Raw genomic sequence first — 68829 nt, 5'->3', positions numbered from 1 at the left:
CTCTCCTTCCCTCCTTGTTTTTGTTTTTTGCTCTTGTCCCCCACTCCTTCCCCGATGGTTCGCTGCTGGGCCGCGTTCCGTCCCTCCGCCCTCTCGCACCTGCTGCCGCTTCCTGCCGCTCTGACCTCAGGACGGGGCCTTCTTTATGGAGTTTGTCCGCAGCCCGCGCACAGCATCGTCCACCTTCTACCCGCAGGTCAGTCCAACCCCAGGGCCCCGAGGCCCGTGCATGCCTGTCCGTCGCAGAAGCCGCGACCTGGCCTTCAGCTCGGCTCTGAACGCATGGAATTGGGCCGAAGCCGAGTTTGAGGGGCAGTTGAAACTGAATTCAGTCTCAGAGGTGCATTTTCTTTCTTGGTGTTTGTGGTGACACAGGGGGATGAGGAGATTAATGGCAGAAAACATGCTGGCACGTGTGGCTTATGTGTCCCCGTCTTTGTCATGTGTTGCCACTGACTCTTGGCCATGGGACAGCATCTTCCTATTTAGGTGTTTTTGTCCATATGACATAAGCAACATGATACATGCTGACTTAAGGACAGAACTCTTATTTTTTTCTTCCTAGTACAAGCAGATAAATTTATAGCAGTGCGGCAGGAAGTGGTGAAAAACAGAGCAATCAATTACTACCAGGCATGTGCTTTGTCATAGACTGAGGGTGTGCGACCCTGGGCAGCTCGCCTCTGGACTGTCCTGAACTCGCGTGTCACATAAAGGGTTTGGACCCATCTCAAGGGGCTTCCAAGCCTTAAAACTCTTCACTTACTATGTGCCAGGATCATAGTATTATTTCATCTCATCCTCACAGCATAGCCTATGAGGTAAGCAGAAGTTTTATCCCAGTTCTACAGATGGAGAAATTGAGGGCCAAAGAACTTGTGCTTCACACAGTACAGGGTTGAGCTGGGATTTAAATCAGGACCAAGAGGCTTGATTCATTACCCCCACCCCATAATTAGCATCGGTCATTGCTGTGCTGACAGATCTTGGTGAAGAGAACCTGGGCTCCCTGCCCTTTATTGAGGCCCCTGAGTATATGTGATTGACCTGGTCACAGATATCTGAAAGGGAGGAGAGGGTTTATGCAGAGCAGGGCAGGCTCAGGAGGACGGACGTGGGAGGTTCGGGTCAAAGGTTTAGGAACCCTTATTTGGTGGAAGTGAGAAAACCAACATGGATTGAAGACCTGCTCTGCCAGCTACTGTGCAAAGGGCTTTGCAAACAGCCTGTGAGTCCATGAGGTACACGTACTATCACCCCATTTTCCAGATGAAGAAACTGAGGCTTAAATATGTTGCCTGGTCAGAGGGCCTGGAACTAGCGAGTGGCAGAGCCCCTCCACTGTTCTGTAGTTCACACTGGTGTCTTCCCTTTCTTGGGAGGCCAGAGGGCATCTCGGGTCTGTGCTGGGCTCTTCCCAGTGAAAGCGCGACCCTGGGCGGGTCCCCGTCGGGGCCTCTGAGTCCTAATCCAGCAATCACCATCCGTAGGAGGCAACCTGCCCTTGTGGTTTAAAACAGACTCCGGTTGGAGTTTTTAACCTTTTACTTTCTAACAATAGACCCTCTTGTGAAAAGCTTCAGACTTAGATTAGAATTTAACTTAAGAAAAATCAACAGAGCCGGGAGAGAATTGTTTTATACATCCTATAATACTCCACACAGGTTCACGTGGTGGAATTCACCGGAAGAACAGAAGTGGATAAGTTCCTGGAATTGGAAACAGCAAACAGAGATGAGGAGTTTATGTTACCCACCATTAAAAAAAAAATGATCCCGTGTAAGATGTAGTAAGGGAGCGCTCTGTACTGACATGAAATTAAATTGAGCTATGCTGAGTGCCGTGGGAGATACAGGGATGAACACGACACCCTGTGGACGTTGCTTGTTTGATGTCTGTTCCCCCCTCCTCACCCCCAGATGGTGAGCACCATGAGGGCAGGGGAAGTTTGTTTTTTGGGGGGGTTTGTTTATTTAACATTTTATTTTATATTGGAGTATAGCCGATTAACAATGTTGTGTTACTTTCAGGTGAACAGCAAAGTGATTCAGTTATACATATACATGTATCTATTCTTTTTCAAATTCTTTTCCCATTTAGGTTGTTACGTAATAGTGAGCAGAGTTCCCTGTGCTATACCATAGGTCCTTGTTGGTTATCCATTTTAAATATAACAGTGTGTACATGTCAATCGCAAACTCCAGGGGAGGGTTTTGATGAGGGGTGATATTCCTTCCTTCCCTGATGATATTAAACCTTGGAAAACATCCTGGCTGTGGGGCTGGGGTTATTCTCCAGCTCTACAAGGTATATGGGATTCCATCATGAGTGCTTTTATGAGGCCTCTCTGTGCCCGGATGGTGCTGGGTGGCTGGAGGCCAGGAGCCCTGCTTAACCCACCTCGTCTTCAGGTGGGACACTGGCCTCAATGCACAGTTGAGGGCTGGGCTGGCGGGTCCTGCTGTGTCCTGGTGGCTGGTTGTCCTCCAGCAGGAGCAAGCAGGGCTCTGACAGGCACGGGGTTGGGGGCCATGGGGGCACGTGTTGTGGTTGATGCTCATCTCAGAGGCGTCCTTGGGAAAGCCCCCTCTCTCAGCTTCTCCCACAGCTTTGGGTGTGTGGGAAGGCAGGAGGAGAAGGGGTTGGTGTTGCCAGTGAGGGTTGTTGGTTTGTTTGTTTAATTAACTAAATGCCAAACTTTATTTGGATTTCACTGGTTTTTCTGTGAACGTCCTCTCTGTTCCAGGGTCCAATCGGGGGCACCACGTTGCATTTAGCTGCCATGTCTCCCCAGTCTCCTCTGGTCTGTGACAGTTTCTCAGTCTTTCCTTGTTTTTTGGGTTGTTTTTTTCTAATGACCTTGATGGTCTGGAGGAGTCCTGGCCAGATATCCTGTAGAAAGTCTCCAAATCTGGGTTGGTCTGATGTTTTTCTCATGGCGAGACGGGAGTTATAGGTTTTTGAAAAGAATCCTCAGAGGTGAAGTACCCATCTCATCATATCCCATGGAGGTCCACAAGGTCCACGCAACATCACTGGTGATGTGAACCGTCATCACTTGGTGATGTGGTACTTGCCAGCTGTCTCCACTGTGAAGCTGCTGTTTCCCCTTTCTATACTCTGGAAGCAGGTCACTAAATCTAGCCCACTCCAAAGAGGAGATGGGAGATTAAACTCACCTCTGGAAGGTCCCATCTGCACAGGTTTAATGGGGTCCTTCTGTAAGGAAGGTTTTGAATGAGGTTCCTAAGACAAAACCCATCCCAGACCAAGCACCTCCCTCTGCTTGGCTCTTTTCAGCTCTCCGTGTGAGACGATGGCGGTTCTGTCCATCTAGCCCTCCTTGTCTGTCTTTTCCCACTGGTCTTATTCCAAAAAGTTTCTTCAGGTGGATTATGGAAATAAATGCAACCTCCAGAATAAAAATGTGACTAGATGGGGAAATTCAGGAAAAGAAAAAATAAGACAGGACATCCTACGAGGTCTTATAACGTACTTAGAGTTTCCTGCTAAATTCAGCTCTGCACTTCCTGGTAGCCAAAGAAAAGTGGGAAACATCTGTTCCAGGATTCAGAGTGGTCATGAGATAAAGACAAACCAGTTGTTGGGGAGAAGCATAACTTTTCCTGGTATTAAGATCTGAGCAAAATGCCTTTCTCTGCGGCCTCTTTTTTTTTTTTTCTTTTTTTAATATTTGTTTATTTAGGCTGCACTGGGTCTTAGTTGTGGCACCCAGGATCTTCATTGAGGCATATTTAGTTGCGGCACGCAGGCTCTTAGTTGCGGCATGGCATGTGGGATCTAGTTCCCCGACCAGGGATTGAACCTGGGCCCCCTGCATTGGGAGTGCAGAGTCTTACCCACTGGACCACCAGAGGAGTCCCATCTGAGCAGCCTCTTGAAAGATGGACGTTGTGTGATATGGAGCAGGGGTGGGGCAAATCTGGCCCACCATCTGCTTTTGTCAATAAAGTTTTATCAGGACAGAGCCACACCCCCTTCATTTACATCATCGATGGCTGCTTTTGTGCTTTTTCACTTATACAGAAACTGTATAAGTTTCAACAGGCTTTATAGCCCACAAAGCCTAAAATAATTACCATCTGGTCCTTGACAGAAAATATTTGCCAATTTCTGATTTAGAGGATAACTCTTAACCACTTCCTGGTTCAGGCTGGTGGGGCAATTCTCAGGGGCAGTAGACAAGAGATGACCCCACCAGAGAGGCAGCACCTAGAGGCTTCTGTGCCTGAGAACTGAGTCTAGTCCCCTCCGTTAGCTTCTAACTTAATTTTACGGTGTAGCATCTACTCCTAAGTCTTACTGGTTGGGGGCAGGTGGTGGCTGGTAATTGCAAGCTGCTCCTTGCTGCATTTCTCAGTATTTATGGTGCTGGCAAAGACTTGTTGGTCCTTTTTGTTTTGGCAGTTCATTGAGCCTGATGTAGGAGAGCAAATTGGTTCTTTTAGAACCAGGGGTGATTACGTCTCCTAGGGGACGTTTGGTAATACCTGGAAACATTTTTATTTGTCACAGCTGGAGCAGAGGGAGATGATAAGGGGGTCATCACTAGCATCTGGTGAGTAGGAGCCAGGGATGCTGCTCAGCACCCCAGGATGCATAGGACAGTCCCCACAACAAAGGCTTATCTGACCCCTAACGGCGGTAATGCCGTGGTTGAGATGCCCTGTTTTATTTATTTTATTATTATTATTTTTTACTATTTATTTATTTGGTTGAGCTGGGTCTTAGTTGCAGCAGGTGGGCTCCTTACTTGCGGCTCTCCAGCTCCTTAGTTGTGGCATGTGAACTCTTAGTTGCAGCATGCATGTGAGGTTTAGTTCCCTGGCCAGGGATCGAACCCGGGGCCCCTGCATTGGGAGCGTGGAGTCTTAACCACTGCGCCACCAGGGAAGTTCCGAGATACCCTGTTTTAGAAGGAGTGATTTTTCCATCATCCAATTGAGTATCTGATAATATAAGGCTACATTCTGGAAGTACTCGAGAACCCCATGTAAGAGGGACTAGGAGTCTTAGATTTTTCCAGAAGTGCTCTGGAAGGCTTGCTGTTCTCTCCAGATGTTTGCTGTGGGGTGCAGCCTCTCTAGGTGGGCAGGTCATAGTCCTGCCCTCCAAGCTGTTTAAAGGGAATGAGACAGATAGAAAACCATGACATGAAGCAAAACCTGGCAGCTCCCAGGCAGGGGTCAGAGACCCAAAGTAGAGAGACAGTTTCTGTTTGGGGATGGGGGCACAGTGAGTCAGGGAACGTTTCACTAAGGGAGCAGCATTTGAAACACAGCGTTTGTAGCCTGTGGTGGCGGGGAAGGGCGTCCCAGGTTGGTGGGGCACACAGACAGGATTAAACGCACAGGGTTGACTCGGCTGGAAACAGAGCCGTGGGTGAGCGTGGGCGGGGCAGTTTGAGCCAGAGCCCCGGTGCCACGAGTCGGTTCTCAGTTCGGTAGCTCGTGGGGAGACTTGAAAGATTTCAGAGTAACGGAGTGATGGGATTGGAGCTATCCTTTAGGAAGATGAAGCTGGAGTGCTCACAGGTAGGGTGTGTGTGATTTGGGGGGGTCAGTGGGAGCCAGGCGGTGGGGCAGCCATGCCTGAGGGGTCGTGGGAGTTGGCGGAGGGGAGGCCACAGGAGAGGCCTCTCTTTAGAGGTGAAGCTGGAGAAGGGAGCTTCAGATGCACCTGAGCTGTGAACCTGGGCAAATGGGAAGACTGATTGCACCTGCGACAGACGCCAGTGAGGAAGACTGGGGGCCAGGAGAGCTGCTTGTCTCTAACCGTGCTCTCTCCCTTCTCCCAACCCCGAGGAATGATGCTGACTTCTTTACTCCTTTAGTGGGGGTTTTCTTTAGTGTAAATCTTGTGGTTTGAGTCAGGTCCTGGTCCCAGGGGTTCACTGTGCACCTTGGCCTCCCGTGGCCTTGGTTTGGGGCACAGGAATTGCCCCCCGCACTGGCTCCGATCGAAGGGGGCACACGCCACCAGGGTGGTCCCTGGACTCCTTTAGCTCCTCAACCAGGGACTAGTGGGGACTGGGAATGAGAGGAATGGGAAAGACCGTGCGTGTGAATAGCCTGAAAGATTTTTTTTTTCCCTTTGGTGTTAACTTTTAAATCTCCTACAGGTGTCTGTGGACCAGACGGCCACCCCGATGTCGGACAGCACCAGTCTGGGGGTGAGCACAGGCCAGTCCGTGGACAGAGGCAACAGCCAGACCTTTGGGAACTCGCAGAGCTCAGGGGAACAGGGCTTCCCCTCTGCAAACTCCAGTGACAGCAGGTGAGACTCAGAAAGGCCAAACTCATGCTCCTGGGCGGTGGGGCTGATCTGACCTCAAAGGCTGCAGAGGCTGGGGGTCTGGATCCCAGGCCCAAGGTCTGACTCGGCCACAAGTTATATCTGGGAGCCCAGACAGTCAGTCCTCACCAGCACCTTTCGACAGGGCTAGTGGTCAGTGCCCTGCCTTCCTCACAGGACAGCTAAGAGGTTGCCGCAGAGACACAGAGAAGCATCAGGCACTGTGCAGGAGTGGGCTTCGGGAAGGGGGCCCAGAGCGAACCCGTCCTGCCGCATGGGGCGCCCGTGGCCCGATGCCTTGCCTATATCAGGTGCAGTCAGTCCACGCCACCTGAGGAAATGGACGAACAGTGAATGGGTCGATTATCGTGCCCCAGTGTGGCTCTTTTCTTTTCTTTCTTTCTTTCTTTTTTTTTTTTTTATTTTGGCCGCGCTGTGTGGGATGCGGGATTTTAGTTCCGTAACCAGGGATGGAAACCGTGCCCCCTGCGGTGGAATCGCAGAGTCCTAACCACTCGACTGCCAGGGAAGTCCCTCCATGGCTCTTTTCTTGTTCCTGAATAACCAGGGGAAAAAGAAGCTGCTTGGAGCTCATTTGCTGGAGGAAGTGCCCAGCTTTTAATGCTGTTGTCAAATCTGAGAAACTTCTTTTTTATATCCTTCCCAGCTGCGTTCAGTTTATCGTAAGTCTGTCCAGTCTGCTCTTGTTCCCTCACTGCACTGACTGAGTGGTCCTCAGCTAAATGGTCTAAGAGACATGACTTTGGACCTTTCACCTGAGCGCAGAAGGTCATCTGAGGCAGCTCACCTGGCTGGTCCCCGTCAGCGGCCACGCAGTTTCCTTTGCATGTCACACATCCTATGCTGGTTTTACCTGCATCTCGTCTATACTGGCTGGTAGAGGTGGTCAGTTTGGAGGCAGCCGCAGGCCTGGCCTTGTCTGGCCTCTGTCTTCTCCCCAGGCCCACGTCCCTGCCAAGTCTGGCAGACGCTTCGGCTCCGGCAGCCCAGGGCACAGGAAAGGCGTGCACTTCTCTGCTTCCTCGTTGCTCACGTGGCAGGTTCTCTTCTGCTTTTGGAAGAGGAACTGGGAATGTTTAGGCTGGAGATGAGAAGGCCAAAAACAACATGAATCAGGACCAATGACTGAATTACAGAGAACACACTCCATCTCACGATAAAGAGCTCCCCAGCAGCTGGTCCTGCCTCAGGGAAGCAAGCTCTCTGCCACTGAAGATGTTCACACAATGGAGCGGCCTCTGTCCAGACTCTTGTCACGAGGACTCAGGCATTAGTTCACTTCCAGGGTCTTTAGAGTCTTCTTTAACCATGAGATTCTGAAATGCTCCAGTGGGTCCTGGACCCGCCTAGTAGGAAGAGGAGGCTGGGACTGAGGAATGGGAGGGGTTTAAGGAGCTTCCGGATAAGCCCCAGGTTTGGTGTGATGGGTGGCCCTGTGTGTCCCATGCCCAGTAATCTGGGCTCGGTCGCTGAGTATTAAGCATGTTTAAGGGACCATAGTACCATCGAGGAAGAACTCGGGCAGCAGGTGACGGAAAGATCTGGGCGCTGGAGCAGGCAGACGGGATTCAAATGTTGACCCTACGCTTCCCAGCTCTGACCTTCACCAGCTCTTTTCACGTCTCCAAGTTCCAAAGGGTGGATGTTACTGTTACTGTGTTTAGTATGGTCTACCGTTTTGGACTTTGTGGGTGTCAGTCCCATGCACAGTATTTTACACACACTAACCTCAGAGCAACCCTGGAAGACAGGAATAGTATCATCCCCAGCTTTCAGACGGGGAAACTGAGGCCAAGAAAAACCAGAGGCCCTCCAGCTGGTGGTGATGATCCTGGGATTCTGTCCCCTGTGCTCTGACCATGTTACCTAGCATTCTCTGGTGAGATTAAATGATGTGACGTGTGAAAGGCCCAGAGCATTCTTCTAGAGAGATTTCCTGGAAGGGGTCAAGCCTGACAGATTATTCAGAGGGGAGATGCTTATTAAAGGAAGCAAGTTTGGACACAAAACCACTTTGAATCATTTTTTTTTTTTTTAAACGTATACACTTTGGAAGCAGGAACCCCCCTGTGAGATATCTCCAGGATGTAACTGTCCAGAATTTGCTTGAATGCCTTCAGTGTCCATATCATCCTGGTTTCCAGCTCTGTAAGAAGCAAAGAAAGAGGGTCAAGACTCGGGAATTTCACTCTCCTTCTCTGTATTACAGCTCTCAACAGCTGGCGACCAGCTCCTTGACGTCCTCCTCCACCCTGGTGGAGATCCTGGAGGCCATGAAGCACCCCTCGTAAGTGGCTTCTCTCATGAATGAGTGCAGCAGTGGGAGGATCCCGTGGCCCAAGCTGGGGTGGTGCTCAGGCAGCGTGGTTTGGTGGGTTTATACCTGACTACTGCTCAGCAGCTGTGAGACCTTGGGCAAGTTACTTGACCTCTCTGAGCCTCTGTTACCTTGTTTGTAAAGTGGGATTATAATGGTTGATTCACAGGATCGATGTGAGGATTGAATGAAATAATCATGTAAATTACCCAGTGTAATGCCCGACAAGCATAGGTGTTCTCTGAAGGCCAGGTTCTCTCCTCCCCCTTCTCCTTTTCCCCTGTAACACCTTCTTCTGTCCTGTCACAGGGATTTCTCTGAGTCTAGGATTAGTGTGGAGAAATTGAGCTGTGGGGATCCTCACTTCAGATATCAAATGCTTTAGTGAGGGTCCCTTCTTTTTTACCTTCTCTTTCTGCTTGTTGCCGCCTTGGAACTCAGGACAGGAGTCCAGCTGCTCCCTGAGCAGAAGGGCCTCTCACCATGCTGCTTTATCAGTGCGGAGGTGGTACACTGGCTGGTGAACAATGTGGACGGGGTGCAGACGCAGGCCATGGCCATTGACATCATGCAGGTAAGACCACAGAGCGGGGGCCTTCGCCAGTAACGAGGTTGCCAGGTGGAGTAAGAGTCTGTTTTCAGTCAGTGTGAGGCCTGTCTGGGATCAATGAATCATAGAGCAGGTCTTGGTTCGAAAGACGCTACTTTACCTTGACTTAAACATCGGGCATAATCTGCCACCGGAACTGAAATGTTTTGGGCAGAATCTGTGCTTTTGAACCTCGGGGGAATCTCTGTGAAGGATCCCCAGGCAGTGCCCTCCCTCTGCCTCAGCATCTTCCTGGCGCCCTGCGCGTCATCTGTCGAGCACTGGGCACAGCAGAGTGGGGTCTGTCCACATCTCATTCATCCTCCTCCCTGACCAGGCCCCCCGAGCACAGACCCTCCCTTACTGTGCGGTTCCGCATCACCAGTGCCTGCTGTGTTGCTTGGAACATGGTAGGCACTGAGCAAGCACTCGCGAATTTAATGACACTGTTCTGAACTGGAATTAAACTCAAGAGGAGGGGAAAGGGAGAGGTCGGTTCACACCGTCCTGTCCACACAGAGGCCCCCATGGGGAATCAGTGCCGTTTGATCAATACGTGTCTATATAATAAAATTATTAAAAACATGCATGAGAATTACATTTCACTAACCATTTATTTCTGGAGAGAGAGGAAGGGGAGTGAGACATGGGAGAATCCGTAGAGATTTTTTATTTTTTATTTTATTTTATTTTATTTGGCTGCGCTGCGCAGCTTGCGGGATATTAGTTCCCCGACCAGGGATCGAACCCACACCCTCAGCAGTGAAAGTCCTAACCACTGGACTGCCAGGGAATTCCCGAGATTTTTTTTTTTTTTTTAAACAAAAAGCTCTGAAGTCTGTATAGCAAAAAGTTGAATTAGTTGAAGTTGGCTGATGGTATGACCTGGATTTTCTTTATACTTTTCTGTATGTTTGAAATATCTGATGATACTGTATTATGCATTTGCATTTTATAATATAATTTACACCAGGCACAGCATTTAACACAGTGCAGTCGTCACAGCTGATGGGGGTGGAGACTGGGGTCTGAGGGCTGCACCTCTGAGATGTTCCCCTGCAGGAATTTCAGAGCTTCGTTGTCTCTCCTTCTAGAAAATGCTGGAAGAGCAGCTCATCACACACGCCTCTGGCGAAGTCTGGCGGACCTTCATATACGGCTTCTATTTCTACAAGATAGTGATGGACAGAGAGCCTGAGCGAGGTGAGACGAACTGTTGCCCATGGGGCAGGTGTTTCCTGGTGACATGCTCCGTTAAATGACGGTGCTTCTCGGGCTCCTCATGTGATGCTGTCCCCTAAGTTGACGGATCCGTCAGCCTCCTTGAGCATCTGTACTTACTTTGAGCATCACCAGAGTGACAAAGGGTTTCTTAAAGCCACAGTACATTCTTGATGAGCACAGTGTGGATGGAAGGTAAGCCTAAAAGAGGCTGAGGAAATGCCCGTGGCTCACTTGCTGGTCTCTGTCTTTACTCACAGTGCCCCCAACCCCCACCCAGTGCAGGTGGGTCTGAGTATAACATGACAGCTCTCATCTAACTGAGAGCACTTTTTACTTGCTGGGCTTTCAGACTCCATCTCTTCCCCCAGGAAGACTAGCAAGCTTTCCAAGATAAATTTCAAGTATTTTGTTTTTTAATGAATAAAAGGAATTCCCAGAAGGGGAGCAATTTCCAGCCTGATCAGAGCTGCAGGCACCCAGGGTTCCGACCAGTATCTCCAGTCCCTCCCGAGCGCACAGGGACCTTGGCGGGGAGTGACTCCCACCCTGCAGACAGACGGCTTCTCGGCTTCTGGGCTTCGGGAATCCTCCATCAGATGAAGCGGCTGGTGCCACTCACTGGCGCTCTTATCCAAGCATGTATTGGAAGTGGATCCGTCTAGGTTTTTTCCTCGTAGACACCAAGTGTGTCCATCACCCCTCTTCCCTTAAATTCTGAGTTTGACCAGTAGACACCCACCTTACCTTCAAGGTGAAAAACCCCCAGTTACTGTCACATGCTCTGAAATTAGAGGTCTGAAACCAGGGATAAAATATTTTTTTAATTGAAGGAGAGGTTGCATAACATAAAACTAACCATTTTAGTTATTTATTTATTTGGCTTTTTTTTTTTTTTTGCCGTGGGGCACAGCTTGCGGGATCTTGGTTCCCCTACCAGGGGTTGAACCTGGCTGGGCCACTGCAGTGAAAGCACCGAGTCCTAACCACTGGACCACCAAGGAGTTCCCAAAACTAACCATTTTAAAGGGAACAGTTCAGTGGCTTGGAGTATTCTAGGTGTCATGCAACCACCACCTCTATCTAGTTCCAGACCTCTTCCATCGCCCTGAAAGGAAACCCCGTCCTCATTAGGGCTCCCTCCGAAACTCCTCTTCCCCCAGGCCCTGGCCACTACCAGTCAGCTTTCTGTCTCTGAAGACTGGCCTGTTCTGGACATTTCACCCAAGCGGCCTCACGCACTCCGTGGTCGTTTGTGTCTGGCTTGTTCGCGTTGTGTTGGGCGTGAACCGGTGAGAACACGAGAGCCTGCGCTGAGGGCCCCCCTCCCCTCTGCCCTTCCCAGTGGCCGTGCAGCAGCCCACTGCCTGGCACACGACGGTGGTGGACGACTTCGCCAGCTTCCAGCGCAAGTGGTTTGAGGTGGCCTTCGTGGCCGAGGAGCTCTTGCACTCGGAGATCCCTGCCTTCCTATTGCCCTGGCTGCCCAGCCGGCCGGCCTCCTACGCCAGCAGGCACAGCTCCTTCAGCCGCAGCTTCGGGGGCCGGAGTCAGGCGGCTGCGCTTTTAGGTAGGTGCCCAAGCAGGTGGAGCCCGGGGACACACTGGCGGGTGGCTGAGCAGAGGGGCAGCCAAAGGGGTGGTGCCACAGGAACCAGGGTTAGGGCCCCTGCGGCTGTCACACTGTGACTGTTAGCACCGCAGCTCCTGTGTGGCTTCCACCAGCCTAGTGGGTCGAGCTCATCATTGTCCCAACCAACCAACAGGGCTCAGCAGTTGTCAAATCAGGGAAGGACACTAATCTTCCATGGACAGGAGGGGACAGACAGTGTGGCCACTTTTCCCAGGAGGCTCAGGACACAGGGGATGTGAGCTGGTGCTCCCTGCTGGTTTAGCTCTTGCCAGAGGCTGTCCCATGACTACAACATCCTAGGACCTCAGAAGAAGAAGGGACCTCAGAGGTGGTCCATTCCAGGCACTCACCCTGTGCGTGACCCTTCTCTCTGCCCTCCCTCCCCAAATGTGCTTACCCCATCAAGGGATGCACACCGGGATTCTTCTCTCCCCTCCTCGGTTCCTGTAGCCCTAAGATGGGGTGAACACCTGCTTATTGAACAGTGGTGACCTCTGCTCTCAAGGACCGGACTGATGGGTCGAGATGTGAGCGTCTTTAGAAAATGCGTGCTCTAGGCAGGGCGTCGTGAGATTTCCCTCAAAGGCAGGTTGGAGAGACCCTCAAAACCCTCTGGAAGGAGGGAAGCAAACGTAACATAGGCCAAACTCCAGGGAAATTCCCCATTCTACTTGGTTAGCCCAGAAGTGCCCGGCTAATTGGAATTCTTGCCTAGCTGGTGGAATGGAAACGTTACTAGTCGTCACAGTTCCCAGATTCTCAGAGTTGCTCAGAGCCATCGTGGCCAGTGCTTTGTGTGAGAGGCAGGGGACAGACCACCACTTCTCACCAAGGTCCCCACGGGGGTGTGTGCAGGGTCCCAGCCCGTGTGCTGCACTTACCCCTTGGTTAGGGTTACTGCTTCTGGGAAATGCGTCATCATTTTGGTTCTGGAGGCTATCTTGACAGTTTCTATAGGGACATCCTCATTTCCAGAGTCTTCTCCCGCAGTCGCTGGTACAACCCTCTCTTGACTGCCATCATCTGAAGCTCAGGATGAGATTTGTGTCATTTGGTTTAGCTTTGGTTCTTAGTTACTTCAAAAAGTGTGGTCAAAAAGGAAAAGCATATGGGAAAATATGTCCAAAAAAGAGGAAGAGTAGGGGCAAAGAGATTTATGTCTACAGCGGGTAGTTTATCACCCTGGGGTGCTCTTCACCCTGTGCAGGGGTGTCAGGAGGGTCGGTGGTTCTGAAACTAGGCAGAATCTTTCATATGTGCATGTTTTCTGGGAAAACATCCACTTACTAGGTTTTCAATGGCTCCCATGATTGTTATAGTGGAATTTTACTCCATCAGCTTCCTTTCCCACCACCCCTCCCACAGGAAGTGGGTTTCTTTTCCTTTTAAACCCAACACGGCATTATTACAGCTACTTCTCTCCAGTAACACCCCTCCCACCTCTGTGTTAGGGCATGAGATCCTTCTTCCCAGCATTTTTTCAGGTTAGAACATAGACTTTTACTGTATTGTTTACTTAAGTGAAATTGGTCTATCTGTAGTGTTGAGTCTTTTTCTCAGAAAAAAATCAACATGATATAGAAGGGGAAGAAGGCCTTTGTATCATTTATGACCTGCTCCCTTTTTCGTTCATTCATTTTGATGTGTTCCTTTTTAGACATTCCTAATTCTCAGTTGGAAGTTAGCAGCAGAAAACTGTTTTGAAATGCCTGACGGTGGCACATGGTCCTGTCTGGCTTGGTCTGTGGTGGCTCCACTTCCCCACCCCTGTCATCCTGTGTCGCTGAGCCGTGAAGCTCAGGGGCATCCGAGACCCCGGAAGAGGCAGCGCTGCTTCCCTTGAGCCAGTCCCACGCCTTTTACTTCTCAGCCTTCTCTTGACAGCCCACCGGATCTCAGGCTCAGAAGGGGCTGTAGGGCACCTCGGTCCAAACCCTGATGCTTGAATGTCTTCCTTAGCAGACCTGAGGAGTGGGGAGCCAGCCGCTCTTTGAAAACTCCCACCCACGTGGCACTCACTCCCGAGATCGCTCGTTCTGTCGATGGGCAGAGCTGGTTGTTACCTTTACCTTCACTGCTCTCCCTGAGATACTGTTCTTTCTCTGCCCGTGACACCGATCCCCTCCTCGGGTCTTTGACAACCCCTCTCTGTGACCCGGGTGAAGGATGCTCAGCCTGGGTTTGTCCTTATTCACTGGCCTCGCTGTATCTCCCTATCCCAAGGGGAACAAGTCGGTCCTCATGGAAGTCAAGGAGAGATGCAGAGAACTGGCCGGGGGCTGCACCTCAGCTGGGCTCACACCGTTGTCAGCATCCTCAGCCCGCCGGCAGCGTCTGCACTGTCACCTCCCCTACTGAGGAGCGAAGCCAGTGGTATCTTGAGCCCGTAACCACTAGGCTGAACAGTGCGCTTCCTCTGCCTTCCTCAGACCAGCCTGTTCTGAACTTGACGTGCCACATGGGAGAGGAGACATGTGCAAAGTCACTGCTGGTGTTTTCCGAGTGCCCTTTCTTTCGTGACTGGGGCTTTTCACCTACAGAGAACACACTGTCCAAGCCCAGAGAGCAAACTTCCTTCCTTGAGTTTGGGCTGTTCAGTAAAGGGTTACTCTGGTGGTGTCAGGAGTCAGGAACACGAGGCAGAGACAGAAACTCGTTTTGATGAGACTTTTAGCACCAGAGCCGCCTAGTTCTTTAACCTTAAGCAGCGTCTGTGGCAGTCTTGGGCAGACCTCTGATGGAGCAGTGGTGATAAGCCCGTGGCTTAAACTGGGAGGAAGGAATAACAGGAGCAGGAGGAAAGGAGGAGAGTCACAAGGGAGGGTGGCCAGAGGAGAAGGCAGGAGGGGGGTCTGAGAGCCCTTCTCATCCACGTTTCACTTGACCCTCCCCTCTCCTCTGCAAAGCAGCTGGACGGGCGCCCCCTCAGTTTGCAGATGAGGAGCCAAACCAGGAGGGGTGGAGCAACGTTCTCAGGGGCGCAGGGCTTGGACGGCAGGGCTTAGGTCTTCCCAGTCCAAGTCGACAGCGTCTCCCACTTTGCACATTCTGGTTTTGAGAGAATGACGAGCTGTGTACCTCGCAGCTGAGTGTTGGTCTGCCTGGGTCCCTTTCAGCATCCGAGTGGCAGCTCCACTGCCCCCCCAGCACAAGTTCATTCAAATTGCTGACTCAAGAGCCGTTACTTGTGTGTGATAAAAGCCACTCGGGGCTTCTACCTGCAGAACCCATAACTAAGCTGACCGCCGCAGACAAAGAAATGCCACTGGATTCGAGGGGGCAGGGGAGAAAGAGGGTCCGATCGTAGTTTGCGGAAGCCCCATGTGTGGCAGTGCCCAGCCAGGCGGAGCAGAGCCCTGATCTTCTTACTTCTGAGCCAGCTTCGGGCCTTTAGTCTGGTCAGGAACTTGACAGTCTGACCCATCTCTAAAACACCCCTGTCTTGGTTGAGAAGGATTTCTGAGCAGGAGCCCAGATTGGATGAGCTACTTTGGTGCTGACCTGGCATCCTTGGGCAGCACACGGTTGTTGGGACAGAGCGTTAGCCTTCATTAAGAGGTTTCATTTCTTGAGAAAAGATTATAGAACTATTGCCTTCCTGGGTTGAAACCAGAAAAGCAAGACCTCCTCCTCGCTGTGGTCCGGGCTGCGTGTCCCATCGTGTCCCTTCGTGGTCACTGGAATCGGAAGATCTGGGGCTCAGCCTGGCTGAGGTTCTGACTCTGATCTTGGCCAAGACGTTTTTCCTCCATGGGTTGCTGTTTCCTCATCTGTAAATCAGGAGTTGGATTAGATTAGGGGAAGCGAACTATGGTTTAACCAGCCACATCTGGCCTATCACATGTTTGTTCATTTGTTTGTTTTATAATAAACTTTATTTTTAGAGCACTTTCAGGTTCACAGCAAAACTGAGCAGAAAGTACAGTTTCCATATACTCCCTGCCCCCCGCAACCTGCACACATGCACAGCCTCCCCTGCTATCAACGTCACCACCGGAGTGGGACATTTGTTACAGTCGACGACCCTACACTGACACATCATTATCACCCAAAGCCCATGGTTTCCCTTAGAGTTCACTCTTGGTGCTGTGCATTTTATGGGTTTTGACAAATGTATAATGACATATATTCACCATTATAGTATCATGCAGAGTAGCCTGACTGCCCTAAAAATCCATTTGTTTTTGTAAGTAAAGTTTTACTGGAACACAGCTGCGCCCACTCGTTTAGGTAATATCTAAGGCTGCTTTTGCACTATAACGGCAGCATTGAATAGTTGGAACAGAGACCTTGTAGCCTGCAAAACCTAAAATATTTACTACGTGGACCTTTATGGAAAGCACTTGCCAAGCCCTGGACTAGCTGATTTCCAGGAAGCGTCTGGAATCTGCAGTTTCACATCTGGATGCTCGGTTGTTTGCTCTTCCTCCTCACCCCCTGCCTTCCTTTCCCTCCCCTGGCCACCAACCTCCCCCCTGCCATGTAGCTGCCACTGTCCCAGAGCAGAGGACCGTGACCCTGGACGTGGATGTGAACAACCGCACAGACCGACTGGAGTGGTGCAGCTGTTACTACCACGGCAACTTCTCACTGAACGCGGCCTTCGAGATCAAGCTGCACTGGATGGCGGTGACCGCCGCTGTGCTCTTTGAGATGGTGAGACCCCCTTATGTGCGGTCGGGCCTGGGCTCACCTGGCAGACGGGCGCGCGGGTGCTCGGTAGAGATTCACGCCACTTAAAAAATTGTTTTCACTTCAGGCTCCTATTACCTTCACCTGGACTGTTGGAATAGCCTCTTTCAAAAAATTAAACATAGTGAAAAATTCAAACAGTCGAAAAGGGTATGTAGATCAGGGTTTCTGACCCTTGGTGTGCTACTGACACGTAGGGCCAATGGTTCTATCATGGGGGGCCTGGCCTGTGCATTGTAGGATGTTGAACAACATCCCTGGCCTCTACCCACCAAATACCAGTAGCATACCCTCCTGTGACAACCAAAAATGTCTCCAGATATTGCTGATGTCCCCAGGGAGGGGGGGGCATTGCCCCCAGTTGAGAATCACTGGTGTAGAGCAAAACGTAACCCTCTCTCCCACCCTCACCCTGTTCCCTGGGACTTCCATCTACTGCCCTGCCACTTTGCTGGTACTTGCAGAGAGATTCTGTGCATATAGAGGCCCTGTTACTTTTACTTTCTTTTTTTTTTTTTTTTAACAGATATAGTAGCTCAGAATATTTACTATTCTTGTTGTGTTTTTCCTATCACCTGTATATCTTCTGTATCAATATAAATAAGTCGGCCTCACTGTTGTTTTTTTTAAATTTGTTTTGCCTCATTTTGGGGGGAAAGTTTTTAAAATAACATTTGTTTCTTAAAAGTTAACATGTGTGTAATAGGAAACTAAAAAAACACAAGAAGTAAAAATCAAAGTCATCCGTAATCACAAGTATTTTACAGACTGACATGTCCTTCTAGGTCCCGTTTGTGTATCTATGCAACTAAGCATCCATTTTTATGTAATTAAGATTCTACAGTTATGTATCATGTATTTTTTTTTCTGTTTGGCCACACTGTGTGGCATGCGGGATCTTACTTCTCCGACCAGGGATCGAACCAGCGCCCCTGCAGTGGAAGCGCAGACTCTTAACCACTGGACCACCAGGGAAGTCCCTGTATCATGTTTTTTTTATACATCATGAATATTTACCATTTCAAAGTTCCAAAGCTACCTGAGTATTTTGGTAACCAAGAATACACTACATCAGCTCAATTTGGAAGACATTGCCTCATTATTTTTAAGGGCTGCAGAATACTCTATTGCTTGTTTGTATCATAGTTTATCTACTCAATCCTCTGTTCGTGAACATCACTGCTTTTAACTCTGGTTCTCTACAGGGGTGGGGGAGGTGTGTGGTTGTGACCTCTTAGGAGCATTTGGCATATCTGGAGACATTTTTACTTGCCCCAAATGGTGGGGGTGCCCCTGGGGTCTAGCGGGTGGTGGGGAGACCAGGGATGTAGCCCATCATCCTATAGCACAGAGCACAACACAGCCTCTAAGGCAAAGACTCCCCCAGCCCCAGTGTCTCGAGTGCCAAAGCTGAGAAACCCTGTTTCAGCTGGTCTCCTGCCTGTTTCTGCTTCTCGTCCGCCCTGGTGCAGCTGCCTCCTCAGGTCACTCATTGCTCCTGGCCACCCCCCATCCCAGGCTGTGTGTCTAAAATAAATGCTCCTTAGCCGAGCTGTCAGTGTCTTCCAGGAGCCCTCTTGAGCCATCTTTACAGTCTCCTACTCTTTTTTATATGCTTTCTCCTTCAGCCCCAAAGAGTATTTCTCTATGGCTTCAACTGAGTCCCACGCCCCTCCAACACTGGCCCAAACATCTCATTGCACAGCTGAAAGCAGCTGGAAAGTTCAAAAAGAGTTTGTGAAGAGCCTAGGAGATGACCAAAGGGAAAGGAGCACAGTGTCGGCTGGCAACGTACAGGTTTTTTTGTCCGGGGCTCAAAAGCCTAGTTTTATCCCCATAAGATGTGGGAGAGATTGGTCCACGTCTCTGTCTGCCCAGCCCCTGTCTGCCTCCAAATGGCATTACTGTCTTTGAGGACCCCTCCCATGGAGACACTCCCATCCAGGGAACATTGTTAAGGTCCAAATCAAAAAAGACGCCCAGCTGCCCATTCCGCTCAGCTTGCAGGGGACACCAGCTCGTCCCCAGCGGGTCAGCGCCGGGATGACCACTCCCTCCAGCCAGAACTAACCCTCTGGCCCTGTGCGATAGCGTCCTCCTCAGAAGCCCCACCAGGTGACCCTGTCTCAGAACCACACAGCCACAGTGTTCTCTCACACATAAACACACACACACACGCACACACACACACACAAATATAGTTTGGCAGGAAGAAGAGTATTTATTTCCTCAGAGGAGTTTAGCATCCATCTTTTAAAAAGTACACTTTTCACATCAATTCATGTAAAACCCACTGAAAGCTGCTCGTATTTTTATCATGATTTTATTAAGTTTTTAAGAATCTCGAGTGTAGGTTAATTATTATTTTAAGGCCATGTCCACATTTGTTATAAATCACATTTTATTTAGATAAATATTACATAAGCCTTAGAAATTACTTGGTCAAGCAGAGACCTTGGTGTTTTGGTCATGGTTAGGAGTGTTCCTGGGAGAAAACTAAGAGTGGGGAAGGTTTGTCGTTAAGCCCCAGTAACTTTCATTCTCGGTCAGTCTTCAGACAGATGGCGTTTGGGAGCTTGCAGAGAGCAGCTCTCATTCTGCGAGGTCAGCGCTTGTCACTTTTGGCCAGAGGCCACCATGATCATCTTGCAGCCCGCGTCTTGTCCCTCTCAGCCAGCCTGAGTGGATTGTTTTCCTATTTGATACTTTGGACTTAGTAAATTTTTGATAAAGGACAAAATTAGAAGGACTTAACCTATATCCTGTGACTTTCCTCCAACATCCTATGGAGCAAGAAGAGGCAGGACATAGCTCTCCCTAGTCTGTTCCTCCCGAAAGAGACCCTGAAGTTGCAGAAGCTCAGGCTGTGAGGAGGAGCCATGCGCTTACCTCCCAGTCTTTCAAGGATTCACAGGAGGTTCAACTGTGTTTCTTTCTCCCAGGGTGGGTCTGGAGCCGGCGGACATTAATCAATGAACGTGTGGATCAATACGCAGGCCATCACTCGGGTGGCTTCACTCCTCAGGAAGTTACTTCTCTTGTCAGAGTGAACTTGGAGGTGACGCTGTGTGTTTCTGTGCTTCCCACCAGGTCCAAGGTTGGCATCGCAAGGCCACCTCCTGTGGCTTTTTGTTGGTGCCGGTTTTGGAGGGTCCCTTTGCACTGCCCAGTTACCTGTACGGCGACCCGCTCCGGGCCCAGCTCTTCATCCCGCTCAACATCAGCTGCCTGCTCAAGGAGGGCAACGAGCACCTGTTTGACAGTAAGAGACACCCCTCTCCGGAGGGCCTGTCACCCGCGTAGACCCTTCCCCCAGGGTCGCCTCTCTAGGCGCCTGGAGGCCAGCTTTTTTTTTTTTTTTTTCTATTTGGTAAAATGGAGGCCAGCTTTTCACGGGCCAGTGAAAAGAAGGAGCCTTGTAGACAGGGGGCCAGAGGTTTTTTCGGTTTGTTTGTTTTTTATGAATTAATTAATTGATTGATTGATTGGCTGCGTTGGGTCTTCGTTGCTGTGCGCGGGCTTCCTCTTCATTGCAGTGTGCGGGCTTCTCATTGCGGTGGCCCCGCCTTGTTGCAGAGCACAGGCTCTAGGCACGCAGGCTGCCGTAGTTGTGGCACGCAGGCTCAGTAGTTGTTGCTCACAGGCTCCAGAGTGCAGGCTCAGTATTTGTGGCACACGGGCCTAGTTTCTCCGTGGCATGTGGGATCCTCCTGGACCAGGGCTCGAACCCGTGTCCCCTGCACTGGCAGGCGAGTTCCCAACCACTGCACCACCAGGGAAGTGCTGGTGCCAGAGTTTTAATCCTGGTTCTTCACTTAGTGGCTGAGCAACCCTGGACAAGTCACTTAATGTCTCTGAGCCTCAAATGCCTTATTCCTAAAATGGGGGCCACCAGAGCTGCCTCACTAGCTCAGGAAGACCCTCGTAAGGCCTGGAGGGGACGGTGGGTGGGAGAGGGCGCTGTGCTCTGTAAATCTTGAGCAGCACCGGGCTTCTCCCTACACCCTCCTCCCTCTGCTCCAGCCTTACTGGTTTGGGCGGCAGGAATCTGATCCTCACTGGAGGCTTGGATCTGCTACTCCACGAGAAAAGGCCGGAAATGGGAGGCATTGAAAGCAAAAACAGGACACAGTGTGCTGTTGTGCAAAGCTGAGATGCGTCAGCACCTGGAGGACGCGGGACCCCCTCAGAGTGCTTCCCCAGAATGGAGACCATGGGGCCGACCCCACCCGCTGCTCCACCCTCGTCCACCAGACTCTGAGGGCAGGTGTAGACAGATGGAGGGATGAGCTGCCTTCACACAGCACGGACTTTTCATCACCAAGCACTCATTTTGATGAGCATGTAATTAGCTCCTACAAAGCACCCCATGAGCTCATGGATGATCTTTTTATAACGAAAAGCTAGAGTCGCTGCTGGTGTGTCAGAGCCCTGTAGATTCTCAGGCGTAGAAATTATCAGTGTGGAGAAAAAAACTTTTGAGGTGAAGGAGATGCTTTTTCCTGAGTTCTTATGAGTCTGTGCTGTGTTTGGTGGCAGAGAAACGGGCCCCCCATCCCCAGGGTGCAAAGAGCTTTTGTTCCGAAGGCCCACCTGTACATTCTTTACATCTTGGAAGACATTTTTGTATAGACACAGTGTTTTAAGTGGTAGTTGGGATTCCAGGTGAGCCCCACGGCCCCTGGAGGCTGAAGATCCCGGGATCTTTAGGGTTTACAAAGCACCCCCCAACCCCCCCCCCCACACACGTTCTCATTTACCCTCACGGTGTGGCCGAGGGGGGACTGTTTTTTGCCATTCTGAAATGGCAGGTGATTATGTCTCCGTCTGATGACTTTAAGCCAGGCACCGCCTCCTACTGCTGTTTTTAATATGTTGAGGGGAAGGTGAGATCTCTCCCCATACCACCCAAAGACTCTTCTGGGGTTTTCCACCTTCGCTGTAACAGCACAGGGATGCTCGCAGGGCTGGCACTGGAGGACATTTCTGTGTAAACCGATGGTTTTCCCTGCCAGTCGTAACCCAGTCTTCAAGACCAGCATCCTCTGTTGGTTGCCATGGTTACGGCTGAACGAAAGGAGTCCTAGTTGAAAGGAATAAAGACTTGAATCTAAAAATCAGTTTTCTTGCTACTGTGCCACCTCTCTTCCTGTTATCTCCCATTCTGATAACAGGGAATTCAAAATCTTAAAAATCTGACAAGAATACGCTGTGTCTGTTTTTATCTATTAAAGCCAAAGTCTTTTCTCTTTTCTGCTCTTTGGTTACTCGGAATCCTCAAATCTATCCTAGATATAAAATTCCAAATACGGAAAGAGCAACAAAGCCCCTGCGGGCACCCCTGGCCTCTGGGACGAGGTCTCGTGTGGTTGCTGCCCCAGCAGTACCTTGATCCCGAGAGCAGCCCTGGCCTGTTGCCTCTTATGCGTGACAGCTGCCTCAGCCCTGCCACCTCCTCACCCTGCTCCTGCTCTCACACCAGCCAGGCTGCAGCACGAAGTGGGCGGTGGGGGCGGGCACTCATCTGCCCCGCCCCCTTCCCCTCCCCTCCCCAGCTGATCACGTTTCCAAAAATCATTTTATATTGATTTGCTTCAATTTCCCCACCCCTAAAATGGAAGACTGGGAATTTTTTTTTTTTCTCCTTAGAAGCAAATAACATGCATTTCAAGCTTATCTTTTGGTTGTAGTTTAACATCCTGCTCCTTTCCGCTTTTGGCACAGACGGTCATTAGAATGAGTCTCATACCAAGTTCTAGTAGCTCACACTGGTCGCTGAGGACTCATATTCCTCTCCTTTCTAGACCCTGATGGAGCTTGAGGGCTGTTACTGTCTTTAGGATATCCCTCCTTGGGGTGGAGGCTGGTGCTTCTGAAAGCAGGTGGTGTGAAAAAGCAGAGCTCAGGCTCAAGGGGGGAGCACTGCCAAGAGTAGTGAAGGATACCCAAGGCTGGACCCAGGGAGATTTTCAAATCTTGGAATCACAACTCGGCATTTATTCTTTTTTCCTTTTAGGCTTTGAACCAGAAACATACTGGGACCGAATGCACCTTTTCCAGGAAGCCATCGCACACAGGTTTGTCCCTTAGCAAGAGGGAAGCGTGGGGAGGCATCATTGTTGGTCTCAAATAGCAGTTACCACAGTGAAGCCCAGTTCATTCCCTTTCTGGGGAGATGGACCCAGTCCACCAGTGACAGCCAGTGACAGATTCACTGCTTATCTCCGACTGGTCCCTCTGCCTTGGTTTCAGAGATGAGCACCACCTGTCCAGTTCCTGGAGCTGTAGTTTTTCAGACTTGCTTCCCTCTTCTTCCAGTTTGTAGGAGAGCAGAGAGCTCTCTCCTCAGCCTCCTACAAGACCTGGAGCCAAACTCTCCAGGAGATGAAAAACTGTAGAATCTGTCAGGAGCCTCCTGACACATGTTGAGAAGACAATGAATGGTTAAAAAGCAATAGATATGTTCAGTAGATATTTACTGGTACCTAATATGTATAGCAGGGAGAGCCTTTCCTAGGCTTAGCTGTACCTCCCAGGCCGGTCCAGCTGTGTCTCTAGAACATCACTAACTCAGTGTCCGGTTGCTGCCTTGTGTTATTCATAGAAAATCAGAGCCTCCTGTGCCTGCTTCAGTGTCATATCATCTTGTTCAGGCGCCTTCAGCTGTCCCCGCCCCACCTGGCACACCCCCCTCCGTGCACAGCCCCCCACCAACCGCAGGATAAAGTCCGGAATCTTCGGCCTCCCCCACCCAAGCCGGCCCAGGCCTGCCTTAGACCTTACTCAGCCCTTTTCTTCGATGCTTGGTAAAGGCTGTGAAATGAATGCCAGGGCACCTGACTTCCTCCGTCCAGGAGGAGGGGTTGCGATTCGGGGCGGTCAATGAAGAGGTCAGTGGGAAAGGACTTTGATGTGGGAAGCGGACAGGCCTGGTTCACCTCGGCCTCCACCGGCATCTGGCTGAGGAACCGTGAGGTGCTTTGCCTTCGAGTTCTCCCCCTTCACAGGGTTGTTGGGAGGGTTCCCTGATGTTCCCAGCACCTAGTAGGACCCCAGGAGATGGTAGTTATTATTAGGAAGATGAGTTTGTCAGCAGGTCCTGCTGATCCACGCTGAGTAAGTAGAGAGCCTTGATCGGAAAGTAGAGAGGAAGAAGGGCAGACCCCAGAGGCGCTCCTGCATGTGCTAGAACCAGCTGACAGTGATGAGCTGGCGGTGCCCATCAGCCGATCTGTTTAATTTATGTGTCTGACTTCACATGTTCTTCAGTAAATAATTATCAAGTGCCCGTGTAAAGCCAGCAGCTTCTGTAGAGGATGCAACACAGCACCTCCCTGGAGCTCAGTCCAGGAAGGGAGACAGGGTTTTCCCTGCTTTAGTTCTGCCTCATCACAGGCTTCATTACATAAACCCCTCAGACTCAGGGCAGGGGCCATATCTGCCAATGCATCCTTTACAGCACTTATCAAGTAGAGTGTAATATATGCACTTTGTGGAAATAAAAAAACCAGGAATAGAACAAGCCATGGATGAAAAATGGCCCCTCCTGCCTCTTTCTAGAACACAGCGAGGCAGGGTCCCAGCTTTCCTCGCCTTAAGGAAAGGACTCCAGTTATGATATTTCTCAGCGCAAAGCCTGTATTGAGAACTACTGTGTGCTTAGTGTGGGAGAACAGAGGAAGGGGAAAGGGGCCCGGCTCAGCAGAGTTAAGATAAGGGCCTTCCCCGGGGGAGCTGACAGTCTTGGGGGTGGGCGCAGGGGGGAGGGCCGATGCGAGGGAGTGGGGGGGTGGCTGGGTGGAGATGAAGGCTGGATGAGGGAGAGCTGGGCAGGTGAGAGGCTCTCAGCACCCAGAGAGGAAAGGGGGCCGGGGTGGTGGGAAGTGGTGAGGACAGTGAGAAGCAGCCTGAACGTTCCACCCGAAAGAGACTTTCCAGATCCCTTGGCCGTCGGAGAGTCGTGTTAGCCACACTCTCGCTCCCCCCAGCGCGCCCCCCTGCCCCCCACCGTGTCCCTGTAGCCCAGGGGCCCCTCATCGGCCTGTCTCCCTGTCCTTCCCTTAGGTTTGGGTTTGTTCAAGATAAATATTCTGCCTCTGCTTTCAACTTCCCTGCTGAGACCAAGCCTCAGTACATCCACGTCACAGGTGAGGCGCTCCAGGCGCAGCGTGGACGGGGTGGTGTAGGGGGAGGCTGAGGTAGGACCGGGAGCCCCGGGGGTGGGGGCGGGGGGCCTGGCCCGGGCACCCTCCCTCCCTCCTTCCCGGCACTGTGACCTGGCCCCTGTCCCCACAGGCACGGTGTTCCTGCAGCTGCCCTACTCCAAGCGCAAGTTCTCGGGGCAGCCACGGCGGCGCCGCAACTCCACCAGCTCCACCAGCCAGAGCCTGTTCTGCGAGGAGAGGGTGGGCTACAGCTGGGCCTACAACACCATGCTGACCAAGACCTGGCGCTCCAGTGCCACCGGCGACGAGAGATTTGCTGACCGGCTGCTGAAGGACTTCACGGACTTCTGCGTCAACCGTGACAACCGGCTGGTGACCTTCTGGACGAGCTGCCTGGAGAAGATGCACGCCAGCGCCCCGTGACGGGCGGGGGGTGAGGGGCCGGGGGATACTGTCCTGCTGCTGATGGTACTCAGTGGGGTCAGGCAGGCTCGGGTGGTGGGGGCTGTGGGTGCTGCTTGGCCCCCGCCAGCCTCCATCTGCTCCAGGAGGAAGACTGCGGAAGCCTCCGGCACCCGGGAGCAGGTGGGAGGGCGCCCCCGTGCATGTCCTCAGCAACAGACTGGCTCCCGTGAGCGTCCTTTCCTTCATCGTCCGCAGGTACTTCCCGCCCAGGAGGAGTGTGCAAAGGATGTAAGATAACTTTGTGAAATAATGTACCATAGGCTCACACCAACTGTATATACCTGTACAGAGCAGAAACGGGAATAAACTGGCCCGTGTGGCATCTCTGTCCCCAGCCTGGTCCCGGGCAGCAAGCAATCCTGTCTTCGGCTGGGCAGTCGTGCCCTGTCGCTGGGGCCCTGGAGGCCGATGAGACGGCCACAGACGCTGGGGAGGACTCCAGAATTCACTTGGGGGTCTGGCTGTGAGTTTACTGAAAGGTTTCTCTTCACGGGCCCTTGGGCAGGAGAGGAGAGTTCCGGGCAGGCCTCATGAGCAGACAGGACGAGGTGCTGTTGTGCAGCGGGCCTGGTTGTGGGAGGCAAGTCTTGCTAAGTAGGTGAGCCTGGCGTGGCGCGCAGATGTCACGGCATTCCGAAAAAAATCCAAGGAAGCCTCTGTTGACTCTGGCTGAGGTTAGGACCCACTGCTCGATGGGATTAGACTCAGCATGGTCCTCAACCTCAGCCCTGCCCTCACTGGCCAGGGGGTAGAGGGTGGGGGCACCTGACAGCTCCCACCACTTCCCCTCTCGCCACTTCCCCTCCACCCCGAGTTAATCACAAGCCCTATTGATCTACCACCTCAATGGCCTGCAAGTCCGTCCCCCTCTCCCAGGAGCCCTGCAGCCGCTCTCAGCCTGGCCCTCACTTCCTCTTCCTCCTCCTGCATGGCTAGGAGCACCTCCCACCTGGTCTCTGCTTTCCCTCCAGGCCCTTCTCCACTCGGCATTCACCACTCTGATTGTGCCCCCCACCTATTTAGACCTCCCCCCCACATCCCTCCTCCCGCTGCTCCACACCTCCTTCCACCCACTTGTCCAAGACCGAATCTGGGAGTCAAACTCAGTCCTCCTCCTCCATCAGACTCCCACCTGTCCCTCAGGCCCGCCCACCACCTCCCTCCCTCCCTGCTGCCCAGGTGCGGATCCCGGCCTTTGGGGAGGGCACGGTTTGGTTAGACTCGGAGGACATGTGCGGATCGCAAGGCCACCACCGGGTGTAAGGATGTGATAGCCATTAGTTGGTGGAAAGAGAAAAGCAGTGGGCTTGGGCCCAAGAGGACCTGGCTTTAAATTCCAGCCCTGCCATCTCTTAGCTGTGAGAACCAGGGGTGGTTCTGTCTCTTGAGCCTGTTTCCTCCCCTATTAAATAGGGATGGTGTGGCCTCAGCTTCCTCCCCAGCCCCCACCCGGACACACACACCTGCGAGCACGCCTCTGAGTATTTCTCTTTTTCTGTGCTTGCGACACTGTCATTATTTGCTGACCCGTTTCAGCTCACTTGCTGGGACTTTCTTCTGGCACATTCTTCAGCTAATGAGAGAGGAGTGAGTTGGTGAGATCACGGGAGCTGGTGCACGCTGCAGGGCCCCTCACGGGGTCCAGCATGTAGGAGGGACACAAGAACTGTGAGAAAGACCTTGAAGGGATCCCCGGTCTGCCTTCCTAAATTGACTCCTGGAAGGCACTCATTCGTGTTGAGAAGTGACACCATTGAGTCCCCGACACATGCGTGACATGCCTTGGGTCACCCCACCGCGGGTGGAGATGAGGCTGGTCCCATAAGGCAAGAGCCCCAGAGCAGGGGGTTCTTAGAGATCTGGTCCAACCTCTTCATTTTCTCCCAGATAAGAAGACAGTGACCTGCCCCAGGCTCAGGGTGGGATCAGCAGGAGGACCCAGGACCTCCGGCTCCTGGCCTAGTACCTTTCTAGGCGCTGGATCCAGATTCCAGCAGGGCCACTTGCCAGCACGTGACCCTGAGTGAGTTACTGCGCCTCTCAGAGCCCTGGTTTTCTCATCTGAAAAATGAGACAATAATACCCTTGTGGGGTTGTGAAAATTGCCTGAGAGAATTCGCATAAAGAGCTGAGACGGTGCCTGGAAGGTTGTGAGCCCTTCCTAAACATGAGCTGTTATGATGATGATGATGACTGCCTGGGACTCTGTGAACCCCAGGGGATTAGAGATGGGAATGACCACAGAGGGCAGGAATGGACGAGGCAGTCTTTAAAGAGGAAGTAGCCTTGGGCCTTGTAGGATGTGTAGGAGTCAGCGTGGTCAAGAGGCTGCACTCCTCTAACAGCTGTGGCTGTTCTGCCTTATCTGGGTCCCAGGAACTTCTGCTGGGAAGTTTTCTCTGTTTGCAGAGGTGCCGCGTTGCTAAGAGCAAGAAGAAGGGCCTCCTGGCTCCCGCCCACTGGGAACAGGGTTGTGGCCCGAGGCTGGCAGCTCTGGAGACATTTCTCAGTTCTGTGGTTGTGCTGGGGGCAGGGGGATGCACATGGGCCCCTGTACACCTGGGGCGGCGCCAGTCAGCCTCCTGGACATAGAAATGAGTCTGGGGTGAGGAACCACACAGGTGTGGGATGCAGAAAACATGATGGGGAAAGAAACACATCCCTTTACTGAAGGAACGAGAAATCAGCCAAAGGGGCTTCAAAGCAGAAGAAGGAGCTGCCTTGGTCCCACCCGTGGTTCCTCAAGGCTCCTGTGCCTAAGAGCTGCTTAAATCACAGATTCCACAGCCTCCCCCAGAGATTCTGATGCAGGGGTCTGGACTCTGTGCTGTAAACAGATGCTTGAGTGACTCCGGTCTCAGTGGTCCATTTGAGAAACCCTGCTGCAGACCCCTTCTCTGGGCTTTCTTCCCTCTTACTTTACACGCAGGCCTAACCAGCCTGGAAATCTGGTTCTCAGACCAAAGCAGAGCAGAGGTCGCCACTGGAAGGCAGAGAACTCAAGAGCAGGGTGAAACAAGTGACAGCACGATGGCAGCAGGGGCCGACAGAGAACCTCCCAGGGCACGGGACCCCTACAGGCACGGGACCCCCAGAGGATGGGCCAACGCTGCCAAATTCTATGTTGGAGAGGCATGGAAGCCTGTCTCCCATTTGTAGGAAGAGACCCATCAAAACAAAATGGAAACTTCAGGTATTACAAGGAACAAGTACACAATACACACCTGAGACACCACGAGGTTTTGCTAAAGTGGAAAGAGTGGGAGAGAAGACTGAATAGTTTCAGATGCATGAAATAAAAATGGTTTCCCCATTTCTCGAGCGTCCCCTGCATTCTGGGCAGTGTAGCATACTTTACGTGCCTTTCCATCTTGTAATCTTTGCTGGAGTCACACCAGATGTGGGTAGGAGCCCCAGGTGGCGGAGCCTCAGGCCACAGAGCCGACAGCGGCTGGAATCAGGTCTGTGGGACCCCAGAACCCAGCCCTGCCCACTGCGCTGTCCCCCTCCCCCCCGGCTGGAGCTGGGACAGTGAGGCGTCGCCCTCTGCTCCATCCTGGGGGCCCCTCTCTCTCTTTCGGCTGACTATGCTCCTATGCTCCGTGTGTGGTGCGGCCCTGCTGGGGTGCAGGTGTGGGCATGGCCTCAAGGCTGTGGTAGGAAGGGTGCGGGGTCTTTCCTCTCCCACAAGGCTCCTCCGCTCTGGCCCCTGACTTCAGCCTGCAAGTGCTTCAGGCAGCTCCTGGCCTTCACACTGGCCCCAAGCCTGGCCTGGAATGTGTGGGTACCGTGAACTCAGTCACACCAGCCTTTAAATTTGACCTCCACCCGCTTCTCTGGCTGCAGCAAGATCCATCTGTTTCTCAGTGAATCACGACACTGTCCTTCCAAGAAGGCGCCCTCTTCCCCCACGAGGGTGAGGGGAGGTGGGGAGCTGCGGTGCCACCCCCAGAGGCCCCTTGCTCTCCGAGTGCTGTCTCCCTTGGCAGTGAGTCTGGGTGAAACCTGGGGGCCCACAAGATTCCAGACCTCCCCTTCTCAACTGACGGGAAGCTGAGTTCCGAGAGGGCTGGCGTCCCTGTCGATCCCTCAGCAGCTCGTGGCAGCCGTGACTGGAACGGAGTCTCACGTACCAGATTGCTTATGCAGGCTCCATTCCCGTCCCCCTGCCCCCCATCACTGTTCATCCTCAAATGTCTCTTAAGCAGCAGAAAATTTTATTTTTAAGCCCGTGGCATCCCAGGAGAGAAACGTTTCCCTAGTGCCTTTGATGTTCATCCAACCCTAGTGGTTCACATCCTGGGTCCTCCTCCTACCCAGGATGAGAGCTCTGGGAGGCGTGATCAGCTGCTGTCTTGGGGAAGGGGCCCCTTTTCAAGGTGTCATGTTCTGCCTTTCCTCAAGCCCTGTGTCCTCAGAACCTGAGCTGACACAAGGGGGTGGGCAGGGCTCTGCCAGAGGCAAGCCCAAGAGACTTTTGTCCAGCCCCTGGCTACAGCGCTGGAGGAGAACCAGGAGAGGCCATGGCCTCTCAGCTGGGGGCAATTTTGACCCCCAAGGGACATGTGGAGACAGTTGTCACAACTGCGGGAGGTGCTACCTGCATCCAGTGGCTGCTTCTGGACACCGTATGGTGCACGGGACAGCTCCTGCCACAAAGAATTATTCAGTCCCAAATGTCAGTAGTGTTGATGTTGAGACGCCCTGAACTAGATTCTGATGGGGAAAGAGGTCCAGATGGGGGGCCCCTCCCTCCTGTGACTTTGGAGGAAGAGGGCCCGCCACTTGCCCCTGATGGTGGAGATCTGAATCCTTTCTTGATGGCATCCCCATCCCCAATGTCCTGTAGCAGTTACTCTTGCTGGGTTCCAAGACCAGAGTGGCTAAGAGACCTGCTTAGAGGCACATAGCAGGTTATGGACAGAACCAGGGTCAGAATCCTGGTTGTATTTAGCGCCCACGTGCTACAACGCGGCTCTTGTGTTTCCCTTCCCTTGTACACGTGGCTTGCCTCTCCAGCTGTATCTAAGCTCCCCAAGAGCAGAGAGCACATCTTGCTCATCTTGTATCCTCCACTGTGGGTCCCCAACCCACAAAGGTGCTCATTTAGAATCGGTTGAATTCATTTTTTCAGCCCAACATTTATGCAAAGCCGAACCAAGGCGGCTCTGCTTTCTTGGTGGAGGGCAGCAGACATGTAAAGCACTACAGAAATAGAGGAGGGGGCTTAATTCTGCACAGGGGCTGCTGGGGAAGACTAGAGAAAGGGGCATTGAGGCCATCCAAACGTTCTGATTTGAATGTGTCTGGAGGTCCACTGAGAGCCTGGTACACCACCAGCTGGTTGGAAGCTTGAGAAGGGAGGGAGAGAAGCAGAAGAAAAGTAACATTGGACCCCAAGCTAGTGTGCATCCATTGGCCTACTGCTGGAGCCTGAGGACAGTTCCCCCGCTTCTCAGGGAAGTGGAGGGACTTACCCTGGGTTACCGAGCACACACGTGGCAGAGGAAGGATTGGGCTCAGGGATTCTCCACCTCACAGCTCTTCCCTTAGAGAGAGAAGGGGGAGATGTGGGAGAAAGCAGCCCACCAACAGTGGCTTTCAGGGTGGGGCAGCCACGTCCTGGAAGTAGGGAGGACAGGGCTTGTGGCCTAGACTCCCTGCACAGTGATGAGGGCCTTGTCTGGCCTCCCCATGGCCTGACCACCGCACTAGCCACCGTTGGTGGTTGGCACTCGGAGGATGGGAGCACTCCAGGGTGGTCTGACACACAGGATGTGTCTCACCTCAAAGCAGAAGTGAAATGGGGCACACTTCCCCTTGCAAGACAAGAGGCAAGTCCGACCACCCTCTCACCACCACCTCCTGCAGGAGCCTGGCTGCCACCACTGGGATCTGAGACTGGGGGACGACAGAGAGAAGCCGTCCTGGTCTGGGGAACCACCCAGGGAGCTGGGGTCTACTTCCCACCGTGCACGCCTCCTTGGGCAGCATCCCTGTGATTGGAAGATACTGTTTCCAGTTTTTATGATTTAGGCTCTAAGGGAGACGGTCTCCTGGCAGAGCCACAGCCAGCCCATCGCTGCACAAGGGAGGTTCACTTGTGGTTTGTTCATTGTTCACACACTCAACCTCCACTCTCCCATCAACCAATATATTAAGAACCATCTGTGTGCCAGGCATTGTGTGGATACAGGAGGGAGAAGGGCATGAACAAAAACCACACAAATAACTATGGTTATGGCTGTGGAATAAGAATAGTTGTGAAAAGGGCTCCAAAGGCCATGGAGAGGCCACTGTGGGAGGTCTGACGGGCCCCCGACCACACATGGGGCTCAGGGGAGGCTCCGGGGCATTTCTGTGGAGACCTGTTGGATGGCAGGGCTTGCAAAGGGCAGAGACGGCAGGGAGGGGGAAGAGCTGGCTGGAAGAGGCTGAGACCCTGAAATGGAAAGAAGCTTGGGGGGCAGGAGGGAGAGGGACGGGGGGACTGGTGTCACTGCAGAGAACGGATCACGCAAGATCTTGCAAGCTATGTAAGAGTTCCGCCTGTTGGATGCATCCTCAAGAGGAGTGTCGAAGGCTGGGGGACCTTGGGCAAGCCTTTCTCCTCCCTCTGCCTCAGTTTCCTCATCTTTTCAGTAGGAACATGTTCGCAGTCCTTGCAGGGGTGTTGATGAGCCTTTACGGAAAGCACTGGCGCGGCGTCTGGCACGGTGGAGGTGACCTGTAAGTGCAGCCATTAGTCTAATTGTGACTGAGGCAGGCCAGGAATCCAGGCTCCAGCCCGACTCCACCGCCAATGGCTGTGCCTGCAGTTCTTGCCTCCCCGCCCACCCCCCCCCCCCCCCCCCCCCCCCCCCCCCCCCCGCCCAGGGCTGCTTCTAAGAGACACGGAGCCAGGAGCCGTCATCTGGGCTGAACACATTGGCCTGAGTTCCAACTAGCTCTCTGATAAAGCATTTCCCTGCTGTCATTTCACTGCGCTTTGCCAGCCACGCTAATGCAGCCTGGGAAGAGGCTCTGGTCCACAGCCATGGCCAGCCTAGGAGCCGATGTCCCCTCCCACCTCCCAGCCCCGCGGCGCCCCAGGTTCCGGCAGATGACTGATCAGCCAGTCTCTGTGATGGCAGCCACGTGCCTGCAGGCGAGGGGCTGGGGTGACGCAGGGCTGGCAGCCCCGGGGTGGACCGGCAGCAGGACTGCATTATTCTGCAATGGTAGAGCCACCCTGGAATCCCTCTCTTCTCATTCAGGGAAGGAATCTCCCTAGAGGGGAAAGGACCTGGCCCGGGGCACACGTGCCTGGAGCCGTGCAGGTGGTCTGCTTGCTACCTGGCTTTGTTCTAGCAACAACCCCTCATGCTGGGTATTACTGGCCACTTTTACAGATAAGGAACTGAGGATTGTGGTCACCCAGCTGACAAGTGGCAGAGTCTGGATTCTACTCCAGGTCACCGTGACTTTGCCCTGCCCCCTGCCCCTTGGTAGTGGCCCTTTGGGCTGGGTTTTGCTGTGTTTTTGTATTTCATCCGGTGTGAGCGGATTGTAGGAGGCCTGGAAACGAGGTGGGCAAGGCTGAGCTTTGGTTTCTTCGCCCGGCAAGGGGCCGCGGGAGTGTCACACAAGCTAAAGGCACCTCGGCGATGGGTGGGGCCACGCTTCTGGTTTACAGAGACGAAGCTGAGGTCTGGAGGTGGAGAGCAGCTTGCCTGAGGTTACAGGGTTGGTTGGCGCAGAGCCGGTGGGCTTTCCTTATGCCTCCTTCGTGACCTCCCTTGCTGGCCTCTGGGCCCCTGTCCAGTCTCCGCACGTTGGAGGATCCCAGCCCGGGGCCCCTGGACGTCCTTTCTGCATCTCATTCCCCGGGCAACCTGGTCCTGTAATTCTAATTACCATCTATGTGCCTGTGAGTCTCCATGTGAGACCTCTAGCCTTGAACTCTGAACTCCAACCTGTTTGTCCAGCTGCCTTCCTGGCCGGTCTCTAGAGACCTGAGAGCATAACAAACTGGTTGTGTCTAAAACACAGCTCTTGGGAATTCCCTGGCGGTCTAGTGGTTAGGACTCCATGCTTTCACTGCCGAGGGCCCGGGGTTCGATCCCTGATCAGGGAACTAAGATCCCACAAGCCGCGCCAAAAAAAAAAAAAAAAGGCAAGAACAACAACAACAATAAAAAACACACACAGCTCTTGATTTAGCTGCGTCCTCCCAGCTCCCAGCCAAACCTGCTCTACCTACAGTCTTCCCAGTTTTAGTCACTGTACCATCATCTACCCAGTTTTTCAGGCTGAAAGCCTTGGAGTTATTCTGTGTTTCCTTCTCTCAACCCCCAGATCTAATCCATCAGCAAAAATATATTGTAATCTGACCCTTCTTCCCATCTCCACCTTTATCTGACGCGGCAGCCACCGACTGGTCCTCCTGCATCCTCCTTTGCCTAGAAGAATTTACTCTCCTCACAGCAACCAACATACTGTCTTTCAAACGCAGAACAGGTTGCATCCCTCCCCTGCTTGAAAACCCTCCAGTGACTTCCCAACAATTTGGGATGAAACCCCAACTCCTTGCCCCATGGGTCCTGGGCTTCTGGAGGCCTCCATCTCCGTTTTCACCTCCTCTTGTTCATTCTGAACCATGCAGTGTCTCCTCTTTCTGTTCCGTGGACGTCCCAAGGTTGCCCCTGCCTCGGGGGCTTTGCATGACTCTCCCCTCTTCTTGGAATCCTCCTCCCAAGATCATGGCTCCGTTGCTTCCTCATTGTTGGTGTCGCTTGTCGCCCTGCCTGACTCCCATGTCTAGAGAAGCACCACCCCTCTGCCCGCCACTGCCCATCACACTACCTTGTTATCTCCCGCACACAGCCCTTGTCATCACCCAAAACCACCTGCATCACTGGCACACTTGTGCACTGTCTTCTCTCCTCACTGGAATGCAGGTTCCAGGACTGTTTTTCATCCCCTCCACGTCCTCAGTACTTACCACAGTGTGCCTGGAATGCAGTAGGTGCTCAATGAGTGCTTGTTCACAGAACCAACCACAAGGGCCTAAGCTACAAATCAGGTTCATCCCGGGTTGCTGTCCCCGGACTCTCCTGTAGGACAGCAGTTCCCTGTCCTTTGACTTCTTGAAGACATTAATTTCTTTAAGTGCTCAGAGGTTGCTCATTTACCTGCCCGCTCTACCACCTACAAACTACGTGACCTTGGGCAAATTACTTATTCTCTCTGTGCCTCGGTTTTGTCGGCTGTCAAGTGGGGATAGTAACAGTGCCCGCCTCATAGGGCGAATGTGAGAATTGCATTAATGCAGGAAGAGGCTTAATTGCAGTGCATGGGACCCAGCGTTCAGTACTGTTAGCTCTCCTGCTGTGATCACCACCGTCATCACCAGTTTGACTGGTGTTTCCTCTCTGCCTTCAAGTAATAACACTTACCTGGCCACTTTGCCTGCTCAGCACCCTTCAGTGGCCTCCTAATCCACTTGAGAAGAGACCAAGCCCCTGGAAGTAGCCTGGCAGCCCCACCTCCCTCTCCAGCCTCACCTTGCATGACTTTCCCCCTTGCTCCATCCCCTGCAGTCACACGGGCCTTATGTCAGTTCTTCGTGTGATTTATGCTCGTCCCGTGCCAGGCACTCTGCCTGGAATGACCTTTCCCTCCTCCTGCCCCTGGTTGAAGCCCCCTCAGTGTGGTCATGGCCTCTCAGCCTCCCTGCACGCCCCCAGGCACTGTGAACCTGCGCTGCAGCCCTTGTCATAGCTGTGAGCGGGCACGCATTCCTTCCCTGGATAGATCCGTGCCTTTCCTACGAGACCCTGAGCTCCACGAGAGCAAAGACCCAGTCATCCTTTGCCCACCTTTGTACTCACGGTGTTTGCACATGGTAAGTGTTCAGTAAATATTAACTGAAGGAGTGGGGAGAAAGCCTTTGGGCTGGGCACACAACGCCCCAAGAGAAAATCTGCTGCCTTTGCAGAACCAACCAGCCTTTCTCACCGGCCTCTGGCCACAGAGCTGGAACAGCCCTCCTGACTTCCAGTAAGGTCCACTTGCTTGCATTGTGGCCTGGGGTAGCCGCTGCTTGTGTGCTGCCTTCTTTCACACAGTGCCCACAGAGTTACAGGAGTTGGGAGAGACTTTGCTCGGCGAAGCCAAGATAGAAACTGGATGTGAAGCAGCGACGCGATGGGGAAGTCTGTCTGGCTTCCTGAGCTCTGCCGGCTCACGGCCAGACATCCAGCTCTTCCTTCCCTCTCAAAACAGGGTAACTGTGGGGTCCTGAAGGCCGAGTGCTCTGCTCGGGTTTTTCTGGCTGATGGTATTTCCTTTGATTGCTTGGAACAGAGGTCCTCGCAGGCTTCAGTCCTGGGCCAGTCCCCCTGCCTCGAGTCTGAGCCAGGACATGGCAAAATGAGAAAAATAGGGACACTATAAGGTGTTCTCATAAAGCTAAATTAATTCTCAGATTGTCCTCCTTTTTTGTGTGTCAGGGTGCCCTTTCGTTTATGAAATAAGGTTGATGGAGGTAGTGATAGATTCTCTCTTTCTCTTTTTTTTTTTCTGCATGGCATGTGGGATCTTAGTTCCCGGACCAGGGATCGAACCCGTGCCCCCTGCAGTGGAAGCACAGAGTCCTAACCACTGGACCGCCAGGGAAGTCCCAGTGATAGGTTTTCCTTCTTCCCTTCCTCCCTCCCTCCCTTTCTTTCTTTCTTTCTTCCTTCTTTCCTTCCTTTCTTCCTTCCTTCTTTCCTTCCTTCCTTCCTTCCTTCCTTTCTTTCTTTCCTTTTTCTTTCTCTCTCTTTCCTTCTTTCTTCCTTCCTTCCTTCCTCCCTCCCTCCCTCCCTCCCTTCCTTCCTTTCTTTCTCTCTCTCTCTCTTTCTTTCTTTCTTCTTAATGTCCTGGCTTGTCAAATCACCTACTTAATTTCTTTTGAAATTTCCTAGTCCGTGGACAGTGGCTGAGCAGGGATGAGAACCCAGGTTTCCTGGTTCCAGTTTAACTGTCTCTCCGCTCTGCAGCCCCTCCCTGGAGAAGATAAGATGCAGGGAAGACACGAGAGCTGGCTGTAAATTACTGACGGGCTGCCATGTGGAAGAGGGGACACACTTGTTCTGGCTGCACCCCTGGGGTCTCCGGGGAGCAGTTTCAGGTGGGCACGTTCATGGCTTAGAATAGTTTCTGACAGGCAAGTACTCAACAACAGACAAGGCTGCCCCACCCGGCAGTGTTCAGGCACAGGTGGGGCAGCTCCATTCGGGCCTGGTGGAGAAAATATTCGGGCCTGGGGGCTACCAATTAAGGGTCTTGGTCTTAGATTCAACCTGCTTTCTGCACCAGTTTCACCACTTACTATCCGTGTGACCTTGGGCAAGTCTGTTTCCTCTTATTTAAAATGGGGGTAATTATTGCCACCTTCAGGGTCCCGTGAGGATTAAAAAAGGGAGTGAGGCCTTCTAGGAGATGTGAATCCTGCCCCCAGGGAGCTTACTTAGAGTCTGGTAGAGAGCAGCAGAATCACAGAGAAAGGATAATGTGAAGCAACTTATGAGCAAGGACCGGCAAGAGTGGCCCAGACGTCTGTGCTGGGGCGTTTCTGAGTATGGGCTATCAGGGAAGTACGTAACACTTAAACTGAACCTTGAGACACTGCCTGGGTCTGGATAAGTAGAGAGGAAGGAATGGGGAGCTTTCAGGGAGGAGAGCATATAGTGGTCTATTAAGTACGGGTCTAGTAAGTAGCTATATTTTTAAATATAAATTTATTTATTTATTATTTATTTATATTTAATTTTGGCTGCCTTGGGTCTTCGCTGCTGCGCGCGGGCTTTCTCTAGTTGCGGCGAGCGGGGGCTACTCTTCGTTGTGGTGCACGGGCTTCTCACTGCAGTGGCTTCTCTTGCTGTGGAGCATGGGCTCTAGGCACGTGGGCTTTAGTAGTTGTGGCTCACAGGCTTAGTTCCTCCATGGCATGTGGGATCTTCCCGGACCAGGGCTCGAACCCGTGTCCCCTGCATTGGCAGGCGGATTCTTAACCACTGCACCACCAGAGAAGTTCAGTAGCTATTATTATTACCTAAATTTCAAGGGCATGGCAATCTCTCTTTCCTTGGGCTCCCATGGCTCTGTGGGCACATTCCTGGCTCATGAGAGATGCTTGGTGCATGTTGTATGAGCAGGACTGGCTGCCACAGAATGAGGGAGATATGATTAGATTCTAAGTGACCTGGGGAAAATAAGAGCATCCTTCCATATAGCCATACACCTGTCCATCATCCAATAGCACGCACATACATACATACACATCCATCCATCCATCCATCCATCTATCCATCCATCCATATGTTTCAGGCAGAGAACAAGACAAAGCCACTCAAAACTTACATCAAGGGGGGCAGGGCTTACAGATATGAATCAAATAATGACATGAATAAGTGTAAAACTGCAACTGTGGTAAGTGCTACAGGTCAAAGGGGTTCGTGGTGCCAGGAGAGTCCAAAACAGAGCAATTCAACCTATACAGGGAGGTCAGGAAAGTCTCCCCAAGGAAGTGACCAGTGAACTGAGAACTCACGGGCAAGTTGGAGTAACTAGAAGAATTGGAAGTGTATTGGGGGTGGGGAATGTTTCAGGCAGAGAGGGCAGAGCACGTATGGCAAGATGAAGTTGGGGGGTGTCGGCCCGATGATGCAGGACCTCCTGGGCATGTTCAGGATTTCGAATTTTATCCTTAGAGGTTCTAAGCAAGCATCAGGTGACATGCTCAGATTTGTATTTTTAAAAGACTGTCTGGCTATGGTTATAGAAAATGGAAGTGGGGGGATGGGACGGGCAGGTGTAAAACAGGAGACCTGTGAGAAGCCAATGTAGTTGCCCAGGAAATCCATGATGGAACCTCGGACTGGGAAGGGGTTGGGGAGGGGAGGAGTGCGTGAGGAGGCCATTTAGGAGATAAATGGACATGATGGGGCGATGTGTGTGGTGGGAAGAATGAGGGCGAGGGAGTTGCCTAGGATGATACCCAGGTTTCTGGATGGAACTGTTGCCAGGCAACAGAGTGAAAGCCAGGAGAGCGCGGGGAAGGGGTGGGACACACTTTCCCTTGCTGTTGTTATGTCTGTGTTTGCAAAATAAGGGTGTCAGGAGTGTGGGTGTGCACCACTCCCTGAATGCCTGCTCAGGGGTGAGAAGGCTGGGTTGAGGAGGCTGCATGTTGCAGGCCGAAGAGCTGGGCCGGGGAGCTAGCCTTCCAGTCTTGGCTCTGCATCCAGGTAGCTGTGTGACCTGGAGGGGGCAGCTTCACCCCTGTGGGCTTCAGCTCTACAACTGACAGCCCTGCTGGTCAGGCATTTTAAGGGCATAAAGCAATCTGAGTCTTATTCGTGTCCACTGGCATTATTTACAGGGCTCCCCCTTGGAAAGTTATTCCTTGTAGATCCCCTTTATCTAGAGCCTGAAGGTTAAAATAGCATTGAGTCTAGAATGTGAGCTCTGAAAGGACTCACAGAGCCCGCTTGCCCCATCCTCTGATTTTACAAAGGTGCAGCACCTGTGTCTGATCCTTCTCTCTCTCTCTTCCTGCCCGACCCTGCACATAGCAGAAGAGGAGGAACAGTTTGTGTAGAGCCACAAAGCTACAGGGAAGAAGAGCACCCTTTGGGGTGAGCCCCATGGTCCTCTTCTTACTTTGGGGGTGGGGATTTTTCTGCAGCCTACCGCCATGTCTTAGGACAGATTGGGCTAGGCAGAGCTGTAGGGATGGGCTAAGATCATAGACACAGGTGATGCTGAGCATCTGGGGGAAGAGTGATGAAGGGGACATCTGAAGTTGTGTCCTGCTGAGCTGGGGTCCTTTCTGACTTATTGAAGATGCCTCTGGTCATGCACCCCTGCTGTGACTCCTGGGTGTCCTCCAAGGGCTGCAAGATGCTCTTTGCAAAAAAGGAATGTAGAAAACCCAGCCTACCCCCTGCAAATAAGACATGGAGACAAAAACCCGGTTGGAATCTCGCGGCTGAGGTTTCCACGGTGGCTCCACTCTGCTGCCCTTCCCATTGGCTGGGCGTCCTGCTCCGGCTTTAGCAACAGAGGCTCAGATACACATCTCCTTCCTGATTGGCCAGGCTGTGCTGCAGCGCCATAGCAACAGGGGCAGAGGGACCAGTCCCTGCAGAACAACTTGAGTCACTACCTGGGGTGGAGCTGAGATCCAAAGGGCTGCTTGCAGGGGATGCAAACTGGAACAGGTAGCCCTCACCTCAGCTCAAATTCAGGTGGGGAACCCTCCTCCCTGGTTGTCCAGGGTGTTGGGAGGCTGCTGGGCTTCTCCTCCTCATCTCATCTATCCTGTATCTTGCAGCATCTTCCCAGTCCTTCTCTTGCTCCAGGGCTACTGTCTCTGCAGAAGGAAAACCAAACCTCTGGCAGTGCCAGCGGTTAACTCATTTGCCCAAAGTCATGCAAGTTACAAGCTAGAACCTGAACCCACATTATATTGCCTGACTTAAAGGCTTTAGAGGGTCTTTGGTGGAAAATCTAGGGGTCCTTTTTTTTTTTAAATGGACTTTGTTTTTTAGAGCACTTTTAGGTTCATAGCAAAGGCACAGAGCTGAAGGTACAGAGATTTCCCATAGTCCTTTCAGTTTTAGTAACAATCTTCCTTTAATTCATCAAACAGCTAATGCTTTCCAAAACACTCTCCTATCTGATCCTCCCAACAATTCTGTGAGTTTGGTAAGTCAGGGAAGAATGACCCATTTTATAGATGAGGACACCAGAGCCCAGAGAGGGCAAGTGATTTGTTGCATGTCACACAGCATATTCGTGTCAGAGCTGGGACTCCAACCCAGGCCTCCTGAATCCTTGTCAGGGCTCTACCCACAAACCATTGACTTATCCATACCAGGGGGCCTCCAGGAGGGTCGGAGGGATGCTCTGAGGGGTCCTCTCATCTGTTTAGAGAACAGTGGCTGAATAGAATCAGGCATTCCAATGTCTCCAACATGGACCAAGGGTTTCACATCATAACCCCAGTCCCTGCCAGGCAACTCCTAAATTTGGCTCTAGTCCCCAGGAAGGGTCCTTGTTTCACTGCAAACCATGCTGTCCATCCCCCTATGTGGACAGGAGAAGAAACACTAGTAAGTTAACTACAATCAGTTTAACATTGCTCTGTGCTTGAAGCTGTGCTGAGGGCCTGCCTGACGCTTCATTGCAGCCTTGGGTCTACACTGTCCACTGTTTACAGATGCAGAGGTTGGTGCTGAGGAAGGTCAGGCTGCGTGCCAAGGTCACACAGTCAACAGTGCGGCCACAATTCAGACAGGAGGCCCCCTGACTCGAAAGCAGGCTGGCTTGAACAGTGTGATGGGCTCTCTGATGCAGAACAGTAGCTCCAAGAGGCATTGGAGAGCAGAGTCTTTTGCTTTTGGGTGTGCATTTTTCCCTCAATGGAGGCAATGGCTGGACCTATTTTTTGGTGCTGGAAAAGACAGGCTCAGAGGATCTGCTTTGTGTTAGGGATTTAGAAATCCTTGGCCCCCAAGGAGTGACTCAGTACCCCCAACACTGTCTCCCATTGCCTAGTGTCCCAGGTTTGCCACCCTTCAGGACGACGTGGCTGGGCAGCTGGTACTTGGCAATCAACACGGAGGAGAGAAAACCCAATGACTTCCTTGCTCTGAATCTGAGCCCCCGCCGAAAATGAATGTTTTGGCAGATTTCTTTCCTTCCTGCTCAGCTTGTGCTCCCAGAAGCTCTTGCCCCTGAAACAGAGGGCAGCCACCTGGCCTGCCCTCCTGCCCTCCCAAGAGTACTGATTTTGGAGGACACGGAAGGTGGGAGCTCATGCCCGCCACCCTGCTCCCCTAAGGCCCACACCAGCAAGGGGCAGGCCCACGAGTTCACCACCAGCCACGGTCTGCAGGATCTTCCCTGGGCCAGACACCCCACAGACGCTAGGGAGATGGCAAGGAACGAGCCATTATGGCCCCTGCCCTTGTGGAAGCTGCTGCCCAGTGGAGGAGATGGACGGTGGGTCAATAAGTGAATAAATCGTGATTTCCGAGAGCAGTAAAAGCCGTGGACAGGATGAGACAGGGTAATGGGACAGGGAGTGACTGGTGGGGCTGGGGCGGGGTGGGGCGGGACAGCAGGTGTGTGTGTCCTGTTTCAGCCAGGATGGTCAGGAAAGGCCTCTCTGAGAAGAGGTGACATCTGAGCACATAGGACTTGGATGAAAGAGGGGAAACTTTTGCTAGGGGAAGTGCGAGGGGCTGTGGAATTTAGCAAATGCAACAAATGTCTGCTGAATCCCTACTCTTCATCAAGGGACCAGAACAGATGGAGGACCTGCCCAAGGCACGGTGGCAACCCAGAAGAGGTACTACCCAGGCCTGGAGAGCCAAGAAGGCTTCCAGGAGGAAGCAGCAACCCTTCTGAGGCCTGAAGGATGTCAGGTCAAGCACGGTGGGGCAGCAGGCGGCGTGGAGGCACCGAGATGGTTCCAGTGGAAGAACAGCATCTGCAAAGGCCAGAGGAGACGGAGAGCTCGGGATTCTCAAGTAAAGGCAAAGAGCTGTTTCTGAAGCAGAGAGTTCATGTGGAAGAGAGGGAAAGGATGAGCTTGGGACCCCAATGGGCCTCGGAGGCCAGTTAAACACTTCAACATTTCCCTGAAGGCAGTTTGCATAGGATTGCCATGTTTAGCAAATAAAAATACAGGTTGTCCTGTTAACTCTGAATTTCAGATAAACAACAAATAATTTTTAAGTATAATTATGTGCATGCAGTATCTGGGACATTCTTATACTAAAAAACCATTGTTTATCTGAAATTCAGTTTTAACGGGGCCTCCTGTATTTTCTCTGGCAACCCTGAGTTTGGGCCCACAGAAGCCTTTTAAGCAGGGGATGACGTGGTCGGATTTACATTTTGTGAAGCTCCCGGGATTTGTAGGGAAACATGCTGGAGGGAGACCAGGAAGGGGGTGGGGAGGATGAGGCTCCTGCCTTGTCCAGGCCAGAGAAGCAGAGGCCAGGGAACAGAGGATCTCATCATGTCACCTGCCTCCCCCACTGAGAGGGTGGCCTTGGGTAAATCCCTCAGTGGATGCAGTCTCAGGCCGGTGACTGCAGACCAGGTCAGACCCCGGCTCTGCAGCATGAGCCTCTGGGCTGGTCTACTCCCTCCGGGGCCCTCAGCATCCTCCTCTGTCAAATGAGGGGTTCAATCAGAAGAGATGGTCCACAAGGGCCCTTCTGTTCCTGCCATCTTGGGCTCTCTGTCCATCCTCTGATGTCTCTCTGGGGTGGTGCCCCACCATGGTGACAAGTCCAAACCTCGCTCCTTCTTCCCTTCCAACATCACCTCAGCCAATGAATGCATGAAACACCCACACACCTGGTTTGGGAGAAGGCACTCCAGAATCTGCTGAGGTCCTACTGTGTGATGAGTTGGGTCCTTCACATCATTCGTTTTTGTTAATTCTCACAAAAGCCTCTCAGGGAGGGTATCATTATGCCCATTGCACAGATCAGAGAACTGAGAGCTCAGTGGTGCAGCTGCTGCCCAGGTCACACAGCTGCACAGTGCAAACCTGGGGTGGAGTCCAGGTCTGGCCGGCGCCAGGGCTCTGTCCTCCACTGTCTCCAGGAAACGTTCCCGGGAGTCCCTAATCCCCCACATAGTTATCACCAGGGCTCAGTCAGCAGTCTCCTTGTCCCACGGCAGGCACGTGCTGCCCTGGCTCTTTCTGAGTTAAGCCAGGGCCTAAAACGCGTTGGTGTAATGCTCATCTGCTGGGGGCTTTCCGGTTTAGGAAGCCCTTTCCCATCTGTGCCCTCCTCACGACCCTTTGGGGACTCTGCAGGCCCCTCAGCCCTTCCAGCCTGCAGCTCTGTCGCAGCGGAGTCTGCATTAAATATTAACGGGGCAGCTCCTGGCACCGCTGTGACGTCAATTACCGGGCTGCTTGATGAGGGCTGTGGCTGCCTTTCCAAAGTGAAGCAGTGCCCGGAATTCAGCTGCCTCAAACGGCGTCCCAGGGGGCCGGCTGTCGGACTCGGGGAAGATGCCGCTAATGGAAGGCGTGGCAGGAGTCCAGGAGTTTTCCTTCCATCTCCCCTGCTCCCTCGGGGCCCAGCTGGCATCCCGATGCTGGCACAATGCCTTCAGTCATTCGGCAAATATTTATCGAGCACCTGCTGTATGCTGAGCACAGTTCTAGGCTCTGGGGATACAGTCATGAGCGTGATAAGGTCCCTGCATCATGGGGTTCCCTGTCTGGTGGAGGAGAGGGAGAAACAGTCTCAACGCAGAGGGGCAGACCCAGCACTGTGCGCCAGAGCAGGTGCCCGACCCAGCTTGTGGCCAAGGGATCCTTCCAGAGGAAGCTAGGACTATGCTGAACCCAAAGAAGGAGCCCGAGTTAGGTCTGGAAAGAGGAGGGGTGAGTGTTTCAGGAAGAGGGAACAGGATCGGAGCTCAGACCCTGGTTCTACCCCTTCCCAGCCATTTATCTGCAAGCTGGGTTTCCGCTGTACAGGGGTGTTATGAGGACCAAACAAAGCCACGGCGAGTGATGGCACAGGGCTTGATTCAGGACAAGAGCTCAGCGGTAGTTGTTATGAAAATAGCTCTGTCCCTTCACAGAATTCCTCACCGTGCCACGGAGCCTTACTCTGATTTGGCAAGCTGAGAAACTGAGGCTCAGAGGGGTGACATCACAAAGCCCTGGGTAATATTGTGGATCAGACCCCAGGCTGGACACACGATCCCAGGCTCTGACACAGGCTTTTTGACATTCTCTGGCCATAAGCAACCCAAGCAGTGGCCTCAGCTCAGCGAGACACAGAATACCACAAGAGCTCTCAGTGTGAATTCCTCGGCCTTCAACACTCCCCATCTCGGCCTTCTTTGAGGTAAGGCTGCAGCTGTCCAAGGACAAGCCCAGGCCTTGGCTTTGGGGTAGAGCCTGGGCATAGACCTTGTTCTGCTGCTAATCTACTGTGTGACTGTGAGTGAATTTTCTTCCTTCTCTGAGCCTCAGTTCCCCATATTTAACACTAAAACCATCTGTCATTGCCTGGGTCTCTGATCCTCCCAAAGAGCTGTGGCAGAGGAATTATTTTTAATTCCATATTAAAGATGAGGAACCAGGCCACATACAAGTGGGGGCTGGATTTGAAGCCAGGCCCATCTGCTGGCAGAGCTGACTAACGGCCCATCATGTAGTGCTGTCTCTCAGAGTAAGAAAGCCAGCCTGAGTTGTCTCCAAGATCCTTAGTATGAGTCTGTGATTCTGTGAGTTCCATGCTGCCCCCAGGCCTTCAGGGCCCAGTGGTTTCACAGGGAGGGCATTTCAGCTTGGGCTGATTCTCCAACTGTCCCATGTAAAGGAGGTAACAGGGGACTTCCCTGGTGGCGCAGGGGTTAAGAATCCGCCTGCCAATGCAGGGCACATGGGTTTGAGCCCTGGTCCCAGAAGATCCCACATGCCGCAGAGCAACTAAGCCCATGCGCCAGAACTACTGAGCCTGCGCTCTCAAGCCACAACTACTGAACCCATGTGCCACAGCTACTGAAGCCTGTGCGCCTAGAGCCCGTGCTCCACAACAAAGACAAGCCACTGTAATGAGAAGCCCGCGCACCGCAACGAAGAGTAGCCCCCGCTCGCTGCAGCTAGAGAAAGCCTGTGCGCAGCAACGTAGACCCAACGCAGCCAAAAATGCATGAATGAATGAATGAATGAATAAATAAATAAAATAAAGGTGGTAACAGCACTGTCACAGGTTTCTGGCAGGCAGCACCCACTCTCTCCCTCATCCACAACCTCGTTCCTCCCGGCATCAGCCCCGGGGGGTGGGAGGTTCAACGTGAGCAACAGGCCCACTTTACGGATGAGGAAACTGAAGCTCAGAGAGGTGTAGCGACTTGCCCAGGCTATCCCAGCTACTGCAGAAGAGCTGGGATTTGAGGCCGCGTCTGGCAACTCCAGATCTTGTACTCCAAGTAACTGCAAGGTGGCCAAATTCAACCAGGAGACTTCCTCCTCCTCCTCCTCTCAGCCCCCTCCTAGCCCCTGCAATCTTGCCTCCCTCCCCCTGGCTCTCTCCCCAGTCTTATCTTCCACGAGGCTGCCAGTCAGTTAGCTGTCAGCCAATTTAAAGCGTTTCCCTCCTGGAAGGCCTTGGCCACTCACAAAGAGGGCTCTTGTGGTGGCATTTCTGCAATAGGCACAAGGTGTGATCAGATTCGATTCAGCACTCATGAAGAGGGGCACCCCAGGGCCTCATATGATGAATGAAACGCAGGCCCTGTCCTCCAGTGTTTACATTTTACGAGGGAAATGCCAACTTCCTTATGAAGTGGGAAGCAGGTGGTATAAGTGACAAAGAGTGACTCTGCCCCTATTAGCTCCAAGACCTTGGGTAAGAGAGCTTCCTTTTCCCCATCTGCTTAAATGGGTACAAGAGGAATTCCCTACCTCACAATTGTCATGAGGATTAAACGAGATCACGGATTAGATGAAATTGCATAGCACAGGGCTTGATGCCTAGTAGCTGGCCAGGAAACACCAATCCTACCAAAAGAAGTCCATGCAGGTGGTGGATTCCAGAGTCACAGTGGGAGTGAGCAGAAGGAGAGCGTGCTTCTTGGTGGAGACCTGGGAAAGCTCCTTAGAGGAGGTAAGATTTCAGCTGGGTATTAAAGACTTAGAGGAAGAGGTAGAAGAATGGGAAAGTTGGTAGAAACTTGTGGGCAGGCTCTGTGAGCCTGGTGGCCCTAGGATGTCCAGGAAGTAGGTGTTGAGCTTGGAAAGGTGGGCCAGGGCCAGGTCATGAAGGGCCAGGTGGAGGAGCTTGTATCTTTTAAGGGGAAAAGGGTGTCCTTCCTACCTATGACCCCAGCGGCAGCTCAGGGCTATCTGCAGAGACCAGCCCCCTGGAGTCAGCCTTCTCCTCTGGCTTTGGTGCTGCCAGATCCCTTTGTCTCCTGAGTCAGGGCCAGCCCACCACTCTTGTCTGGAAGAAGACAGAAGGCTGTAGCAATCTGCTTGCCTCCTACTAACATACTGGGGAGGAAAAGCTGTTTTGTAGCATAGTTGCCTGGCAGGGAACCTTGGTGGAAACTCAGCAAACCTCACCCTCACTTCCAAGGTTATGGTTTAAGCAGCAGTTGATGACAGCAGTTGATGTGTGCAGCTCAAAGACTGAAAGAACGTTTTCAGGCGCTCAGAAGGTCAGGGGCGGGCATGGAAAGAATGGTGATGGTAGAGTGGGTCTGGATCCGGGCTCCTGCCCCCTGCTCTGCAGTTGGGCAAGATACTTAACCTCCCTGGGCCTCAGCTTCCACATCTGTAAAGTCAGAACAATAATACCGACCTTTCCTTGACCAAGTGGGAGTGTGCTGGCCACCCGCTGCCTGTGGCCTGCTGTGGAGTAGGTCCTGCTACTTTCCTCCACTCCTTGTATGGATGTGGTCCAGGCACTGGGCGTCTGAGGCATCCCTGCTTCACCCTCTTGAGCTGCCATGTCATTTGCTGAACTTCCAGTGGTGACATACCCTAGATCTTCAGAGCTGGAAAAAAGACAGAACTCTGCCATCCAAGCCAGTGTAGCCTCCCACTTCACAGACAGGAAATCCAAGGCTCAGAGACTGGAAGTCACCGCACTCCAGGCTCTGACCTCCAGCTTTCCCTGGACCACCACAGCCCCTCTCACTTGGGCCGACCTAGTGAGAACCACACAGAAGCTTGAGGCAATTATCCAGATGGTTCCAGCCAAAGGATCTAGAAAATTCTGGCTAAGAAACACAAGTTCCTTGACCATCTGCAGAACTGAAGCAAAAGCCTTTTTCGCCCTCATTTTAACTGCGATTCCATAGGCAACAGCTTCACTTTCTCCCCCAGAGCGGAGCTCCTTTGAACAAGCTTGTGTGTGTGTGGGGGGGGGGGGCTGCTGAGAACGGGGCTCTGAGCTCTGCCAGCTCACAGATTGTAGCTACCAGGACATTTTCACACTTCCTAATGCCAAAAGCTGCCGTGGAAGCCAATCTGCTCCCAAAGCAGGCTTTCAAAGAGTGGCGGGAGGCTCTGGCTGATCCTGAAATCTGTGCACTCAGGCTGATCTTAGACACAGGGGGTGGAAGTTGGTATCAGTGAAAGGACACTGGGGCCCAGGCAGTTGGCAGAGAGTGGCCGTGAGTGGGAGGCTGCGGGTGACCGCCTTGACCACTGAGTAAGCACCTGACTGTTCTAGGTCTCCTTTTCCATATGATGGGGTTAACAGCCTCTTTCCCAGAGTTGTGAGGATTTGGGGAGCTGGTACAGGGGGATCAAGTGTTTACCCCCAAGACCGTCAGACAGCCAGCAATTAACAGCAAGAGCTGCTGCCCCTGCTCCTGGTGGTGGTGATATCATCACTGGCTTGGGATCAGCCGGGTCACCCAGGCAGCAGGAGGCCTGCATTTGAGGGGGGGGAAAAAAAAAAGAAAATCCTATCTGGGTGACACAAATCTGTGGGCGGGTGGCCCCTCTGTCTCAAGCCGGTAACCATGCTGACAGTGTGAACGCCATCTCTCCAGAACAATACCAGGGCTTCTTTGTAACACTTCCCTTGGTGTCCAGACTTTGCAGGGAGCTCAGAGTGTCCCAGGACACCCGAGGAAAAAAGCAGGATGTGCCTTTTCTGGGTCACCTATTCACGGGGCTCTGGCAGAGGGTTCTGGCAACGCTTTGGAAATCCAGTCCTGAGTGAGAAGCAGTCGTTACCACTGGCTCAGGGTGGGGTGCAGCAAGGAATTTTCTACAGTTGTGATGGCTGGTGAAGGCAGGGTGTGAATGTGCTCTTGCCGAACCCCAACCCTAAGAAACAGGATGGTCAGTCCCATTTAAAAGGGGCTTCCCGGGGGGTAGGGGTGGTGGTGTGATGAATTGGGCGATTGGGACTGACATGTATACACTGATGTGTATAAAATTGATGACTAATAAGAACCTGCTAGGGACTTCCCTGGTGGCACAGTGGTTAAGAATCTGCCTGCCAATGCAGGGGACACGGGTTCAAGCCCTGGTCCGGGACGATCCCACATGCCGCGGAGCAACTAAGCCCGTGCGCCACAACTACTGAGCCTGTGCTCTAGAGCCCGCGAGCTGCAACTACTGAGGCTGCATGCCACAACTACTGAAGCCCGCACCACAACAAGAGAAGCCACCACAATGAGAAGCCCGCGAACCGCAACAAAGAGTAGCCCCCACTCACCGCAACTAGAGAAAGCCCTCGCACAGCAACAAAGACCCAACACAGCCAAAAATAAATAAAATTAAAAAAAAAAAAAGAACCTGCTGTATAAAAAAATAAATTAAATAAAATGCAAAAATAAAAGGGGCTTCCCCAAGGGTACTCAGCTGGTAACTGGCAGAGCAGGATTTAGACCTGAGTTCAGATCCTCTTCCCCATCACATCACACACATGTCCTTGGATAGCTGGGGGCAGAGTTTTGTTCTGTTCCCTGAGTGAGACCCTGCCAGATAAAGATGCAGCGGACTTGGCCCCTGCTCTGGGTACCTGCTCGGAGCTCTGGGGGCCACACAGTGTGTCTGACCTTGATCATCAGCCCCCTTCCCCTGGTTCAGAGGCCCTCTTGGAAATTGTTCAAAAGCTACATGCTTGATAGGACTTAGAGCCCTGGGAGTAGGTGACCTATCCAAGGTGGTCATCCTGGCTTTATTTACAAGACTTTGGGGAGTGGGCAGCTCTCTCCCGAGGGTGAAGGAGATGGATGCTGATAAGTGTATAAGCTACAAGAGGGAGACTTGTGTGTGCTTTTTACAATCTGAATGACCCCCAAAGGGGAGTCACACCTTGACCCCTTGTCAGCTCACACCTCACGACATCGTGGGGCCATCAGGCCTAGGAGTCTGACAGAACTGAGCTTGAATTCTGGCTCTGCTGATTACCAGCTGTGTGATTTTATTCAAGACATGGAACATCTTCAAGCCAGTTTCCTCATCTGTAAGATGGGAATGGAAATCCCACCTACCTTACAGGGGTATCTTGAGGGAAAAAATATGCCCATCTCTGCAAAGCACCTGGCCCAGTGCTGGCAACGTGGTAGATGTCCCCTTCCGTTCAAGAGTGGGCGTGGATAAGGTAGCCCAGGATAGGGCAGAGGGCCTGGGCGGAGCTCTGAGGAACCCCCGAATTTCCAGGTAGGCTGAGAAGACAAGCTCACACAGGAGACAGAATAGGAGTGGCTGGAGCAGCAGAGGGGAGCCAGGAGAGTGCAAGGTCATGAAAGCTAAGAGGTGAGCCTGTCAAGGAGGGGCGAGCAGTTGTGCCAAGTGCAGCTAAGAGGGCCAGGAAAGTGAGGACTGTGCAGTGACCTTGGATTGGTGGCCACAGCAAGGGCCACCTAGGTGGAGGAGTGGGGGTAGAGCCAGAGTACACTGGGCTGAGGTGGGGGTGGTGGGTGGGTGGTGAGGAGGTGGAGACAGTGAAGTTTGGTGAGAAGGAAAGCAAAGCTTTATGGGCGAACCAAAGTTGTCCCCCCATTTGACATTTATGAATGTCAAAATCAGTTATTTAGAATGCTCCAGTCTCTCTGATTTTTACTGTTTTGAAATCAATCTCAGTCCAACATGATCAGAAGTTAGAAGGGCTCTAATCCCTCTAAGGGCTGGAAGGAACTGTGGAGGCCCCCCCAGTGCTGGCCCTCCTCTCACCTCTCACGGGAACCCATCCTCATCAGGCCCATGGTGGATGATAAGTTATTATCTACCATACTCTTTAACGATATTCACTAGGGGAAAGATCAGCCTGGTTTGTTAACCTCGATTCCATTTGTAGTTAGCAAAGGTGAATCCTCAAAGCATGGAGAAGCCTGGGGTGGGGGTTTCCTCCCAGTCAAACGCTGTGTCATGGGTACTGAGGTCCTCACTGTAGCATCACAGCAGGTGGAAGGCGGCCCAGGAGGCAGGAGACCTAGTATGGAGGTCCCAGCTCTGCTGGCTGTGCAAACTGGGGTCAGCCTCTCCTCCCCCTGATACCTCACTCTCCCCTTATGCAGGATAAGGGGTTGGACAGTGGTGAGTCTAAGAGTCCTGCCAGCTCTGACATTCCAGGATTTCTTCTATTCTACAGTGCTTTAAACAGTTCTTCAAGTCCAGTTCTCCAGATGGTGAAACTGAGGTCCAGAAAAGGCCCACTCTCCAGTCCCTCCCTCTCCCTTCCAATGCATCTAACTCTGTGGAGCAAGATTCTGGGCCTGAAATATGGCTTCCATGCCTCTGGTAGTTCCTGATTACCTGAGGATAAAGCCTTAAATCTTCAGCCTGGCACTGAAAACATTCCATGATCTTGTTCTACCCCACCTCATGTCCCACGGCCAGGCCTCTCTCTTCCCCATTTTGTTTCTATCCTCACTGCCAAGCCCTCACCCTTGCTGGATCCCCCTCCCTAACACCTTTTCCTTGACTCTCACCTCCTTCAAGGTCCAGCTTACCTGCTCTTCGGTTTTTAGACCTCCGCTTCTCAGAGGCAGGGACTGTATCTTACTTATTCTGTGGCTACTCCTTCCCCCAGTGCTGAGCATGCAGTAGGTGCTCAATAAAATGCTCAGAGAGCATAAGGCCCCTTCGCCTGCACTCTCCTTGGCATGTTGTACTAAGTCTGGCCATGCTTTAGTGATTGGGATTTTCCTCCCATGTCCGGGACCCAGACCAGCGCCTGGCACCAGGGGTCCTCAGCATGTAATGCCAGGACTGGGCTCAGTGACCAGCTGGTCCACTCTCCTCTTTGCCACAGGAGGAAACTGCCACCACTTTCAGGCTGTGTAACCTTGAGCAAGTCACTAGTCTGGCTTTGACAGATGGGGAGGCCAGCAGGGTCCACCAGGGGTGGAGGGTTGTGAGCATTAAGTACGATCATGCCTGGAAAGGCCTAGCACCGGGCCAGCTCCTAGCAAGTGTGTGGTGACTCTTACCCGTCCCAGCGGGGCCACTCAGTCTCTTCTCCCGTGGAAGGCACAGTCTGCACAAGGCCACTTCCCAGGACGGGGACGCAGTGAGTGAATGTGCGTGGGGTTGTCCCCAAAGGCCGGACCTGATCCTGCCCGGCCAGTGCTGACTGAAGCTCAGGGTGTGGCCCCCAGAAGCCCATCGGCCAGGCTGGGCAGGGGCGCGTCCGGGGCCCGTCCGTTCCTCGGGCACGCGGCCTCCTGGCTTCCCCAAGCACTAGGTTTATTTGCTTTTGGGGCCCTCCTCAAGCCAGACCTCTAACCTGGACTCAGAGACGCCTTTCCGGGTGGGGCCGTGACAGTGCGCTGCCTGCACGGCCGCCATCACCGAGGCCCCCACCCCCTCTCCGCCGTCCCAGCCCCAGCCCTCCCCTCTCCCACCTCCACCTCTGCGGCGGTTAAATGCAGCACTCGCTAGGCGCCTGCGCGGCTCTGGGGCGGGGCGGTGGCCTCAGCTATTTATAGAAGGTGACGTCACCTTGAAATAGACCGTTAGGGCTGGCCCGCCCTTCCCCCACCCCCCACTCGCGCAGCTCCGCGCCGCCCAGCCCGGCCGCTGCCACTGCGCAGGCGTCCTCTCGTCCTCCCATCCCCCCGCGCGGTCGCCTGTCCTCCCTAGGCGGTGTCCGCGGCGCGAGCCACAGCGCGCGGGGCGAGCCAGCGAGAGGGCGAGCGGCGCTACCTGCTGCCTGCAGCCTGGGCCGGCCGGCGAGCCAGTGCGCGTGCGCGGCGGCGGCCTCCCCTGCGACCGGAGAAGACGAGCGGGCGAGCTAGCAGAGTGGGGCGCGAGGCGAGGCAGGGCTCAGCGATATGGGGGACCGCGAGCAGCTCCTTCAGCGGGCGCGGCTGGCCGAGCAGGCGGAGCGCTACGACGACATGGCCTCCGCCATGAAGGCGGTGAGCGCGCCGGGAGCCCGGGCGGCCGGCCGGGGGCCCGGCGCAGGGAAGGGGTGGGCGGCCGGGCGGCGGCCCCCTCCGGGCCAGGGGCAACCCCGCCGCCCCCCTGGGCGCGGCCGCCCGCTCTCAGCCTGCGCTTCCCGCGCCCGCCGCGCGCCCCGCCATTTCCTGCGGCCGGGCCGGGAGGGTGTCCAGGGAGGGGGCGCGGCGGGGACCCCGCGGGTGGGCGGGCGTCACGGCATCCCAGCTCGGAGCCGCGGGTGGGGGAGGGTGCTCGAGGGAGCGTGAGGGAGCCGCATTCCTCCTGCTGGACCGTTCTGCCAGGCTGGGTCACCCCCTCTCGCCTTCCTCCACACACCCCAACTTGTAATAATCACCTAGTGAGTAGCGCCCTGTCTCTCCTGGTTTCCGCTGCCACGACCTGAACTCGGTGTAATGCCGATCCGCTTTTGCTCTGCTCGCCGGCATCGTTCTGGTTCCATTCTCCCGCGCCCGGGGTCCGCATTGTGTGCGGAGACCCCCCCATCCTGAAGTCCGACGAGGACGCGGGCGGGAGCGCGGCGGGCGTGGGGCCCCCTCCCAGGTTGGATGTTGCGCCCATCTGCCCGGAGACTAAAACGGGTCCTGACGCCTGGGGGAGCCGAGCCCTTGTGCCTTTGCCTTCCCGAGACCCGCGGAGACTCGTCTGCAGCTCCATTTCCGGGGAAGGAGTCGCGGCCGGCCACACCCTGGCCAATGCGGTGGATTAGACACCACCTGCGTGTCTGAGACCTAGAGTTCCGGTGACCCTCTCACTGTCCCTGTCTCCTCACAGTAGTTCACGTTTTCTCTTAATGAACATTACTTCTCTCTGCGTCAAGGTCACAGAGGGGTAGAGCCACAGCTGCGGCCGCCAACGTGCCATGTTCACCCAGTGCACAACCTCCTGAGACGTGGGAGGATCCGCCGGGGCCCCACCCTAGACCTACAGACTCAGAAACTCGCGGGGGTGGGACTCAGATCTGCACTTGACCCAACCCTCATGGCAAGTGCTATTGGGTTTAAGTTCAAGAATTACTGCCCTGGGTTATATAGCTCATTTGCCCTTCTTAGGGCCTTGGGAAGGGATTTCCTAGAGAAAAAACTACAAATACAGAGGCTCCGTAAAATTTCAGTCATGTGAAAAATTCCTTTTAAAGCTTTTGATATTAATATATGAAACATGTTGAGGTCCCTGTTTAGGATTATCCAGGTAAGAAGGGTTATCTTTTCCATGTTGTTCACGTCACACGTTGAACCAGGTGTTTGGAAACCACCACCACCACCACCCATTTGTTGATTAATTGGTGATGCGGAGTTGATCATGGTGTTGTGGGCCAGGTAGGAGCTTTTCATCCAGACCAGGGACGATTTAGGTTTGGGACCTGAAGTCTGTGTAATTCTGGGGGTCTTATAAGAAAAAAAAAAGTAGGGTATATGAGTTTAGCAAATTTTTCAGAAACAGGACTGACTGAGTGCATTTCCTTGGAAGGGGTCCTGAGCTTAAGCTTATTTGGGATAAAGCCACTTCTCTCCACACAGCAAGTGACACTTAAGTGCGCCTCTTCTCCCCAGTCACCGAGTGGAACTGGGATTGTGTGGGTTGAGACCGCTCTCTGGACATTTTAGCGAGGCCCTCGCCTATCCTGCAAGTGGGACTTGAAGGCCGCAGTTTTAGGAGCCTTTTGGGGAATAAAGAAGGGATGGGGCTGGAAGCAAAGTGAATTGAGGCTAAGGGAAAATGACTAGAAGGTAGTTCTGGAGCTATAGGAAACCCGAGGCAACTTGAAATTGGAAGTAAGGAAAGAATGCAGAGATGTAACCGGAATGGAATACAGTTTGTGGAGAGAAAATAATTGGTTTTCTGGTCTTCGAAAGCAGGCTTGAAAAATGCTTTCCTGCAGCTACCTACTTGTGTCCACAGATTTTCTCTGAGACATTAAGGTAGGATTTTGCAAACTAATGGACCCTTTCATGTATTGGGAATATGTAATATCTGTATCTGAGATGATTGATGGGTCGGATAGGCCATTGAAAATTCAGTGCACACTCTAATTATGTCATTTCAGAATTGTGATAAACATTCCCTCAAGGTAACTCCTATTAAAAAATAAGAACTTTTTTGGTCAGTATGCCTGTTTCTTCTATTAAAGAATTTTTTTTTTTTGGTCATCTAAATTAATGGAATATATTTATTGGAAAGGACTTGGCAAGGGTCAGTGGAAAACTGTTTCTCATGTTTTACCTGTTGATGTTTGTACGTTAAATTCTTAATGTTATTGAGAAGACTCAGTCCCTATTTCATTAATATCATAGACCTAAAATATAGCTTTTGGAAAGAGTTGGAATTCTGATAACCCTCTGGGCTTGTGTGGGTTTTCTTCAGGGCAGGTAAGTAGGCTTCTCTACCGCACCTGAGTGAGGGGATGTTCTGATGCCACCACTCTGTGACCTTGAAGCTCACATCTCTTGTCTTCTGGTCCTCTGAAGCGTGAAGGTTGTAATGTTGGTGTTACTATCAAGTGGGCTTTCAGCTTTCATTCTAACTTGTTTTCTGTTTCCTTTATAATTTAAATGGTAGCTAATAATATTGCCTGCCTGTAATGATTGATGTTCCATATGCTACCAGCGTCACCTGGAGGATGCTGTCGGTAAGGCTTTAAGAAATCACGCATGTTGGAAACAAAGGTGTTGGCTCACATCAGTTGAGAACTGCAGTTCCCTGCCTCTCCTCCTAATTTGAAGGGGCAAGAAATGTTTTTGAAGTGAAGTAAAGACGTTTCTTCCAGCTCTCCCCCATCTTGTACCTTGTCCCTTACGTAGAAAGAAACACTGTGAAAGATTCTCGAACCCAAGTCCTTTCTAGACCAGGCTTGGAATGCCCTTATACAATTCATAACCTCTATAAAATGAGTACAGTACCATCTTATGAGAACTATGAGATAAACCCATAAAGTGGCATAAAAATATTTGTGCATAATACTAAGTGAGTCTAAGGAAAGAGGGTAACTAACCAGATAGATTTCTAGTGAATATTCATGGACAGACAATTCAGTCATGTCATTTATTGCTCTTAGTCATCTTTTATATTAAAACATAGGGGCAATCATGAAGTTTTAAAATGTCAAAATTGTTTGGGATGGCATGGTGTGTTTTAACATCGCTTACAAGGTTGACAAAGGACGGGGAGAAATATGTCTGAAGGACTTGATGCATATCTGTAGCAATCTTAAGTGCAGGCAACAAAGCTGCAGCTTAAGGAAATGGGTCGGAGGGGAAGAGGTCCGACCAGTGGCCGGAGGCTGTTATTCCAACAGCTGTGAGATCCTGGGAAGTGGGGAAGTGAGCAGGTGGTATGTAAAAGGAGAGCACAGCTGAGTGACCCAGGGTGAGACCTAACCCATGTTGCAGATATTGAAACTAAGGATGATTTTGAGGTGTACCAGAATTGTGGTTAGTGTGACATCTTAAAGCCACATTGGTACTACCGTTTGAAATCTATGTAAACTAGCAAGCCGTGTTTCCCATGTAAGTATCGCTTTGTCACGTATTGACTGAGGAAGGAAGAAGTCTCTGCATTATTCTTGCAATATTAGTTAAAAGACACTTCAGTTGGTGAACAGTTCACATAGCTTTGCTGCAGTGACGTGGGAGTTGTGGTCCCCATCTGGATTTGGGGTTCCTGCATTATCCCCGGAAGAGCTCCCACAGTCAAGGACCTCACTACTCCTTTAAGGAAACCAAAAATGTATTTTCTCATCATTGTCTGGAATTTAATATTAGTGGTAGACCGCAGTGTCACACTTTTCCAGAAAAACGGTTTGGGAGGGGATACCCCAGATGTGTTTTCCATGTTACAATTCATCAAGTTTATGAAATTTATCATTTTACCTATTAGGCACTCAGTAAATGGTAGCTTTTATTCCGTGTGTACATTTTCATTTAATCTTGAGAACAACTCTGGATGGATCCTGTTATTAACTCCATTTTACAAATGAGATTTGAAGAGATTAATTTTCTCAAGGTCGAGTTGTAAAGGGAAGATTTGAACTCTCAAATTTAGAGTTCTCACTTTAACCACTGTGACAATGCCCCATGAGGCTAAGGAATCATATTTCTTTCTAGTATACTTTCTGGTCTATTAGCCATTGTCATCATTGGTGACTAAGTTCCAAGCCGTTAACATAAGTGGGCTTACTGAACAAATAACTCCGTCTATTAGATGTAAGTCATTTTTGCCAAATTTGATTAAAAACAGAATCTACCACTTATGGTTCTTAGCTGCAACAGGGGAGCATGAAAGGCAGACTCATCTGGATTTTGCTTGTTCTCTTGAAGACCAGTTTTTTTAGCTTAAGAAGCAAAGTATTAATTGAATTTGAGTTCTTGCTATGAATTGAGAAGTGCAAAAGACTATGTTACATTATAGTTGTGGTGTTTTAGGAAATTGTTTCTCCATATTGCTTTTAGTATATTTTGTAAGCCTAGAGGCCCCCAAATTTCAGTGTCTAGGTTGTTGGTGAGATGCTCCCAAGTGTCCAGGTTGAGGCTGCCCCTCCCACTCCTCGCCGCAGTGGCATCCCCTCCTTGGTGGTGGGTGTTGGCACTTCCCTGTGATGGGAACTGGCACAGCTTCTGAAGCCTTTGGTCCTGGTGCCTCAGGGGCAGTAGGGTAGAGTGACGCTGTTCAGATGGGGTTGTATATAATGCCTGCCAAGACCTGTGAAAATGTTTACTTATGTTCAGAGCAAGACAAAGGTGGTCTCTTAACGATACAAAGGGAGCTATTTTGACTAATGTTAAGCTTAGAGTGAATATTCATAACCTGAACTCACCTGCTCTGAGCTTGAAGCTGGCCCCTCTCCCAGCCTTGCAGAACTGCAGCCTCGCCCTGGTTTAGACAGAGGGCAGTCTTTCCAGGCTTGGGCAAGTGGTGACCAATGGCAGGTGCTTTGCCAGCTGGGGTACAGGCAGAATCCTCACTTTCGGGGCATTAACTTGGGAAACAATCAGCCAAAAAAGCTTTCATCCCTCAAGCTCACTTTTCTTTTTTTTTTTTTTTTTTTTTTTATAGCTACTTTATTTATTTATTTATTTATTTTTGGCTGTGTTGGGTCTTCGGTTCGTGCGAGGGCTTTCTCCAGTTGCGGCAAGCGGGGGCCACTCTTCATCGCGGTGCGGGGACCGCTCTTCATCGCGGTGCGCGGGCCTTTCACTATCGCGGCCCCTCCCGTTGCGGGGCACAGGCTCCAGACGCGCAGGCTCAGCAGTTGTGGCTCACGGGTCCAGCCACTCCGTGGCATGTGGGATCTTCCCAGACCAGGGCTCGAACCCGTGTCCCCTGCATTAGCAGGCAGATTCTCAACCACTGCGCCACCAGGGAAGCCCCTCTTTTTTTTTTTAATATATACAGGGTTCTGCCAAAGAAGCTTAAAGATTTTATTATGTGGTTATGTTTATGCAATTATTCATGAGGATTGTTTTTTTCTGTTATAAGCTCTTATATCAAAAGCAAGCTTGCTGGTAGCGTGTGCGTGTGGGTAGCTATAGAGTTCGGGGTGGTGGCTGTGCTGTGTGTGTGTAGCTGTGAAGGATGAGAGCGCTGTTCAGGAGGCATCAACCCCAACTTGAGCAGTGTGGCCTGGCAGCTCAGGGGTGATGTTTTTTTGTTTGCTCAGTGTTCCTTCTGAGGTTGGATGTTTCCCAGATTCAGAACTTTAAGTTTTCCCAAATAGTCCCTGGGCTGTTTTTGGCAGCGGGTCTATTTTTACTCACAAACACATAGTTTATTGCCTTGTGAGTTAGTGGGAGGAGGCCCTTAGGGATTTTTGAGTAAGCCAGTGGTGTCATAGGAAGATAAATGAATTCGTAGCCGACCAGGTTGTTCGTGACTTTCAGAAATGCTGTGTAGTCCTGAGCAGAGAAAATGGGTGAAGGGAGTTGGTGCAGCCAAAGGCTGCGTGGTGAGGACGTACATGAGCAGAATGGCTGGCAGGGAGTCCAGTCCTCAAAGGAGATGAGAGGAGAGCCTTCCTGAATGGGAAGGGTCCATCAATTTAAGGTTTTCAGGAAGCCTGTAAGTAGGATTACCTGGGGTGGGGAGGTGGGCAGGAGAACAAGACAGCAGAGTGGCTGCGAGCAGAGGTGGTGGAACCCCGTGGAGCTGGTGTAGCCACGTGAAGATATAATGTCTGGGGTGGCCGCACTGGGCGCAGCTGGTGTGCAATGGAAACGAGAGTGTTAAAACTGGCGTTGGAGTAGAAAGAAGGTTGAGAACCTTTGTCTAGTTCTATCTCGAGAAATCCGTGTCTAGTCTTTGTTCCTAATTAGAAACCATTTGGAAACTTGTGATTGTTGAGATGCAGTAAATCATCTCCGTAGACTCCGCAGATGGCCATCCCACTGGTTTAGTCTTAGGATGGTTGGGACCCGTTCCTACTTTCCTTTCCCTACACCGTTTGCTTCCCAGTGTCTGCGCCTCTTAGTGGGTGACGAGACTTCTCTTGAAGTCTCCTGGCTCCTGTGTTTTGGAATTTGAAGTGTTGGGAACTCGTGCTAACTGACATTAGCGAAGGTTATTTGCAGTAAGTATCACCAGCCAAGACTGGCTGTACATCTTGTTTTAATAGGCCATCTGATTTTACTTCAGTCCGTAATTTTCCAATCTGGGGAAAACTCCCAATTTTCTTTAGTTATCCGATCAAGTAATAAAACTATCTTTCTCCCATAAGTTTCCTTTTGTTAACCGAGCTGTAATCCAGGAGTATTAAAACACACTATATTTAAACGTATCCAGTTATTTCCTAGTTAGGCCCTGGCTGGGGTTCTGAGAACAATGCTTGTTTAGCCGTTAGTCACACTCAGCTGATGCCGATAGTGATTCATTCAGACTGGCAGGCGACCAGGTGATTGTTACATAAACACTGACACTCCTAGTCAATGATTTTTCTTGTGAAGGTGTCATAAATATTGCCCAGTAGCCTTTTTTGGCAGTTTATTCCTGATGGAGAAGGGATCCTCGGATTCCTGGAACCCACAGATACACCCACATTTATGTTGATATTCAATAGTATTGACCTCAGGCCTTACCACACCTGTTATAGTTGCTCAGGAAAAATGGAATCCTAGGATTTTAGAGCTGAAGAAGTCCTTGGAGACTGTTTGGGCTGGTCCCCCTTATTTAACTTTTGATGCCCAGAAAAGCTGTGTTCTGTTGAAGGTCACACAGCTAGCTCAGGCTAAACTCCAGATGTCTTAAGATTTTTTTTGAGTAATGATACCACCCCTTGTGCAAACACTGTGTGATATATAGATATTTCAGATATGCACTCAATTTTAATGATGTGCTCTGGGGACATACTTTGAGGTGTCTTCGCAGTAGTCCAACAAAAGCAGCTTTACTGGTCGCAGGATGAAGTATATAGTGGCTCCTTATGGATGTCATTTGCATTTTAACATCAAGTGGCCTTAGTTGGATTTACTTATTGGAAGATCTGAGGAGCTTTTCAAATTCTGTTCTTGCCTCATGTTTTGTTTTACTGAATATTGGCCTAGAAAAGTGTCATGCTAAAGGATTCAAGCATTCTGAGATTTGTCATAGTATTTGAGATGGAATTTTGATTTATAAGGGTTGCTTCCTTAAAAGGCCAAATTATCAGAAAAATATCTACAATGTCTCTTTATACTTTTAGTAAGCAGGTGTGTTTAAAGGCACTCCCTGGAGGAGAAAACTAGTGGGGTTACAGGTCTTGAGGGGAGCATGGATTGTGGATTAGTAGAGCGGAGGGGATTGCCCTAGACCAGCGTGGAGACCATTCCTGTCTTTGTGGGGAGGAATGAGGAGCCGGGCTTGCAGGCAGCCATCCTGGGGAATGTCAGGGGCGGCTTGTAGCTGAAGACCACACTGAAGGAGGAAGTGGGTTGGGCTGATTGACTAGGCAAAGAGGGAGAGGCCATCCCTGGCTAATGATTTGCAGCAGAAGAGTAGGGGTTCTGGGGACAGAGAAATGGGGAAGTTAGAAGAGGGAGCTGGTATTTTTATTTTGTCTGGGATTTGTTGAAGAGGGAGGTGGTGGTAGACAGTTGTGTGTTTCACTTTTAAGAACTTGGCACAAGTTTTCTAATTTTACACACTTAATGATTACATTTGTTGCTTATGTTCTTGAACTAATTTTTCAAATAGACTTATCATCCTTTTTAATTCTTTTTTTTAAACTTCTGATTCTCTACTGCTCAGTCTTCTTAATCCATGGTAAGCATGTCTGTTTTATTATGTTGTTAATAAGTTTCTCCATCAGACTTGGCTTTTCTCTTCCATTGGAGCAAGTTCTGTCCTTATAGTTTGATTTAAGTAATGCCTTTTTGTTGAGTTTTGTGGTTTTCTACGTGCTCTTCTTTTTTCTTTTTCTGTTTTTAAAATTAAAGACCTTTCCCAGTAGGTCACATAGTTGAGGAATCCCCCCACTTTATAGAAGATACAGGCCAGTTTAGTGTGTTAGTGGCTTTGCTGGGGCCCAGAGTTTTCTGATTCTAAGTCTGTATTAGTTTCCTAGGACCACCAAACAAAGCCACCACAAACTGGCTGGCTTACAACAAGAGAAATGTATTTTATCACAGTTTGGAAGGCTAGAGTCTGAGATCAAGGTGTCGTCAGGGCTGTGCTCCCTCTGAAGGCTCTAGGGGAAAATCCTCCCTTGCCCCTCCTCGTTTCTGGTAGCTCCTGGTAATCCTTGTAATCCTTGGCCTTTGTAGACACATCACTCCAGTCTCTTCCTCCATCATCACATGACAATGGCTTTCGTCTCCAGATCTCCCTTTTTCTTATAAGGACACCAGTCATTGGATTTAGGATCCACCTTATGCAGTATGACCTCATCTTGACTTGATGACACCTGCAATGACCCTGTTTCCAAATAAGGTCACGTTGACGGGTACCAGGGGTTAGGACTTCAACATGACTTTTTGGTGGCACAGCTCAGCACAGCAAAGTCCAGTGCTCCTTCTACTGATGACACAGCTGGCTCGCTTGCAGTTGGCATCATGAAGAATTTGAAATTTAACGTTTCCACTTAAAATAATTGGTGCATCCATCCTTGATGGGCAGTCAGGGTTTCCTGTCTGGTAGGTCAGAGTAAAGCTTGCTGCTGAGTAGTTATGCCTCCTTTCAGCAGAGACTGGGGACACTTTACTGTTACTAATGCATCCGTTTTGGGTTGGGGGAGGGCTGGGTTTACCGGTGGGGTTCCACGTGTAACCAGGGTGAAACTCTGGCCACTAGATCTGTGTGGTGTTTGAGCTCATCTGGGAAGCTCTTCTTTGTTAATAAGTGTTTGAGGGAGGTGTGATTGGTTCTTTCTAGAATAGAAAGCTGGAAGCCGACTTCCAGTCTGTGATAACCTTTGAACATTTGACAAAGGAATTGTATGATTTTACTGTGAGAATATCTTACGCAGAATAGCGGAGCCTCAGGGCTTTTCCCCACCACCTCCTTGTGCACCAGCACCTCACAACGTTCCATCAACATCTTTATCCCCACACCTCCGCCAAGGTGAAGGCGGCATCTTAGAAGGCCTAAATTACGACTTTTTCAGAGTCCTTATCACTAATATTTTGAGTTAATATCTATCTCTTCTGTTAGACTGCAGTCTCCCTTCAGATAGGATCCTTGTCCAGTTGGTTTTTCTTGAGTGGCTTGTCCGTAATCCTGTTTTTGAGGAGGGTTGTTGACTGGGTTGAAGGGAAGATCTCTTTCCAGGGTTTTCAGACTCGGGTCTCAGTGTTTATCTTTTGGGTATGTTGCAGGTGACCGAGCTCAACGAACCTCTCTCCAATGAAGACCGAAACCTCCTCTCCGTGGCCTACAAGAATGTGGTCGGTGCCCGACGGTCTTCCTGGAGGGTCATCAGCAGCATCGAGCAGAAAACCATGGCCGATGGGAATGAGAAGAAGCTGGAGAAGGTTAAGGCTTACCGGGAGAAGATTGAGAAGGAGCTGGAAACAGTGTGCAATGATGTGCTGGCCCTGCTGGACAAGTTCCTCATCAAGAACTGCAATGACTTCCAGTATGAGAGCAAGGTCTTCTACCTGAAGATGAAGGGCGACTACTACCGCTACCTGGCAGAGGTGGCTTCCGGCGAGAAGAAAAACAGTGTGGTCGAAGCTTCGGAGGCAGCCTACAAGGAAGCCTTCGAAATCAGCAAGGAACACATGCAGCCAACACACCCCATCCGGCTGGGCCTGGCCCTCAACTTCTCCGTGTTCTACTACGAGATCCAGAATGCGCCCGAGCAGGCCTGCCTCTTAGCCAAACAAGCCTTCGATGACGCCATAGCCGAGCTGGACACACTAAACGAGGATTCCTATAAGGACTCCACGCTCATCATGCAGCTGCTGCGAGACAACCTCACCCTCTGGACGAGCGACCAGCAGGACGAGGAAGCCGGAGAAGGCAACTGAGCGCCTCGGCCAGCCCCCGCCCCCACCCCATCACCACCGGTCCTTCCTCGCCACAGTCACTAAGTATCTAGTGCTAAACCTATCTGTATGGCAGCACAGCTACTCAGATCTGCTCTCCGCCCCCGGGAAGCAGTTCCAGGTAAATTTATGGGCATTGCTGGACTGATGGTTGCTTTGAGCCCACGGGAGCTCCCTTTCTGAATTGTGCAGACAGGTGCATTCTGAAGGAGGCATTTTCCTGTGCCTGCTGATCTGGGTGAAGTGCAGGCGAAAGCCTCGGGGAAGTTAGGAGAATTAACCACACAGGCTACAGTTGGTATTTAAATGGTCCACTTAAAACCAGCTGCTAGTGTTTTGTTAAAGCAGTACATCTGTGCATGCAAAAGTGAATTCACCCCTCCCATCTCTTTCTTAGCTAATGGAAAACTGTTAAGGGAAGCTGATATGAGAGACCACTTGCTCCTTTCCATCAGCTTAATAATAAACTTTAACGTGAGGTTTCAGTAGCGCCTTGTTTGCCTCTTTAAATTATGATGTGCACAAACCTTCTTTTCAATGCAATGCATCTAAAGTTTTGATACCTGTAACTTTTTTTTTTTTTGGTTGCGACTGTTTTAAGAATCATGGATTTATTTTTTTGTAACTATTTGGCTATTGTCCTTGTGTATCCTGACAGCGCCATGTGTGTCAGCCCATGTCAATCAAGATGGGTAATTATGAAATGCCAGACTTCTAAATTAAATGTTTTGGAATTAGTGGGTAAATAAATGCTGCTTTGGGGATATTATCTCTGTGTGTATGGTCTTTGTTTTTCCTGCTCTCAAGGAGCCCTGTCATGGCTCACCGCTTTGAATCCTGGTTTGATCTCTCAAACCCTGAAGCATTTCTGGAATAACGAGTCTTGGTGCCCCCTGATTCCATCACACGTTTTGCAGTGTATACAAAAGACGCATGAATTTTAAATAGTTTTGTGTGAACCCAGCTAACAGCCTCTCTGATCCCCTCTTTCTGTTGCTGGTGCCTGTACGGGAGGAGCTGAGCAAACCCCAATGCCGTGTTCCATGGCACAGCCCCTCTGGAAGGTGGGTGTGTGTCTGACTTTGAGGGTGTAGCTCCACTCAGCCTACTGGAACATTGGTTGCTATGTATCACTCAAAGTAGGTACATGTTCTCAGTTTTTCTTAATATTCTTTTGCACTAGATGGAATAAAACGTTAATTAGGGACACAACTTGGATCCCTGAAATAAACTTTAGTGATCATTATTAAGAAAGCTTTGAGTATTCTTTAAAAAATAAGACAGCAGACCTCCCTCTGAGTTTAAGAAAGAGAATGGCCTGGCCTCTAGTGCACTTTCCCCATCTGCCTGCACCCCAGGCCACTCCTGAGGCCCTGCGTCACCAAATGGACTCTTCCTTCCCCGGGTGATGTGGACTCCAGCCACTCACGATTTCTGTCACCTCCAGCGTGGTGCTCAGGACCGGACGTGCTTGTCGAGTGGATTGGTTCAGGTACACAAAGGCCCTAAACACCTTATTCTTGACTGAAGCTTGACACTAGGCTGGTGGAGGTGGCCACGCCCAGTCTCTGTCCTTGAACCTACACTGTGGTGGAGCATGGACATTTAACCATGGACATTTAACCTATTTTGTCATCCTGAAGTAGAGGGATGACCCACATGCTAATAAGTAGTCCTTAGGAAGCCTATTTCAAGTTGACCTAATTGCCAGCAAAAATCATTATCAGGTTTTGCTTCAATTAGCAGGTCAGGTATTTTAAAGCCATGAGCTTTATGTGCCTAAGGCACTTGGCTTTGATAAAATTTCGTAGACGTTGAAACTTTGTACATTTGGAGTGCACTTCACAGAAAGGGCTTTAGAAAAAGCACTTAACGTTTTCATTTCACAACCATCTTGTGAAAAGTTTTGTCCCCACCTTACAGGGGAGGAAACTGAGGTGCAGAGGTGGTGGACCTCTGGAATCAGCTGGTGCCACAGGATGGCCTCTGCCCACGACCTCTAATTCAGAGTCCTAACTGCCCTCTGGTAGGCTCCAGGCAGCTGACAACCTTTGAGGCTCAGGCCCCTCGTTTTTTAAGAGTAGGATTTGGAATATAAGATTTAATTCAACCCAAAGTACCATGTGCAAGGCATCCTCTTGGGTCTGGGAATGGGGTGTGGGGAAGTATGGGCACATAATTCCAATCAGCCCTACAAGTGGTAAATGGGGTTCTTTGAGAGGACTTGAAATTACATGTGGCGTAAAGCTGAAGCCTTCCCTATTGTGTGATCTCAAAGGCTTCATTCCCGTTCTGCACACTCTGATGTTTTAAAACTTGTCAAGATCAAAGGAAAAAGACAAAGCTTGTCAAGATAAATTTATGAAATGAGATGGGGTCATCTCAGTGTTACTGCAAGGGAAACAAGACCAGAGAAACGAATGGCTTTCCCAGAGTCTCACTGCAAAGTTAGTGACAGAACCTAGACTAGCACTCAGATCCCCTAAATCCTTGTTTATGGTTCTTTTCACCGGGCCACAGTCTTGGGGTTGAGAAGAAAAATTGGATGTGACACACATCCTATTCTGGGGACACTTTCAGTGCTTTTAATATTTTCACTTAGAGTTGAATGAATTATACTTGGAAAGGAACGTTTAAATGTGTTGATGCTAACTAATGATCAGATTTTCAATTACTCCTCAAACCCTGCTCAAAGGTCCATTTGTTTGAGTTGGAGGAAAGGGTAGGATTCTTGATAATGGAGCTATTGTCGGGTAAATACTTGGCCATCTTAAGTCACTTGGGATTGGGAAGCTCAGGATGCCTCTTGGTTCTGTAAAATAGGCTACGTTCAGCTGTCAGGACCTGCCATTCAGAGGCCAAGGGGGTCCTCCGTTCTCAGGAGACCTCCAAACTATGGGGCAGGCACAGACACTGAGTCACAGCTGAGTGGGACTGAACAGATCATCATCTGTTACAAAGAACAGCCGTTGGGCTGATGGAAACAACCATTTCAAACACCTTGTGTGTTCTGGGCACCTTAAGTGCATGGTCTCTGAGTCTTTACAGCAACCCTGGACAGTAGGAATGATACAAGGGCCTCGCGGCTTTCAGGATCTTAGTTCCCCGATCAGGGATCAAACCCATGCCCCCTGCAATGGAAACAAGAGTCTTAACTACTGGACCACCAGGGAAGTCCCAGAACATTACTATTTTTAACAGATGAGGAGATGAGGTATCAGGTGGTATACGTAGCTGGTAAGAGGTAACACTGAGATAAAACCGGGTCAGTCCTACCTCAAGGCTTTTCCCACCACACCATGGGTTTTTTGATCCCCACCTGGAGAAAAGGAGTTCTAGAAAAGTCATAAAAATAGCTAACCCCTCTGCCTCTCTGGTCTCTGTCTTTTCTTCTCCAGCCTCTGTGACATCCTACCCAAATCAAATCCTTCCTTCAGGGCCTAATGAAATGGCGTCTCTTATGAAACTTCTGATCTGGTTGAGGCCCCCATGCCGGGCGGTTGTGGGTCAGACTTGACTGATTATTCCTAGTCACCGGGCACCTCTCCCCTCCACCTCCCCTGGACCATGGGCCCCTGTGTTGCCAAGCAAAGCAAGGGCTCCAAAAGGCTGGGGAGCTAAAGACGAAAGAATCCACTGTCAAGTTCATTTTCCCAAAGTACAGCTCCCATGTTGGTCTGAAGGGCAGAGGCTGTACCAGCAGGGAGAGGGAAAGGACGTTTGCCGACTGCCTTCTGCGGGTGACTCAGCGGTCACCTGCAAAGTGGGGCTTTACGTGCATTTCAATTCAGAGCTAACATTCTTGTGAACTGGGCTGTAGTTCCAATCAGGAGGCTCCGAGAGGAAAAGTGACTTTCATGTGGTCACACAGCTGGGAAGGGGCAGAGCATCTGTGTGGGGCTCCAAAGCCCTTGCTCTTGTCATGAATGTGTCACCTTCAGGCAGAGGCTGGAAGCCTGACAGTCCAGGTCTCCACTGATGGGACCTCTTCCTCCCTCCAGCCCACTTCTCTGTTACCTTCTCCTTTACATTTGCCTCCTCAGCTGGATCAGCCTTTTTTTTTTGCTGCCCCACCCCCACCCCCAGGCATATCCAGGGACATGGACCTTGATGCTTGTCTTCCTCTGATCCTCGATCCTTGGGGCTCCTTCTACCAGAAGGGAGGTACCTGTAGGGGCTACAGCTACAGGATGACTGAAGAGGTGGACCACAGCATGCCCAACTGGACCCACCTGTTCAGCCTGCTCTCACTTTGGCTCAGGTCTTTACTCTGCCTTCCGGAATGGCTTTCTGATCTTGGCCTCTTCAAACCCTACCTAGGAAATCCCACCTGCCTGCCAGCTACTGTGAACCCCTCTCTGGGCTCCTATACTGTGGGTCTGCACCACATGATGGCATTTATCACCTGTCTTGTTAACAAACATGTTGAGCTCCTACTATGTGGTAGGCATTGGGCAGGGTGCTGGGGGTGAATACCTTGGTGAATTATCTGTCCTCGTAGGGCTAACACGAGTGGGGGATACAATAAAAATATAAAATAATACAGTAACTATGAAAATGCCACTCAGGTTCTTCTCAGCATCTAGCACACAGCTCACAGTAAGAATTTGTTGACTTCATGAGTAAATGACTGATCTGAGGCCAGAATTTTGACAAAAGAAATGACCAAAAGGAATCCTTCATTTCTGCGCCCAAATCTACCAATGAACCATGTAAGAAACCGAGGGCCATGAGCCCTTGAGCTTGGTTCTAACATCACCTATAAACTGGCGGTGTGACCTTGAGCGTGTCCTCACCTCTCAGCGGCCTCTAAAAACGAAGCAGGTGCTTGGGGTGGTATCTGGGTGCTTTTGCATTTTGGAGATTCTGTGATTCTCTGTTATTTTCAACTGCTCTGGGATGGTCCCCATCCTCTTCCTGGACTTTTTCCTGCTCTCCCCCCTCCCTTTTCCTTCCTCCTTTCACATCTGTCCCTTTTGCATCCGCCCTCCACCCCCCCTTCACTTTCCTGGCCACCCCCTAGTTCCAAGAGGGTTTCCATGGCAATCATCTCCTGGAAGTGACATCACTCATCTCCTAGGCAACTGTTTCCAGGGCAGTGACATCATTCGGTCACCATGGCAACCCTCCAGGAGGACAGTTCTGCAGTAAAATGGGCAAATAGAATTCTTATGTATTTCTGGGGGCTTGGGGACAATGTAGGGAGATTATTAACAGAAGAAAAAGATCTCAAGAACAAGAAGTAAAAGCTTTGGGCTTGTAGGGAAAAAATGGGAAGCCAGGGTGGGGGCTGGGAAGGAGCAGAAGTTCTGGGGTGAAGCCCTTCTCCTTTCTAATAACTAGGCTGACCATTTAATATGTCACCAGATTGGGACACTTGAGAGTGAATAAGGGCACCATTATTATTATACCGGATGACAGATGAAAACTGGGCCTCCCCCAGCAAACCAGGGCATGTGTCCCCTGCCCAGGTCAGGCAGGTGCCTGGCCTCACTCCCTCACCTGTGGCTCATCCTATCAGCGTGGATTCTGCTCTTCTGTGTGCGGGCACCGGGGATACCACAGTGAGCAAACCGGCCTAAGGGAGCTCACAGTCTTGTGTGTGTGTGTGGTGGGGCCGAGGTAACCGGGCAGTCACCCGGTGAGTGTTGCTGTGCAGCCTGAGAGCAGTGCTCAGAAGGGAAGGCAGAGAGCGCCAGGGGCGTGTTCAACACAAGTGCCCAAAGCAGCCAGGGCGGGAGGGGAGTTAGTAAGGGGGTTGGAATGGCGTGGGGAGAAGTCTGTTTGGCAGAGGGAACAGCATCTGCAGAGGGAGCGTGCAGAGCAGCAGGAACCGAAAGGAGGCTGGTGGCTGATTGCAGGGCAGGAGGGAGCGGGCAGGTGTAAAACGAGGGTGGAGAGGTGGTAGGGACCAGGCCTCACAGGGCGTCAGAGGCCAGAGCCCTGGGCAGCCCCATGGACGTGTTTTGAGCAGGAAGAGACACAATCCTGTTTGCATCTTCAAAAT

At 51.5% G+C, this 68829-nt stretch overlaps 4 protein-coding genes across 14 annotated transcripts in view; 2 read left to right on the top strand and 2 right to left on the bottom strand.

Moving 5' to 3' along the window:
* DEPDC5 (DEP domain containing 5, GATOR1 subcomplex subunit) overlaps positions 1 to 25752 on the top strand; it is a 90568-nt gene extending 64816 nt beyond the window's left edge. For 2 of the 10 annotated variants that reach the window (XM_036823113.1, XM_036823112.1), the window contains exons 33-43: positions 197 to 340; positions 6143 to 6297; positions 8546 to 8623; positions 9095 to 9227; positions 10337 to 10445; positions 11809 to 12033; positions 16583 to 16752; positions 19879 to 20050; positions 22805 to 22865; positions 24853 to 24935; positions 25084 to 25752. In XM_036823113.1, coding sequence (XP_036679008.1) covers positions 197 to 340; positions 6143 to 6297; positions 8546 to 8623; positions 9095 to 9227; positions 10337 to 10445; positions 11809 to 12033; positions 16583 to 16752; positions 19879 to 20050; positions 22805 to 22865; positions 24853 to 24935; positions 25084 to 25376 — 1623 coding nt within the window. In that variant the 3' untranslated portion in view covers positions 25377 to 25752. Of the gene's footprint in view, positions 1 to 130; positions 341 to 1664; positions 1916 to 6142; positions 6298 to 8545; positions 8624 to 9094; positions 9228 to 10336; positions 10446 to 11808; positions 12034 to 16582; positions 16753 to 19878; positions 20051 to 22804; positions 22866 to 24852; positions 24936 to 25083 lie in introns of those variants that run through there. The other 8 variants (XM_036823115.1, XM_036823114.1, XM_036823117.1 and 5 more) reach the window with 6 other exon arrangements.
* Positions 25753 to 43376: 17624 nt separating this feature from the next.
* On the bottom strand, positions 43377 to 45920 carry C14H22orf24 (chromosome 14 C22orf24 homolog). Its single transcript, XM_036823419.1, is given in 4 exon segments — positions 43377 to 43562; positions 43564 to 43699; positions 43735 to 43854; positions 45907 to 45920. Coding segments are annotated over 4 exon segments (456 nt in total).
* Positions 45921 to 46207: 287 nt separating this feature from the next.
* LOC118906854 lies at positions 46208 to 53058 on the bottom strand. Its single transcript, XM_036874677.1, has 2 exons — positions 52709 to 53058; positions 46208 to 47000 (listed from the first exon to the last, which is right to left on the bottom strand). The coding sequence occupies exons 1-2, from the start codon at positions 53026 to 53028 to the stop codon at positions 46655 to 46657; spliced, it is 666 nt and encodes a 221-aa protein (XP_036730572.1). The 5' UTR covers positions 53029 to 53058; the 3' UTR covers positions 46208 to 46654.
* On the top strand, positions 51922 to 63591 carry YWHAH (tyrosine 3-monooxygenase/tryptophan 5-monooxygenase activation protein eta). 2 transcript variants are annotated; one of them, XM_036874675.1, is made up of 2 exons: positions 51922 to 52331; positions 62151 to 63591. In XM_036874675.1, the coding sequence occupies exons 1-2, from the start codon at positions 52245 to 52247 to the stop codon at positions 62802 to 62804; spliced, it is 741 nt and encodes a 246-aa protein (XP_036730570.1). In that variant the 5' UTR covers positions 51922 to 52244; the 3' UTR covers positions 62805 to 63591. The 2 variants fall into 2 exon arrangements, with proteins under 2 accessions (XP_036730570.1, XP_036730571.1); XM_036874676.1 differs by lacking the exon at positions 51922 to 52331 and adding an exon at positions 53216 to 53355.
* The last annotated feature ends 5238 nt before the right edge of the window (positions 63592 to 68829 follow it).

The sequence above is a fragment of the Balaenoptera musculus genome, chromosome 14 (assembly GCF_009873245.2).
Source record: "Balaenoptera musculus isolate JJ_BM4_2016_0621 chromosome 14, mBalMus1.pri.v3, whole genome shotgun sequence".
Classification (NCBI taxonomy): Eukaryota; Metazoa; Chordata; class Mammalia; order Artiodactyla; family Balaenopteridae; genus Balaenoptera; species Balaenoptera musculus.
Note: the sequence above shows the minus strand (reverse complement) of the source record. Positions and strands in the feature narration are given on the sequence as shown.

What these genes read in the sequence shown, in the direction of transcription:
- LOC118906854 (XM_036874677.1), bottom strand. Translation starts at nt 53,028, where the DNA reads ATGGAGCTGCAGACGAGTCTCCGCGGGTCTCGGGAAGGCAAAGGCACA. An exon ending in GACAGGGCGCTACTCACTAG is followed by an intron (nt 47,001 to 52,708) that starts GTGATTATTACA and finishes TCTTTTTTCCAG; the next exon opens with CTCTGAAGATCTAGGGTATG.
- YWHAH (XM_036874675.1), top strand. Translation starts at nt 52,245, where the DNA reads ATGGGGGACCGCGAGCAGCTCCTTCAGCGGGCGCGGCTGGCCGAGCAG. An exon ending in TGGCCTCCGCCATGAAGGCG is followed by an intron (nt 52,332 to 62,150) that starts GTGAGCGCGCCG and finishes GGTATGTTGCAG; the next exon opens with GTGACCGAGCTCAACGAACC.